Source organism: Mchenga conophoros, linkage group LG7 (assembly GCF_057382185.1).
Source record: "Mchenga conophoros isolate Kocher_MC1m ecotype Shallow Benthic linkage group LG7, M_conophoros_male_GT1.1, whole genome shotgun sequence".
NCBI classification, from domain to species: Eukaryota; Metazoa; Chordata; class Actinopteri; order Cichliformes; family Cichlidae; genus Mchenga; species Mchenga conophoros.
The window spans coordinates 20,035,704-20,107,006 of NC_140532.1; the positions used below are offsets into that span (position 1 = coordinate 20,035,704).

A 71,303-nucleotide genomic window follows, 5' to 3' on the forward strand; every position below is an offset into this window, starting at 1 on the left:
AATGTAATGTTAGTGAAAACCAGTATACCCCCACACACATACACATAGCCCATTGAAAACCTATCAATGTGCAAATGTCCAAAATATACATTTCTCAGTGTGACTAATCATTGTAATATTTGTTTGGTTCCCCCCACCCGCCCACCCCAACCGTAGTGACCAATTCTCCCAGTGCGAAGTGGCTGATGTAAAACTACACTTACAAAGTAGCCTCCCCCAACTCTGCCAGTTGCAGAGCACTCTTTGTCCACCACAATATGAGCCGGGGAAACAAAGATGCCATTGCCTATCCTCTGGTTTTGGTAGCCGTCTGTCACTCAAACCCATTGTTGGCATGTGCACGGCTCAGGGAACAATAGGACTTTGTGTGAAGAGAGAGGTGGGCCACACCCATCTCCTGCCATATCTCTTACCTCTTGTGTGTCTCTCTTACAGCTCTGTCATGTTCTTTAGATTTTGCCCCCCAATATGTTATTTTGTTATTTTACATAAATGTCTACTAGATAAAAGTAATGCTAGATAAAAAAAAAAAGGCAAAAATCCCCCCCACAAAAGCAAAATATAGCCAAATTAAATCCTGATTGTTGTTGCAATTCTTAAACTAGATGAGCATAATAGTAAGATTATAACTTACTTTGTTTTGGACTTTGATTTATTTATCTATTTTTAATGTGAGCATTGTGAAGGCGACTTTCAGCTAGTCAATGAAACATTTATTTTCACTAAATTTTATGTGGCACGTAAAACGTGAACCTTGGACCTTAAAAAGATCAACACTTTTATATGTTTAAAACTTGCCACAAAAACCAGTTTTGCCTTGACCTAGCCTTTTTGTTGTTATTCTTTGTGTTGATTTCTTTGCAGTGGAAAAAAGCTGTGGACACAGATATATTTGTTGTTTAAAGTGAGTAGAAAATTAGTCATTGTGTGTTTCTGGCTTCAACTTCTTTGTGTCTCTAGGATCCTGTAACTGTTCCAGGAGGTCAGGATGAATAAAGCCAGGGCTTGTTCGAAGGCCGCTGCTGGTCTGGCTGTGTAGGCTACACAATCCTGCCCTTTGACCCTGATGACATCATATGACTGGCTCTTGTGCGTCTTTCCTGAACCCAGGAGGTCAAGATTATTCAGTGGAGTTTCAAACAAGCAAAGAGTAAGTGTCGAGGAGCGAGAGGCTTTGACAATTATATGTTTGCTCTGAGAGGCACCACTCTCTTGTATGGATGTGCAGTCAAAAGCAGTGACTTTGTATGAGTCACTGAGTGTCTCTGAAAAAAACAAAATGCATGTTGCTAAAGTATGTGCGCATGCATTTTTCAAGTCCTCGTAAACTGCAAAACCCTAAAGATGGCTATTTGTCTTTTATTTCCCATGGCAATGAGGCCATTTACATGACATTACCGATAACCCTGTTTAACTTGCAACGTCTTACAACAATGAGTGATTCAGTGGACTTGAAATTGCGAAATGAAGTAAAGCGACATGGCATAATTTAACCATAAACCCATCTGATAAGTTTGTTTACACGGTCATGACTGACTTTACTTCTTCTCGCTTCTGCTTTCTCCATTTTTCCTACCTCTTTTCATCATTCGTTCATTCTTTTGCCCTCAATTCTAATATGATTATTATTAATACTTATACTACAGCGACAACAATATGTAAAACTATGTAATATTGTAATGCTTTTGTATCCAATAGTTTTGCACTTATAGTTGTATAGTTCCTTAAGACTTTCTGTAACTTGTTTTTTACCTTAATTTCATCTATTATATATAGTGTGTTCTGCCTATTTTTGTGTGAAGAGAGCAAATTCCTTGTTTGTGTGCACAAACTTGGCCAAGTAAAGTTGACTCTGATATTTGGAAGAAACAAGCCCTGATCTCCAGTAACAGCAACGCGTTCTATTTTCAAGCCTTAAAAGTGTGCTCGTCTTTATTATTTATTTTAACACATTTAAACAACAGAAGTTAAACTCAAGTGCTTTAGAGACAGGCAGGTGTCCAAAAAAACCCAGTTTCAAAATATATGAAGCATGACTGAACTAATTGTTGACAAAAGTAAAAATCACAATGATTTAGTGGCTATTAAAATTTGTTCCAATTTTGCAAATTAATGGTGATTTGCCTCATTAATCATGACACACTGCTCTCATCTTCATAAGCTTTATAAGGCTTTAAAGGCTAAAAGTATTAGTATCACCAGTACTGACCCTGTATTTAAGGGCTCGATAGCAACATTTTCAGTACTATTTAACAAGGCAGAATCAATACTGTTCTACCAAAACCATGCTATTCCATGCTAACCCAAAATTACATGACATTACACAAATCATGCAAATTCTTGCCTCTACTTTAATATGAGGCACAACATTGAGCAGCTGATTTTTACATTTTCAGCTGACTGTAATTTTGTTGCATAAATGAAATGAATGAATGAAAAATGGCTCCTGACTGGGAAATTCAACTCTCTGTTGCTGTTGTTGCCGAGTGCCAACTCCACTTGTGTGAACAGAGATAGAGTATATCTGTTTCCTATTCTTGTTATTTCCTTCTCTTTAACCTAACTCAGTTCTATAGCACATATGCTATAGATCTCATCACACCTGCAATTTATGTCTATTCAGCAGCGAAGGTGGAAGAATCTTTCATCGTATGTATCAACAAATAATTTTATTACTTGTACTTTTATTTAATATACTTTTATTTAATACCCTCAAAGAAATGAAATTTTATTTTCTCCTTTCCTTGACACTTTTCCATTCCCCTCCACCCATCTAGGTGATGTCCTTGCCATGTTCCCAACTCTACTCCATGCTTGCTCTTTCAGGTTTTTCTTTTTAGAAGAATGCTGATTGAGTCACACAAAAAGATTAACCCGCTGTGTATCTGGTTTATAAATGAAGTATACGGTTGAACGTTTTTGATTATTTTTGTGTCATTACATTGTGATATGTTTTTGGCTTTATCGTGTTTTTATTATTTATCATATTTTGCGAGGGAAAACAGAAAGAAAAGGGGTGGAAAAGTGCCTGTGAATTTAAAAGACAGGATTTGTAATGTTTTCCATTTTCTGCACACTTCTTAACATCTGCACAGTCTCCAAAGTGTAAAAATACTGACTGAACTAAAAAGCTCCTTACTTGAACACAGAAATTTATATTAACAAGCTGACACCCTAAAAAATAATTTATTCATAATGCATTTGCACACACTTATGCAAGCTCTTTTTCTGTCCAGAGGCACACTCTGAGTTACTTCTCCCGGCCTCTTGGGTCAACGGGAGCATGAGGTCAAAGGTCAGAGAGATAGAATGAAGCCTAAGAAGAGAAAAGAAGGTGGGAGGTTGTAGGAGGAGAAGGAGTGTGGTACACCGGTGGGGGAGGAGGATGAACAAACAATGGGGGGGGGGGGGGGGGGGGGGGGATTTTGGCGGGAAAAAGCTGACACACACCTGGAGAGTCACCTCTTTCAGATGGGTGGTGAATCATAGTCTGCTTCTTCCTCAGCGTCATCCCGAATCGCACTCGCATGCTCTCACACATGTGGGGGGTTAAGATGTGAAGGCATGCAATCACATACAACCAGATGCACATGGACAGACACACCTCTCAGACACTCACACCAATGCACGCACACACACACACACACACACACACACACACACACTAAATGGCCAAACAGTAGTCACACCCCTTGCAGATGCCCCCTCCCCTCCCCTTTGAACACACATTGTGAGATGATGTCATCTTTGTTTGGTGGCATTGACTCAATGCTGCGTTTGCGTGTAAGTTGAGTCATGAGGGCAGGGTTCACATTTTTAGTGTGATTTCACTTATCACAACCTTTTCAATGAAATAACACATAGTAGACAGAGGAAGGGGTGGGAAACTGGGAGTAAATTTTAAGCGTATCCTTGATATGTTTATATGTGTGTGTGTGTGTCTCTGTGTATTTATGTGTGTAATGTGGGACCATAAATCTGTCTGAATCTAAATCATATTAAATGTGAATATTGGTTTTGTAATAATGTTCATTGCGGTTAGGTTAAGGTTGGCATAAATGTCAGAGTTGGGCAAGGAGCATTTAGTATTTCGTTGAGTCTTTTAATGCTTTAGACTTCTGTTCAGGTGTGTTTGTGAGGCACAAAACAACAACTTTTGTACCCCTGCCATTCACACATTTGCACCACATGCATATTACGTAAGTGCTTAAGTCCTTAATTGCATGCACGCCCTGTACTTGCCGTGTTAACTTCAAGAAAGACGATCCACGTTTGTCCTTGTTTTCCACAAAAAGCACACGGAACTAATAACAACTTTGCTCACTGGTCTTTAAAAAGTGTGAAAATTTTTCTAATCAGATGCATGCTAGCTACGTTGGCAAATGCATGTGCATTTAGAGTCCGTGTACTTCCCTAAAATGAGCAGTGTATATAAACACATCGCCATCACCTCCACTTCAGTGAAATGATTAGCGCCTGGGGCCAAATTAAACATCCCCTGGACTCCAGCCTGGGAAATGAACTCATACTTAAACCCATGACATGGCCTAGTAGACATGAAAGCCCTCATAGAGAGGGTTGCTCTAAAAGAGGGGGCAAAAGCAGAGTGGCACCAGGCCCGTGTGGATGTGGCAGGAGGGTATGATGTCACCTGAGTCTGTGCAAGCCCCACCAGGCAGTGCAGCAGCAGCAGCCGAGGACTGGCCATTAGTGCAAGTCAACGCAGGCACTCATGGAGGTTGCACACACAGACACATAAAGAGGGAGGTAGGCGATGTGAAAAGACGGGGTGCACATTTCACACTTTGACATGGTTGTGAGCAATGTCATTATTTGAGCAGAAATTTGGTTTTTTTTCTGGTTTGGGTTATTTCTTGGCAATGGAAATAGGGATATATCCTGCCCTACTGGTTCAACAAGACCCATTTCTGATTTCAGTTCAGTTCAGTTCAATTTTATTTATATCACCACAAGAACCACCTGAAGGCGTTTTTATATTTTAAGATTATAGAACTCATAATTGTACAAAAAAAAAAACCCTCCAACAATCACACAGACAAGTGCTTGCTCTATGAGTGTTGGGATTAGATATCCTTCTTGCCCTAGGAACAATTTCCCAGGAAGTGCTGGAGAATTTGGGGGAAGGATGTCCGAGGTACCTTAGTCTACTATCATCTCAGCCCAGATAAGGAAAATGGATGAGTTGTCAGCTGTCATTGCTGTAGAGAGAACCACCCCTCATGCTAGTCAGTTCTTCATAAACTTCAGAGGAGCTCTTATAATCAGTAAAAATAGATAAATACATATGCATAATTCCCATGGAACAATATGAGACTACACAACAGTGAAAGTTAAAAAAAAAGATTTTTCCAAAGTAGATATAATTTAGTGCAGCATTTCTATAGTAATCAAGGTCTAATTAAATAAATGACATTTAAGTTGAAAAAAATCCAGTTACTGCTGCATCAGTGCAGAGGCATCAGGACTGTGCTTTCTTCAGATGTGCTATGGTTTGTAAATCCTTCTCTGTAGGCTGTTAGTGTTACCTTGTTGCTCCTATTTTACAGTTGTAAGAGAACAACTTCAACATAAATAGATAGATAGATACCTGAAAAGACAGAGTGGGAGTTTTCTCAGGAACTCACAATGACTCCAATATTAGCAATGATAGCAACTTTGTTACAAAGGTCATATGATCTTTGAACAACCCAGAATTCACAGTTTCCAGGGGAAATGAAAGTAGTGGGCAGTGTGAAGTGTCCAAAATACACACACACAAAAAAGAAAGAAAGAAAGAAAAGAAAACAAACAAACAAAAAAAAAGACACTGTTAAGCATATTGTATGTTTGTGGACAAGGACAAGAAAATAGTTTTACTTCTTTTTTCCATTTCAATTAGTTGTTTGTTTGTTTTTTACTGTAAGGTGCTGTCTGTGAATTTCAGGTCAGAAAGGCGTGCCTGTTTTTTTGCACGACTTAATTTTTTAATTTGATCAAAAAGTTTATGCTAAAGTAATATATTTCTGAACTTTATCTAAGGGTAACATTTTGTCCAATCATTACCAATCATAATTCATGTGAATCACGTGAATACCCCCACCACCACCACTAACACCCCTGCTTTTACACATTTGTCATTCTCTCAAGCTGTGGCTGCCCTGGGTGCTATTTTTACTCTTACCTTTGTTTTTGGTTTGAAGCACACTCATTCCTCATGTCACATAAGTGCACACATGCAGACGTGCACACATGCACAACCCAGTGGTTTATGTGGGAGGATGCCATGCAGTTGCAGCTGTGACAAAATACGAGGAAGCGTTTGACCTTTAGCGCACTGACGGGAAAGTGCACAGATACATGAAATTGCAGCACCTTCAGGAATCTGCATCTGGTGAGCACACACACACACACACATTTTAAAAAGTACCGTTAATTTTAGATGTATCCATGGCAACACGTGTTGGAGTCGTTGGTCAATTGTTTGATTGCTTGTTTTAACATAGGTGGAAAGGGTAGTGGAATGAGCGACCATTGCTGAACCAACGTCAAGTTTTGCACAGCCTACCTGAAGCAAACTCCTCATGTTTCCTCTTAGGTTGGAGCGATATTCTCCCTTGGCATATCCCTAGGAGGAGCGATGTGATTTCTCTTTCTTTCTGTGTGTGTGTGTGTGTGTGTGTGTGTGTGTGTGTGTGTGTGTGTGTGTGTGTGCACGCGCGCTTGTGTGTATTAGTGTGCCTTTCTGATTAAGAGGGAGGGAAAGAGAGCTCTCTGGATGGAGAAAAAACCATTTAGCATTTGGGGAATACCACCTGGGAATGGACCTCTATTGCCCCCTTCTGGTATCTGAAACACTTGAACACTTACTATAAGTTGCCTGGTTCCCTGCAACAAAATAAATAAACTTCACATCTGATAAGGCTTTTACCAACAAAAACTCATTTCCTAGGGTCATAAATAATATTTACAGAGTTAACTTAATTTTGTAATTCTTACTGCTGTGTAAAGGGAAAGCGAGGGTGGAGGCAGGCTGCAGTCTCCATAGGAACTCAAAGACTGATGTTATGAAATATAGGACACAGTGCTAGCGTCTTTGCGCACAACATGTAAATTGATACCTTGAGTGAAGACATGAGCAAAAGCTACCTGTGAGATGAAACAAAATTCAAAGCGTTATGCTTCAAGCACATGCCCTCAAATATCCTTTAAAGAATTAGGTCCCCTAAAAGTGTTTCCAAAATGTCCTTATTCACAAGATTGTGCGCCCCAGATGTATTAGTGTGCTTTTCTTAATCAGAAAAGCACACTAATACACACAAGCGCGCGCGCACACACACACAGGTATAAAATGACATGCTGGAACTAGATGAGGGGAATAAGTGTTACTGTGGAGAGACAGCAGTGTTTAATTTCATCAGGCCCTACGCGGACGGGCACCGCCTCCTGCTGGTAAAAAAAGGTCAAGACATGACCCTACCAAAACTTTTTAAGTTACTACCGCCATGTAAGAGTGTGACAGTAATCTGATTACCACTACAGTGATCAAGAAAATGCGCTGTGTGTTCATTACAGAGACTTAACTACAAGTTTCTTGGAGCTATGTTGACACAGAAGAGACGGGTTAAACACCACAGCACTTTACAGGAAGGTCCAGAGTCGACTCTATTTTCTAAGGCAGCTGAGGTCCTTCAACATCTGTTGGACAATGCTTAGGATATTCTACCAGTCTGTTGTGGCCAGTGCTATCCTTTACGCTGTTGCATGCTGGGGCAGCAGGTTGAGGGTCACAGATGCCAACAGACTAAGTAAACTGATCCCAAGGCCAGCAATGTTGTGGGGATGGAGGTGGACTCTCTTAAGGTGGTGTCGGAGAGGCGAATGTTGTCCAAGATAAAGACAATGTTGGATAATTCCTCCCACACACTTCATGACATGCTGGCTAGCCACAGGAGCACGTTCAGTGAGAGACTGAGATTACCAAAAAGCACCACTGAACGACACAGGAAATCATTCCTGTCTGTGGCCATCTCCCTGTACAACTCATCCACCTAACACACTGTATACTAATAATAGCTACACCCTTTTTGCACATGCTCTTCTTTCTTATTCAGATATTTATTAGTAAGTGACTTATATGTATGTATATATTGCATATATTGTGCTATTTCTTACTTCTTGCATTGTCTGTTTGCACTGTAACCAACATAATTTCCCCTAGGGATCAATGAAGTATTCTGATTCGGATTCTGATGAAAATTAAAACTGAGATTTTAAAAAATCAGAAAACAAACAAACCATCTTAAAGTAAATCCTTTTCAGTCATTTTTAGTTAATGTATATGATAGATATAATGCTAAATACATTTAGATGAAAAGTAGATCATGTATTTATATCCTCATTAATTATGTATATTATTGCTTTTCTCTTAACAGGTCAGCTCTAGTATGGGGAAGATTTAATTCACTTACCAAACTATGAGAGTCTTTGAACTCCCTTGCTTTATTCTAAAACAAGAGATCAAGTTCCAAAAGAAAAATCCCCCAAATTATTTGTAGATATTTAGATGTTTACCCCCATATACACGTTGCCCTTTTCGGTCTGAGAAAACAGGTCTGAGATACTTTTTAATCTAACACGGGAAACACTGATAAGTTCGAACTCAAGATAGCAAGAGATTAAATTCACCACTTACAGCTTATTGATTTTTATCTTGGCATAGCCAGGAGAAAACACACACACACACCCTCCTGGTACCGCATGCACACACATCCACTTGCTGACTGCGGGACTTTCTCACAGGCCAGGAGGGCTGATAGATGAGGTCTGTATTTGATAGCAAACACAGAGCAACACTGATGTCACCAAACACTGAGATTAAGCAGCGGGTGAAGGACGTGGGAGACAAAGGTGGAAATAAAGATGTGCTTGTTTGTGTTTATCTTTGTATAAGGAGTAAGGAGTGTATTATTATAAGATGTGGGGTAGAAAAAAAAAACCTTTAACCGGATTTATGGAAAGACACTTAGAAGCAGAAACAATAGATCCTCACATCATCCAACAGATTTCAATGCAAATCTCCAGTTTAGCCAAACTTGGCAGAGAATGTGAGGAAACGGCAAACCCTGCAAACTCTCTTTTGTGTCAGGTGGCCAACATTATACCTCCAAACAGTCACTATAGGTTTTGCTGACATCATTTGCTGAATACACAGTTACAGAAATACACACACAAATGCCCTACCACTTTTCCTGTTTCCACCCATGACCATATTCTATCAATATTCTATTAAGTGGTAAAGAAAAGTGAAGAAATGATGTATGAAGCTATCTTTTGCATAAAATTCAAACTTTAGTTTAAATTTTAAAGAGAGGGACTCCAACTGGCTGTGGTAACTGTGGCGTTAGTGAACTATGGGTGAAAAAAGAGATACTTGGTTTCTATTGATAAAGTTCAGTATGTAAACGAAATAACGAAATAATTTTTCCAGGAAATGAAAAAGTATACCTCAAACATGAATTATGAAACCTTTGTTGATTGTCTCGTCTATGTTATTTACAGTCTATAGCGTAGTTAAACAACAGAAGCTAACCCAAAGTGCTTTAGAGACAGGTGCATTTATATTCAAGGTCTCCAAAAAAGACAGCACAAAAGTAAAAATCACAGTGATTTAGTGGTCCTTAAAATGTGTTCAGAATTTGCAAATTGATGAGGATTCATATTGCCTTTATACCAAAACCTCAATACCAGAATGTGCAGTATGGCACAGCACTAAAAAGAGGCCCCCAAAAGGAGGTGAATCGCCCCCTCTTAAAACGATCCTCTCCAGGTAAACCTGAGCGTTCAAGATATGCTGATTGCCTGCTGGCCTTAGTGTTTACTTGTTAAAGATTTATCACAACAAGAAGCTTAATTGAAGTATATTCCCCCCCACATACTCACACTGTTAGGTTTCCTGTTGTTCTAATTGACAGGCTCACATATCTGTGATATGAATACCGGGCTATACAGCCACTCAGCCTTTGTCCTTTGGCAAGGTTGACCTCACAAAAATAACAAGAAATTGTTCAATATGTTCCAGTGGTAGTCAAAATAAATTGCAGCAATATGGTCAGTTCATCTTTGGAGTCCGTTAACACAATGCACTCATTAAAATCTACAATACGAACATCAGGACAGCTTTCCAAAGCCACTCAGTGCTCTGTCAGTCATCTGTCATCCATTGTTGTGCCCTTAATCCCGCCATTGACATTGCGGTTCATTTCCACCATTGGGGACCCAGAATTAATCAGTGGACTTAAATTAGCCCAGGGTAATTGAAACACCAAGCAAATGGTTAATTAATTGACCTTGATTGTCATTAAACATTTCAATGAATCAATAAGGGATCAATTGTCACCAGCAACCAGCAGATGGGCTGTGACCACTTAGATGAAACCGTAACAGGATGACAGTGGAGATGAAATGATCATGCTTTATTGCCCAGACAGATGGATATGTATAGCCTCCCCCGCCCCCACCCTGTCCATCCTTCGCATTCACAGTTCTACCCTCCCCCCCGCCCAGAGCAAAGGGTTTATTTTTTAAACCCCTGGGCATGCAGTGAATTTAAGCCTACAGGTTCATCAAAGATGGGCGTTAATGTATTGCAAGTGAAAATGTGTGGCCATATTAAAATAACAAAAAAAAGCATATTGCTGGAGCCAAAACTCGAGATTATTTTCATCATGTTATTAGTCTGCAGATTATTTTGGAAAAAAGCTGGTTTGCCTAAATTCACATAAATAAATATAAATAAATATAAAGTTTTTTTTTCTGATCAACAATCCAAAGGTATAATGATTACAGTAACATGTAACCCAGGGGGAAATACTTTGGAGAAGCTAGATATCCTGTTTGACTGCGCCTAATAACTGCATTCAAGTAATCCAGATTTACCTCTTCCTGTTACCTCAAGGCAGCTGTGCTCAGTATGACATCAACTTCTCTTTCTGTTTTCACCCCTCTTGAACTGAAGTTTTCTCCTGACCCCTCTATGGACAGATTTTTTGAGGACAAAGGAACTCTGCTTTCTAGTACAGCCACATCCCTCCTCCTCCTCTTATTCCTCCTCCCTACTCGACTTCTGTTCATTTAAACTCCCCAGGATGCCCCGCCCCCCAAGTCATAATCAACAACAAAACCTCCACAATGAATGGACATCCATGCCAGGCACAGTTATTTTTGTATTGTAACATCCTTCAGAATGATATGAAAATAAGCACTTTTACCCTGCAGTGTTGCACTGGTTATAAAGTGCATGCTCAGTATTGGATGGATTCCTGATTTTTTTTTGTCTAACACTTAAACAAAGTGGTAAAACAAAAAGATACACCATAGTCTTCAACAGATAGTGCAAATATATACAAAAATAAATACAAGTCATTCAGGCATTTAATAAAATCATGAAACAAGGGACTGGAAAAAAGAAGAAAACAGAGGTCATGTTGGACACATATTGAATCGAGTAAATGGAAGAGATGTGAGCAAATGACCAGACACCCAGGGGGTTCTGGACTTAGGACCATGCATGAATTTATCTGAAATTTTTCTTTTGTTTGTTTAAGATCAATCAATAAATTGTCCAAAAATGCCAAATGCCGCAAAAATGTTAAAATATATGCAAATTGTTATTTTTGAAAAATTGTCAGAAGGTTAAATAAACACTCCAGCTTCATTTATCTCACGGTTCAGGCTTCACAGGGTTAGTGTATATAACAAAATAGGATATTATTGGTACTGGCACATAAAGCATCAATTTGAAACAAAACACTAAGTACAGCATACGTGCTTTATACAAAGTAAAAAAAAGTCCAGTTTACTTTATTAATGCATGTAGTGTTAAAGCCAGTGCAAATGGGCAGGTTCACTTTAATTATGTCACTTAAATGCTGAAAACTCACTTCAGTCTTCACAAACAGAAGCCTGCAAGTTGACAATAAGACAAGCAACCAGGAGCAAAACAACACATTTGTGAGTGAATTTAAATGCTTCAGTTTGGCAGTGATGTCACTGGTGTTTTGACTACCCCGTGCTCCATGCAAATACACACACAACCTCACCCTCCTCTTTCTGGCAGCATCAGCCAGCTGTCTCTCCTGCTGCTTTCAGCTGATGAAGAATAGGGGAGCTGGGAGGATATGAAGGAGGAAGGGTGGGGGTGGGTGGGTAACAGCTGAGCAGATGAAGTAGCCCCTACTGGGTTTGCCGAGGACGGGCTCTTTCCCAGCCACCCCGCAGCCGTGCAGCTGCCGAGGCACCAGCTGTCCTGATGATCGCACCAAACAGACCAGAGACTTCCTCGCTGTCAATGGAGTGGAAGTGCTGTAGTGTCGTCTCACTGTATGGACCAGCTGACACTGTCACCCCCCACAGCTACTCCACACCTAAACGATCCCAGACAAAACACACATGGAAATGCACAATATATCCCATTTGACTCACACAGCTGTTCAATTAAAGATTTGTGTTATACAGAACAGTAAATCTGAACCTTTATGTTACATGACTGTAATCACATATATGGAGTAGTTACATATATGTGGATTAATTACACCTGGAACAATTACTAGTTATTTCCAAATGTAAAAAATGTAGAATTACAAACAAACTAAGGTGTTCAACAAGCTGGTCGAACATGTCTAACATAATTGCATCTGTTTTGTGTGGCCATAGATATGATAACAAACATGACGTTATAGTTTTATGCTCACCATAAACTAGCAGGCAACTGGATATTTGTTGCTGATAGGTTGCTGTTTTTTCAAAAACAGTATTTGCCCCAAAACATTAACATTCTGTGTCCAGCAGTTTTCTGGTCTCATAAAATGTGATTCCTCACTTTAAAGCTATTTTCACACGGTAGCTTTAAACCTTTCTTAACATCACCGAACTGAGCTGTATGTGACAACAGAAGTGTCCTACACACGTTTTTAATCGGCTAGCTCTTGCGAGACGCTACATCTTAATAAAAACACCAGCAAGTAGAAAAGCACTACAAACGCATGTGAAGAACTGCACTGATGGTTAAAAGAAAGAGTGTATTAATCAGTGTGGTGAGGAAGAGAAAAAAGCAAGGTAATGTGCAGTTTAATCACATGAGTCATCATGCAATACTGTAGCTACATGTTTGCTACTAGCTGTTTACTGTTAGCATGTCACGCCACACTTTGGTTTTGTTTTGTGAGTTTTGTTAAGGATGTTTGGGGAGGTTTTTTTGTGCACTTTGTCAGCATTTTTCGTTTTGCTCTTGTTTTACTTACGTTGCAGTGCATTCTGACCTTTCAGGGCCGCTGTAGAAGCAGGTAACAGGTCAGCTCAGCTCTCACCTGAACCCTTTCACCCGAGCCAAATGGAACAGATCCATGAAGAAATGTTTGTGGGACTAAAGGTTCAGATTGGCAGAGACAGCTTTTTTTCCCCAGTAGTCAACAGGTACGTTATTAGCAATGTGGAATTACAATAAAGCTCAGTTTTGTTGCAGGATCTCTGTGAGGTTTAGAAGTGAACACTATGACAACTCAAAAATAAGTGAAACTGTTTCTTTTTTAAAAAAAAAGGCACAACTGTGACACAAGTTGAGTGGAAAAAAATAAAGTACATTTTAATCCTGTGAGTTACTACGAAGGCAAAGTAAAGTGTTAAGCAAACAGTAACTGAGTACATCAATGTTTATATCTTAAGCCCAGAAAAGCAGAAAACGCACAGCTGTTACATAAGTTAAGATCAGCGGTAAAAGGCTGCATCTGAAACAGCTGAATTAATGAGTGGTTAATAATTAAAAAACTAGTCTGCCAGTGCAGACATTATGAGTTTGACCCCACTGGATCACTTTATTATGGTGCTTGTCCTTGGATTTCCTATTTTAGGACATAATAAAACTGAACACTGGCCAGAGAAAGTACATTATGACTCTAAAAGGAGCTACAGTGCTCCTCAGCCGGGCCTCGGCTATGGGCTAATCTACACGTGTTCCACATAATGAGTCTATTAGCACAGCTGGATAAACAAGCCTTAAGGTTCAGTACAAATACATCAGTGTGCAGACACCTGATCCTTATCTTACTGCCTGATTTATTTTCACTTTTATTCAACTCAGAAAGGCTCTCTCAGTGTTTTATAGCAACTTTAAGAAGACATACTCACTGACTTTAAATGTTTATCTGGCAGCTGTTTGTTCAGGCAAGAAAATTCTTTTTGCGTAATTGTTTTGGTATTTAATATATTATTGTGTCTTATTCACATCACATCTACTGATAATATCAGTCACTCATATTAGTTTTCTTTACCTTGTTGAAACAGCTATTGTTGATTGTCTGTTTCATGTGGTTGGAAGGAAGGAGGGAGGACTGTGTGTGTGCATGTGTGTAATACATAGATGAAGGTCAGTGTGGGGGCCCATATGGAAGGTGGATGGGAAACATGTTTATGGGCGTGAGTACCACAACATACCACATATGGGAGACTATTGGGTTAGAGATGGCGTCACGATGGTCAGCCGAGCACAAACTGAATTCAGTTACAGTGTAATTTGATGTAATGTAATTGAACATAAAATTAGTCTCAAATAACAGTTTAACAAGCTAATTCTGTGAGCCTGTTTGGTGACATACAGAAGCTGAAATCATTATGTCAGCTCATCATCACATGTGTAAAACATGCGCATCAATAGAACAGAACAGTAAAATCATACAAAAAGTGATTTCAGTGACTTTGAACGAGATATGGATGTTGGTGCCAGACAGGCTGGTGTGAGTATTTCAGAAAGTGTTGATCTACTGGGATTTTTTGTACCACATTCAGGATTTATAGAATTGTCCAAAAACAATTCTGTCCAAAGACTGCTCAGCATGTTGAACCTCGAATTAGATGGGCTAGAGCACCAGAAGACCATGCTTAGTGCCAGTCATTTCACATTAGAACAGGAAATAGAGGCCACAATTCACATGGGCTCACCTGGAAAAGCTGCTGTGATGAGTCTCAACTTCTGCTGCAACATTTGGATGGCAGGGTCAGACTTTGACATAACAACCAATCATGAATTATATCACTATTTCAGGCTGCTGGTGATGGTGTATTGGTGTTCTCGGCACATTTTAGATCCTTTGCTTTGTACTAAATGAACACCACAGTCTAAGTATCGTTGCTGACAAAGGAGCTTGCAAAGAAAAGCGTCTGGACTTCTTTAAGTTGCTTGAAGACGTTTCACCTCTCATCCGAGAAGCTTCTTCAGTTCTAAGGTCAAATGGTGGAGAGTCCCAGATATAAACCTAGTGGGAGTGACCCCCCACAGAGGGACAAAAGGACCCCTGATTGACCCTCTAATCGCCTGAGCCAAGGTGGGAAACTGGGCGTGGGTCCCAATCAGCCAGAGTTTCGGGTGTGTTCATTGTGAAACCTGGCCCCACCTTATCATGCGAATTCCTGAGGTCAGATGGCCCAGGATGTGAGTGGCGTCCTCGCTGCACTGTACAGCATACACCACATTGTTAAGTTTGTGTTTTGGCGTTTTGTCTTTCGGGTGAACCAGTTTCTGTCTGAGCGTGTTGCTGGGTCTGAAATACACTGGGATGTCATGCTTGGAGAAAACTCTCCTGAGTTTCTCTGATACGCCGGCGTATCAGAGAAACTTGTCACAGGACAAGACTCAGCAGTCCATCTGCATCTTAAGGATAAAGGACACTCTTTCGAGGATGCCAATGTTCACATTTTGGACAGAGAGGACAGATGGTTTGAAAGAGGAGTAAAAGAAGCCATCTATGTCCACTGTGAGCGACCATCTTTGAACAGAGGCGGGGGTTTACGACACCAACTCTCTGCCATCTATAATCCAGTTTTGAGATGCTTTCCCAGACGCCTTAACGCCCACTCACATCCTGGGCCATCTGACCTCAGGAATTCGCATGATAAGGTGGGGCCAGGTTTCACAATGGACACACCCGAAACTCTGGCTGATTGGGACCCACGCCCAGTTTCCCACCTTGGCTCAGGCGATTAGAGGATCATCAGGGGGTCCTTTTGTCCCTCTGTGGGGGGTCACTCCCACTAGGTTTATATCTGGGACTCTCCACCATTTGACCTTAGAACTGAAGAAGCTTCTCGGATGAGAGGTGAAACGTCTTCAAGCAACTTAAAGAAGTCCAGATGCTTTTCTTTGCAAGCTCCTTTGACTACGATGACCTGGATGACTGAGAACCTTCACAGACATATCGTTGCTGACCACCTCCATCCCTTTATGGTTTGAAAGGATGGAAGGAAGGACAGAGGCTGTGGCTTGATGCAATTTCTTTAGTTTTTAGTTATTTTAATATATATATTTTTCTTTTAAATTTAAGAAGTTTGCATTTGTATGTTTGTGTTAGTGAAGAGCAACATTATTTTTTTGTGAAGCAGTGAGCACTGGCGCACTAACAAAAAGTCTCCTATGTCTTCATATCCACATTGTAACCATGTTCTGAAGGGTACTTTGTGGATAATGCCCTACTCCACAAAGATGCGATCATTTCAAACTGGTTTCTTGAACATGCCAGTGAGTATTCAAATGGCCTCCACAGACACCAGACATTTGCATCATGGATATGCAGCTGATAAATCTGCAGCAATTGTCTGATGCTATCATGTCAATATAGAGCAAATTCTCTGAGGAAAGTTTCCAGCACCTTGTTAACTCTGTGGCATTAAGAATTAAGGCAGCTCTGAAACACAAAGGTATAACGTGACTGGTGAGTGTATATCATCATAAATAACACATTGAGGTAGTGCAGAATGAGAAACCCTCTGTTACTGCTATTTAACACTCACAAGCTGAAATCACATCTCTAACATCTCTAAAGAGACCATAAACTGTCCAGCAAACTGATACATTTCTCTAATCCTGCTTTTCAGTGAGTGAGCACAATAAAAAGGGAGCTCAGAAAAGGCTTTGGGGTCCTCAGGGTCAGGTTGTTGTTGGATCAGTTTCCCCCAACCATCACCATGTCAGCTGTAGCAATCCATCACACAAGGCCCAAGCACTGGCCTGGGAGCCCCTAAACCAACAGTGACTGGCCACAGAGAAGGGTGAGCTGCTGTCCCAGGCCCTCCCACCATCACCTGTCACCTGTTATTGTCAGCAGCCCTCTGACTCCTTATAGAAAACAGGGCAGCAGCTGGCCTAATGAAGCAGACTGTGTGATGGGTGGCCTTTGCGAGTGTGTTAAAGGTTGCTCTGTAAGTCCTTTTGCTGTGTACCAAGGCCTCTTTTGCCAAAGGAAAAAAAAAACATCTCGCACCAGAACACCTTATCTAAGGGGGAATGAGGTTTGCTGGGCACCAAGAAAATAGCTTTCATTTAGTAGGGAGGGGAATGATCAAAAGCCTTTCATGGTTTGAAATTATCTCATTGTTTGTTTATATAACAGCTTGAGAACGGGTGAGTCATTTGTTCTTTGATTTCATTTAATTGCCTGGAAATATTATAAGCAGCGAGCAGACCTCTTCAGTTACGGGCTGATCAAAACTCAAGGGAGAGAACCAAATCAAACCAAAACTGAACAAACAGATGACAATTTATAGATTTTAAAAAATTACTTCTCTCCATGGATATATTGACCCACTACCAAACCAATCTGTGAAATCTGTGAAAAGTACAGAGCACCAATGGTAGACCTACCAATTCTGTTATTCTATGGCAAATGCCAATCAGGCTACACGTTGCTGGGCAGTGAGAACAGAGCTCACCAGAGGACATTAGCCCCACAGGCCATCCTCATGAAGTCTGTTTCTGATTGTTTTATCAGAGATATTGACACTAGTGGCCTGCTGGAGCTCACTTTGTGGCTCTGGTAGTGGTCATCCTGTTCCTCAGATACCCTTCCCGCTGATGGTTTAAGGACCTCTATGACCCAGTCCAGCTATCCAAGCCTGTCTCCTGGAATCTCCTGTATGCTCCTGATTTGTGTGCTGAGAGACACACAAGCCTACTGGGAATAGCACGCACGAAGGTATCATTTTAGAGGAGCTGGACCTGTGTAACCTCTGTAGGATCCAGGTGTCACCTCATGCTACCAGTAGTGACACTGACCCTAGCCAAATGTCTGTGGCCTCCATCTGTAAAACAATTCCTGTCTTGTGGATTGCCTCACTGTCTAGTGCACCTGTTGTTAATTTTATGAAGACCAAAGCAGCTGAAACTGATTAGAACCCCCCCCCCCCACCACCACCACCACCACTTATCTGACAGATCAGTAACTCAGTTTAATTGTCACGATGCAAAAAAGTGTTCCTTTAATTTTTTGAGCAGTATACTTATATACTGAACATGGAGCCCACTCCAAATACATATTCCCCATGCGTCTTTCATGAGAGGCTCTCTGCACACTAAATGTCCACTTGAATCACCACTTGATATATATATATATCACATATTTATATGGCCTCAAAGTAAAATAGAAAATAAAGTCTGTATATCTCTCTCTAGTTGTTGTTTGCAGATTAGTTGAGATTATGTGTGATTTTCTTTACAACAAAGTATTGATTGCAATGATTATTAAGCTCAGAGCAAAAACAATAGGTCACCAGCTGGTTAGCAAATGAAGCACTGAGCTGCCACTGGCAGCTCAGTCAAGACTGCTGCTGATGGTGAGAACTACAGTCAGAGAAGTCAGATTGTGACTATTTGTCGACTTGTGTCATACCTGTCACCTCATAAGAGGACACAGCAGGATCCTGTTGAAGGTCTTCAGGGACATCAGTGTATGCAGAGTGAAATCTGAATCTGTTTGAGGTGTGCTTTTTGCACTGTGGGGTGGGGTTGAAGCTGGCATTAGCAACACAAAAGTGACAAAATCTTCACTGCTCACAGGAGCTGACTCTGCCAGCTGAGCAATCTAACTATTCCGGCTATATTACACCAGTTTGAGACAGTGTCTGTGAAAGAATTTGATGAGGCCTAACAGATGGGATTGTTTTTAGATCAGTCTGACAATCTAATACTGGTAAACATGTTCATGAAATAAATCAAATTCTTACCATTTGCAATGTGTATTTTCTTGGTTTAGCAGTAATTATACAGAAAGGATGAATGTCAAAATCACACACAGTTCTCAGTTCTCATTGCCTAAGAAATACAAAAAAATAACCACTAAAAACAGCAAGAATGAAATAAAACAACAGATTAATCTACATTATTTTTGCTGTGTTTATTGATTTATGACAGAAAGCATCAGTGCAAACAAACCTAAATGAATTCCTTGTGAAAGCTAAATAATGAAGGTGATAACAGGAAATTAAGGGAAAGTGACAGAGTCAGCATTACCTTAAGTGGAAAACACATGGGGACAACTGTTAGACTGCCATTAGGACCTCACACATAGACAAAAGCAGGTCAGCACCTCAGCTGTCTCTTGACATGTGGGTGTAAGAACCTGGCATCAGGGGTGGCCATATCCAAAGGTGTGCAAACCACAAAGTGATTCAAGAAAAGAGACGATGAGAAGTTTTATTTACTCATCTCTAATCTTAGCTTGATCAAAAGAGAGACATCCTCTTCTGGGCCATATCCCCAAAAATTCTCAGTAATGGGTTTGATTACTGGTGCTATTTTTTTTCTTGCTGTTATGTAACAATAAGTAGGTGGGGTCATTTGACTCTGTTTTGTCTTTTCTGTTTTCCTACTAGTGTTTGTTGTTTTACTGAAAGTTAGCTGCAAATCAGAAATCGCAAATACAGTTTTCTCTAATTGTATACCTAGAAGTGAGGAACTGTGACTCGGGAGCAATAGTGGAGAGTAAAAGAAAAGAAAGTAATAGCTCTAAATATAGGGAGTGCAGAATTATTAGGCAAGTTGTATTTTTGAGGAATAATTTTATTATTGAACAACAACCATGTTCCCAATGAACCCAAAAAACTCATTAATATCAAAGCTGAATGTTTTTGGAAGTAGTTTTTAGTTTGTTTTTAGTTTTAGCTATTCTAGGGGGATATCTGTGTGTGCAGGTGACTATTACTGTGCATAATTATTAGGCAACTTAACAAAAAACAAATATATACCCATTTCAATTATTTATTTTTACCAGTGAAACCAATATAACATCTCCACATTCACAAATATACATTTCTGACATTCAAAAACAAAACAAAAACAAATCAGCGAACAATATAGCCACCTTTCTTTGCAAGGACACTCAAAAGCCTGCCATCCATGGATTCTGTCAGTGTTTTGATCTGTTCACCATCAACATTGCGTGCAGCAGCAACCACAGCCTCCCAGACACTGTTCAGAGAGGTGTACTGTTTTCCCTCCTTGTAAATCTCACATTTGATGATGGACCACAGGTTCTCAATGGGGTTCAGATCAGGTGAACAAGGTGGCCATGTCATTAGTTTTTCTTCTTTTATACCCTTTCTTGCCAGCCACGCTGTGGAGTACTTGGACGCGTGTGATGGAGCATTGTTCTGCATGAAAATCATGTTTTTCTTGAAGGATGCAGACTTCTTCCTGTACCACTGCTTGAAGAAGGTGTCTTCCAGAAACTGGCAGTAGGACTGGGAGTTGAGCTTGACTCCATCCTCAACCCGAAAAGGCCCCACAAGCTCATCTTTGATGATACCAGCCCAAACCAGTACTCCACCTCCACCTTGCTGGCATCTGAGTCGGACTGGAGCTCTCTGCCCTTTACCAATCCAGCCATGCCCCATCCACACTCAGAAAAATTATGGTTCTTCAATGGTTCTTCAGATGTCTTCATGGTTCTTTAAAGAACCATCATACGTCAAAGAACCTTTTTATTTTGTGGATGGTTCTTCAGCTATTACAAATGGTTCTTTAAAGAACAAAAGGTTCTTCATCCTTAGCAATCTAAGTTTGATGGTGTAAATGGCATAAATATTTATTCACTATAATGAGGCTGTGAATTATACTGTGTGTTTTCTTTGTGTGCATGTGTGTGCGAAGGGGGAGGGCGGGATACCTGGCAATTACCCTTTAAGAGAAGATGGTAGGAAACTGAATATTCAAATAAAAGTTAGAAATATTTGCTAACAATAGACACAATACACACATTCAAATACTGTACTTTAGTTTTAAATTTTAATAAAGCATTACTATTTTCTACTCCAATGCATTACTTTTGAGATTATTATATATTTTTGAAAATATAGCATAATGATAATACTAGTTATTGTAAACTTTACAAACCACCCAGTAGTATGTAAGTCAAATTATAAAATACAAGTAAATAACAATTGCAGAACAGAATGTCAGTGTAATGAACACACACTTCGTTTTGACAAAGCGCACTGCTTAGGTAAATGATCTGAGTAGTTGTTCATCACTGAGCAATTTGTTAATATGTGTTTCGAGCCAAATAAATGACAGGGAGCGAGAGAGTGACGTCAGAACACGTCATACTGTAACCTCCCGGGAGCGGACAGAGGGGGTCAGTCGTTGGGATGCGCATGCGCAGACAGAGTGTGCGAGCGGCGGGCCGTGACCTTTCGGGGGGAAAAACTCACGGACGGTGACAGCGAAACGGATAACAGTCTTCAGTACCTGCTGAACTGTGAAGCTGTGGATTCTGGGACTGTTGGAAAAGGTAAAACATTTTCATTGAAACCTTATTACTGTTTTGTTTTTGTTACTCGTCATTGTAGCTTGCTGTTAATGTTGTGCTAACAGTAGCGATTAGCTAGATACGTTAGCCGTTGAGGTCAGCGCAATTTAGTATCCAACTGTTTTCCTAACAAAACCACTGTTATAATTAAGTGAAGCTGCTCCCAGCTAATTTGAACCTTTGGCTTCTAAAATATGTGGTTCAATTGCGTGCTGCGTACATAACCTAATGTCAGCTAGACCGAAATTAAAATTTAATATATTGTTAAAGTCACTAAAATGGCGCCTGAAGCCTGTTGTGGCGTGAGCTCTGTCTGCTCTAGAAACTCTGAAATTCTGTAGATCTGAGCCGTACATTAAATACTCACATGAACCTCTACTTTGAATTCTGTATGAGCTGTATAAAATACAGCTATGCATAAGTGTTTTGAATGAATAATTAGATTAGATAACTCTTTATTGTCTAATCAAATTATATAGAAATGAATAGAAATGTGACATGAGAAGGTGTGTCTTTGACTGTTCCTGCATAACTTAGTTTCGGACTAGTTGACAAGTTATGCTCTGGTCATTTGATGTTTCCAAGATAGATGTTCTTTTGTAATATAGTTAATTTTTTTGTATATTTCATTTATCCACCATCATACATCATACATACAAGCTAAGAAGAGGTCGTTATACTAACAAGAGGTATCAACGCTGGGCCAAAGTTCAGCACATGGTTAAAGTTTGTAATCCAGCCAGGGTGTAAATATCACTCAGCAGCCAGAGCTGAAGCAGGTAGCATCAACACATAAATCTACTCTACCCGGCTTAAATCACAAGAGCACCTCTGACCAAAAAGCTGTAGATTTTTCTTGTTTGCACAAATTAATCCAGATTCACATTAATTGTGTTCACAGCTCCAACAAAATGAGGAAGAGGAGGGGGAGAAACACAATTAGGTTGAATTACAATTGGATGGAAGGCGAGGACAAGGAGAAGGAAGCTTAGGATGAGGAGGAAGAGAAGCAGCAGGAGCATCTTTAGGGATCCCTATGATGTCATTGAGGTTTGTTTCATTAATATGGTCCTCTCACAAAGAACGATGACTTGTTTTAGTTCACGTACTTCCTGTATTAAATAGTGATGTGCAAAATGTTGTGAAAAACCATGGAGCAGGTACGTATAGTGCATCTGCAGGTAAATGAACATCAAATCTCTAAGACAGACTGAAATCTGTATATTTGTCACCCTTATGATAAAACCCATGTCAGCCATTGGTTTATGGACTTTGTATTTTGAAGCCTCAACATTTGCTTTATTGCTGTTGCTATGTTGGGACCATATTAGGATGAGGGATCAGAATCTGGAGTCATGCACACTATTGTTTTATTTAGTGTGTATCCATAAGATTCGTACAGCAGATCCAAGTTGTGCCTTGAAAACCGGAAAGTCGTCTGCATAGAGGAGAACTGTAATAGCAGGCTTGTACAAAGTGAGGCTTTGTGCACTCGTTTTACTTCTGTCACCCTGTTTTGATGCAGATTTCACTTGAAATCAGGCAAGAACTGGACTTATTTTTTATAATGTGTTCTTGTGAATTGATTGTGTATCGCATATGTTTGATTTGACTTTCTGCAAGACAACAGTCGTCCGCTGGCCAAAAAAGTTTTCCAAATACCTCCACTTGATCTAGCCTGCATTTAGAAAAGAATAGCAAAAAAAATCTGCACCTCCTGCTTCAGATGCAATTTGTGTTTGTGTGTTCAGAGGCAGCGGCGAGAGGGGAGACCTCGGCTCATCCAGCTGGAGAGCCTGACCAGGAGGAGTCTAACATTAACTCAGCTCTTCCAGGGCACCCTGCAGACTCGGCTGTTGGCATCGACGAGGGATGACGTGAACGCCAAACTGGAGTCCATCACTGCACAACTGCACGTATGCGAGTCAGACCTTCTGAGGAGGGTTTCACTTTTCTCTCTTCTTTATAATTGACTCTTTTCTCTATCTCTTTCAGCTCCTTGTCTCAGAGTGGGAGGGATTTGAAGCACAAAGGGAGGAACTTGTCGTTTGGTTGGCTGATATGGATGTCCGCCTGAGTGAGGTTGACCAGCTGACAGGAAACACCAGTGAAAAACTGAAACAACTGCAGGTGTGGGCTTGTTTTGATATGACATATACAGGGAGTGCAGAATTATTAGGCAAGTTGTATTTTTTAGGAATAATTTTATTATTGAACAACAACCATGTTCTCAATGAACCCAAAAAACTCATTAATATCAAAGCTGAATGATTTTGGAAGTAGTTTGTAGTTTGTTTTTAGTTTTAGCTATTTTAGGGGGATATCTGTGTGTGCAGGTGACTATTACTGTGCATAATTATTAGGCAACTTAACAAAAAACAAATATATACCCATTTCAATTATTTATTTTTACCAGTGAAACCAATATAACATCTCCACATTCACAAATATACATTTCTGACATTCAAAAACAAAACAAAAACAAATCAGCGACCAATATAGCCACCTTTCTTTGCAAGGACACTCAAAAGCCTGCCATCCATGGATTCTGTCAGTGTTTTGATCTGTTCACCATCAACATTGCGTGCAGCAGCAACCACAGCCTCCCAGACACTGTTCAGAGAGGTGTACTGTTTTCCCTCCTTGTAAATCTCACATTTGATGATGGACCACAGGTTCTCAATGGGGTTCAGATCAGGTGAACAAGGAGGCCATGTCATTAGTTTTTCTTCTTTTATACCCTTTCTTGCCAGCAATGCTGTGGAGTACTTGGACGCGTGTGATGGAGCATTGTCCTGCATGAAAATCATGTTTTTCTTGAAGGATGCAGACTTCTTCCTGTACCACTGCTTGAAGAAGGTGTCTTCCAGAAACTGGCAGTAGGACTGAGGGTTGAGCTTGACTCCATCCTCAACCCGAAAAGGCCCCACAAGCTCATCTTTGATGATACCAGCCCAAACCTGTACTCCACCTCCACCTTGCTGGCGTCTGAGTCGGACTGGAGCTCTCTGCCCTTTACCAATCCAGCCACGGGCCCATCCATCTGGCCCATCAAGACTCACTCTCATTTCATCAGTCCATAAAACCTTAGAAAAATCAGTCTTGAGATATTTCTTGGCCCAGTCTTGACGTTTCAGCTTGTGTGTCTTGTTCAGTGGTGGTCGTCTTTCAGCCTTTCTTACCTTGGCCATGTCTCTGAGTATTGCACACCTTGTGCTTTTGGGCACTCCAGTGATGTTGCAGCTCTGAAATATGGCTAAACTGGTGGCAAGTGGCATCTTGGCAGCTGCACGCTTGACTTTTCTCAGTTCATGGGCAGTTATTTTGCTCCTTGGTTTTTCCACACGCTTCTTGCGACCCTGTTGACTATTTTGAATGAAACGCTTGATTGTTCGATGATCACGCTTCAGAAACTTTGCAATTTTGAGACTGCTGCATCCCTCTGCAAGATATCTCGCTATTTTTGACTTTTCTGAGCCTGTCAAGTCCTTATTTTGACCCATTTTGCCAAAGGAAAGGAAGTTGCCTAATAATTATGCACACCTGATATAGGGTGTTGATGTCATTAGACCACACCCCTTCTCATTACAGAGATGCACATCACCTAATATGCTTAATTGGTAGTAGGCTTTCGAGCCTATACAGCTTGGAGTAAGACAACATGCATGAAGAGGATGATGTGGACAAAATACTCATTTGCCTAATAATTCTGCACTCCCTGTATGTGTTTTCACAATGTACGGTATGTAGTATGTGTACTATAGAAAAAAACAAGGGTAACTACAGCTATTTATGCTTATTTATGTACTTTGCGTTTGTCGTTGGTGTTCTGCATTTTGGTGATGTGGCTAAGGTTGAACAGGCACGAGGCTGGTTGTTTTGTTATTTTATATGAATTTCCTGTGGTTTGTGCAACTTTCTCATGCTAAACAAGAACATCTGCCAGCAGTTTATTTACACTTTATTTGCACCACGCCAAGGGTGTGTTTCAGAAAGACTGTGAAAGCAGGTTTGTGGTGCTCCATTTAAACTCCTCATTCATTTAGTGACTGGCAAATCTCATATCAGAGCATACTAACTTGTTAAAATGAATGTCTTTACAAACACTGAAGAAGCTTTTACAATCAGTCTGCCATCAGTAGACACTGTGGCTTTATTATCAGCTCAGAACAAAATGTATACATCTTTCTCATGTTGTGACTTTGTGGTCTGTAAAGCAGCTGTCAGCATTTTGTGAAATATTTGTTGTAGAAATCACTATTTAGGTAAAAGTAACCTGTGTGAGTGTTCAAACATGTGAAACTCTGGTAAATCATTAGTCAGTTATTATATTGCAGTGACTCATATTGATGTTGGAGATAATGTAAATATATGAGTGAAGATGAGTGTGCTAAAATCATTAAGATTCTAAAACTGGAATAAATTGAGCTTAAAGCGACCGTCAACAAATTTATCAGTGGAGCAGACCTCAGGGCATCCTGTGATTGGTTTTGCTTGGTGGTAAAATGTAGAAATCTTGTACACCTTTTGCACAGAGTGGCAACTTTCTCATACTCACATGTCTGAGATACCAGCAAACTCTTGTTGCACTGGTAACTGAATAGTGCAACAAGAGTTTGCTGGGGAAGGAAATGTTGACTTTTATTTAGATTTACTTCAAACTCTGTAGTTTCTCATGAACATTATCTAATCTCACTTAGTGTGTGTGTGTGTGTGTGTGTGTGTGTGTGTGTGTGTGTGTGTGTGTGTGGTTTCATTGTTGAAGTGAGAATGCTGGGGCTTGCTTTTTGTGTTTTTGGTATCTGTTTTTATATGTGACATGACTTCAACTCAAGAAATAAAGCATTAAAAAATATATTAAGACATATTTATTAATGTCAAAATGCTCTAGATCAGGGGCGTCAAACTCATTTGACATCATGGGCCACATATAGCCCAGAGAAACTACATGATCATTTTGTGAAATTACAGAAAACGTTCTGGTAGTTCATCTTCCAGACTGTTTTGTAGTTATGAAATTGTAAATTATAACAAACACATTTTGGACTGGCTGTAAAGAAAACAGTCCTTTCTACAGCAGACAGTGAAAAAACAGGAACTTTTCTGTGATTTCATTGTTTATCCATTGAATGGCAGTTGGAGATTCATATTTTCCAAACCCGTCGGATGGGCCAGATTGAAGTATTTGCTTTGTGTTTGACACTACTGTTCTAGATGGTGTGTTTAGTATTAAGAAGATCGTCCCAGCAGAGGGAGGGAAGGTGCTGGATGGTGTTTTATGCAAATCATTCCAATATTCCAGCCTCGAGTTCAGTATCCAGCATCTTCTTGGCACTTAAGAAAGTCCGTGGCACCAATCAACACCGAGCTCAAATCCGAATAAGAGAGACAACAGATGGAGACGTATTTGCATTCCCGAGCAGTTGGAGTGAACAACACAACAGATGCTTTGCTTTTATTTTTTCCTGTGTTCGCTCGGACATTTGGAGGTATGGTAGGCAGAGAAGGACAAAGAGCCAAGGCCAAATATCTTGGCTCTGCAGGGACAACAGCTGGGAGGAACAGACCAGGAAGTCGTTTCACTTCATTAAAGACTCAGCATGAGAGCAGCAGAGCTTTCCTAGCTCACCCCGTTCTCATGATCACTCTACTCCTCCTCCCGCCTACTGGCCAATACACACTTGTGCATATGCCTTTCCCCACCACTGATGGTTATAAGTCCAATTAAACATGGCACCTATTCCTAAACCTTTCCCATCAGTGCAATAAACTATCCCCCAAGTCTGTTTCTATTTCTAACGTGGTCATTGAGCTTCTAAGCTCCTCACAGCTGATCCTCTTACAAGTGTGAAAGTGCTCTCTCCCTGTCCTCCATAGCGGAGCTGCTGTTTCACAGGTACAACAACCAAGGCTGGACTGGGACAAAAAATCGGCCCGGGCATTTTGACTAGAGACCGGCCCACCAGGATAAAGATTGAAAATGTGACGTCATTCAGGGGTAAAACCGCAAAGGATTCTGGGAACTTGTGGCAAGAGGTACTAGCGCACGCAGGCTTTCAATTGAACTCAGTTACACAGGATAAAAAGAAACACAAAAAATGGCAAGAAGCTGTTGTATTATTAACTGCAACAGCCGGTCGCATGACAGCCATGGGAAGCCGATCGTTTTTTTTTTAATCGGATTACGTCGTTGAAGAGAAATGTTTTAAGCCATGTTTCCGAAGTAAGAGCCGACGGATGGTCTGGATATAGGGGAGACCGGGGATAGTTGTAACATTTTTGACATTTCTGTCTGTAAATTGGAGCTCTTTTAAGGTAGTGGATTCAAAATGTAATGCAAAGTATTTACATGTCTCGGCTATTAAATAGTGCAGCTATTTTCTCTGCAGCACAATTACCCATTGCATGGTATGGCCTCAAACACAAATAGTGAAATGTTACAATTGACCCCATAGTGTGGGTTAGTTGTAACATAGTACCCTTATTTCAATAAGGGTACTAACAAAACATTAACATGTAATCTTTGTTTATTCAACACATGAATGCACTTAGAGCCATTTATGCAACTATGTGTGTGTGTGTGACAGAATGCAGAAATCTAGCTTTTGAACATATTCCAACCCCCCCAAAAAGACAAATTATGGAATTTTCTGCAACTGAATATTTCATTAATTTTGGTTGGTCTTCCTTGAGTTTGGCCTCATTGGTTCAGTGGGCATTATAACCTACAACTCTTGCACCAATTTTGAACATAACAATGAAGCTGAAAAAATGTAGTTGTTCACCAGCATCGCAATTCCATTACTTTTTATCATGGCTTACCTTGGTGTGGTTTGCAAAGTGCTTCAGAAAGATGAGGAAATCTGTTTCTTGCACCCATCCTGATTTATTTCCACTACCAGTACTTCCTACTGGTCCATCTCTGACACAGTGGTGTGCATAGTGTATGTGTGGGAACACAAACAGTGGAGGAATTGTGTTGCCAATGGCATTAACCGCATATACAAAAGTGACCAGTGAACCCCTCTCTGCTGATGCCGTTGCCCCAACTTGTTTAATATAAGTTAAAGTAATAGTGTGGTAAGTTGTAACATCTGCATTAGGGGATAGCTCAGGGCAGGGATAGCTCAGTAGGTAAAGTGGTCGCCCCATGATCGGAAGGTCGGCGGTTCGAATCCACTTAACGGCTACCCTGAGGTACCCCTGAGCAAGGTACCGTCCCTACACACTGCTCCCCGGGCGCCTGCTTAGTGGGCTGCCCACTGCTTCACTGAGTGAATGGGTCAAATGCAGAGAAAAACAAGTAATTTCCCCATGGGGATCAATAAAGTATCTATTATTATTATTATTATTATTATTGTTACAACTGACCCAGACTCCTATAGCCATGAACTAGCTAACATTACAGCCAACGGCTAAAACATTAACACTAAAGACCTACACAGAATATATCCCCATAGACATACAAATAACATAATTTAAGTTTGATGACTTTAACTGCAAAGCAGATAATGCTATTATAAATTGAAATAAAGTAGAAAAACTTACTTTTTGGCATACAAATTACTTTTTTTGGTGTTAAATTGTCTGTTTTTGACAAAATGTGCTGATTTTTCACATGTGATAGCAGAACTGAATTGGGCATGCACAGGATGAGTCACATCATTTGAAACTTAGCCCTGATTGGAGAAATTGGAAGTGTTACAACTGACCCACGTTACAACTATCCCCGGTCTCCCCTACCAAATATAACGTCTCAGAACACTCCAGCTCACATGTTAGTCTGCTCCAAGCATTCCCACAAAGGTCAGAGTTTTTTAGTCGTTAATACGTCATTTTTCTTAACATAACTGGTGATATAGGTTACAAGCAAGTCTGGCGCTGAACAGAAATTGTCGCGCTATGCTCCTTTATTTATTGTGCATAAATAGTAAATTGTCCTGACACAATATTGCGTTTCGCTTCTGTTATTATGGTACATTGACAAAAACATATACTTTTATTCACAGGATAAAACAGTTGTTTTGTATCACTAATTGTCCAGTGCGATTACAGCATACAATATTATTGTCACTGCTACATTTCTGTAAAGAACCAGAAATTATTTCCACTACTAATTAATTACCGCTGAGCTCAAAGGTTATATTAATAAACGGTTAACGAATGTGTATTTATGAAGACGATTTGTGAGACTGGTAAACTTACCTTTGTTCGTACGATGGTCTTTCGTTCTACACGGTGCATTTCAAGGTCCTGCACCCATCCGTCGGTAAACTGTACCTGGGCTTTTTGCAGTGACCTGAAGTTACTAAACTTCATGAGTGTATGCACTCACTCCAAGAACCGTGTAATTATAAATATGAGCGTGGTGAAAGTTGGGCAGCACGCTAACGTCTTTTGTCCCTCTGTGTGCTCGTAAGGGTCTGACACTTTCACACCTTTGATTTTTTTCCTCGTATCTTTTCTTTGACTTTTCATCAAGTCTGTCTTTGTACGGACCAGCATTGTTCTCCTTTTGTTTTGTACATTCCTTTTTTGTGCGGCAAAGAAAAAACAAGAAGGTATTGGAACCGGAGAATGAACGTTTTGCGGTGCTGCAAATGCTTGCATTTGATGCGGTACTTGGATTATTTTGCCACGAGTTCCCGGCATGCAATGCGCGAAAATCACGTGATTGCTAAACAAGGGGGCGGGTGCATTCGGCCTCCTCGGCTGTAATTGGTCCAGCCCAGAGTCGATCATGACCAATTGGCCAATCCAACACCTTTCATTATATATACCCTTCCTAAAAAAAAAAAAAAAAATTTAAAAAAATCCATCGGCCCATAAAAACAAAAAATCGCCAGTGGCCCACCGGGCAAATGCCCGGTATGCCCGATGGCCAGTCCAGCTATGACAACAACCGATCTGCTGGGATGACGAAGTGTTTGTGGGAGTAATCTGAGAGTTTATTACCTCTTTATTTATCTTTTTCCATTTTGCCTCATTTGACTAGTTTCCTGCATGTCACCTTGCACCACCACACACTCATCACCAAGCATGTTTTTTAGCAGGCACAAATCCACATCTTTTGGCATCATTGGCGTCAATGAGTAATAAACAGTTACTTCATGATTTGCTCGTTCAGTAAGTGACGACTCCCTCCCCCTACAAAAGAACACACCTGTTAGAATCTGCTTAATCCTAGCCAGCGGCCCTGCTCTCTCTGTGCTTTCTGGGGCCTGGTCTAATCCACACAAGGGCTCCGGGCCAAGGCCAGGGCAGATTAGACCCCCACCATCAATTTATCCATCCATGAACACACACCTCTGAGTCTGGCCCCTATAGCAAGTGTTTGAATTGGCCTCTTAATCCTTGGACTCAGTGGAGCCTTCCACCCGAGCACACAGCCACCTTCCCCCTCTGCCCAGACTTAATATTTATGCATCTTTTCCATACCCACTCACAAATCTGGCCCAGCCCAGCACTCACCACTCTGACCCCACCCAACCACTACCCCACTCTGCCCCCACCTCCTTTCCCACTCTGCCGCCACCTCCTTTCCCTCCCCTGGTGGGACTGAAAGCCCATTGATTTGTTGATTTCTCCCCTTTTGTCTGCAGTCGGCCGAGTGTTAACGGGACATCCAGAGTCCAGAGCGCAGTGACAGGACTTTTGGCATGGGAGATTAAGGTCCTAATCTGGGCATCTGTCAATGTCCAGTACTGCTTTTTCTTTGCCGTTTGGAGAGGGGCCTTTTCTTGAGTTATTTTCACTGTTAATTAGCTGTTCAAGCTGAAGACCCCCTGAGAAAAAAGAAAACTCCCCGATTCAAATAGAGCATAGAGGCAGTTTACAAATAAAGCCACATGTCTGAAAGCAGTTGGGCAATAAATGAAGTTGATTGATTTCTAATGCTGGTGGTGCACTGTGTTAACAAATACATCTGTAATCCTGTGTGGGCAGTTCATTGTACTTATACCACGATGTAGTACAAACACACATCTGTGTGTATAGCTAAGGTTGTCTAAACTGTGGCAGTGTAGTTTGCAAATCAGTCCTTAGGTTATGTCCTTTATAAGTGATGGAAGAATTGTGTAACAAGGAAATTACCACCAAATTATGTGATATTACATTAAAATTATCTAATGTATGGTAAAAAAACCCCAAAACAAAACAAAAGAAAAACATTAGAAAACTATATGCCACCTACACCTATATGCCTGCTCATAGGGGGTCATCTGATTGTTGGGGTTTTGTCTGTTTTTTCTGTATCATTGTTGGGTCTTTACCTCACATTATAAAGCACCTTGAGACATCTGTTGTTGTGATGTGCAGTTTAAATAAATTTCCGATTTACATAAATATAACTGCATTGAATTGAACTGACTATATCAGGGGTCTGAACCCAGGCCTCGAGGGCCGGTGTCCCTGCAGGTTTTAGATGTGTCCTTGATCCATCACAGCTGATTTAAATGGATAAATTAACTTCTCAACATGTCTTGAAGTTCCCCAGAGGCCTGGTAATGAACTAATCATGTGATTCAGGTGTGCTGACCCAATGTGAGATCTAAAACCTGCAGGGACACCGGCCCTCGTGGACTAGGATTGGGGACCCCTGGACTATATCATACAACTGTCAGGTTATAGCATTAGCAAATAGTGACCCAGGACTTAATGAGTCTATGTCTCCATCTAGTGTTGTGATATCAGATTTTCAAGTCAGTAGAGTTGAATTTGATTCGAAAGTTGAGAGATTATTTTACACAACTCATTCTTTGTGTTAGTGTTTAAGGTTTTTACATGAGCAAAAAACTGGAGGAGAATGTAAACCCAAAGCGTTTGACAGTTTCACAAGCTCAAACTGAAAGAAGGACATGGCTGAATTTTGCATGGTTTTAGAATGTAGTAGAGTTTAACTGCAACAAAAAATATTGATGACATTTAGTAAAAATGAAATTTTAGGCTTTTGGAAGATCAGATATATTTCTGTGCTAGTTCTCGTGCATTTCATGCATTTATAAACTAAAGTTATGGAGAATTATTTGAACTACTTGTTTAGGCTATGAACCCTGACAGATGAGATTGAGTGAGAGAAGCTTACATCCTCATCTATTGGTAGATCAAGAGGTCGCTAAAGTATGTCTATTAAAAACAGGATTGCATTAATGCATAAAAAACACACACATTACATTCCAAATAGTATGGCATTTATTGATCTGGGAATAAAAGAATTATGTTTTTAAGATGATCTCACAGTAAAAATACAATTTTCACATCAGTAGCAAAGAAGCAGAAAATTATTATTTTCAATTAGAAGTGAGTATAATACTTTTGTGATTGCTGTGCAGCAACAGTACTGTCTTTCATCAGCAACAAGGAATGATATATTTAATTGTAGATGATAAAGCACTGTGTCTTTACGTATGATGAAACTTCAAAAGCATCTGCAACAACATCATTTTTTTTTTTAGTAAAGTAAAAAAAAAAAATAACAGTACATGTCACATGTATAATCATGAATAAAATATTACTGTTAAAATGTATAAGGTGTATTAACAGAATTGCACTTCAAGTTGAGCATTAGTGGCTGATTACCACAGCTGAGAATCCTGTTTGGATAAACTTAACCCGAGACGATCTTGTCACATGGCAACAGTGGGTTGACACCGATTTTCTTGGCGCATTCATTCTGCAGGAAAAATACAAAATGCTAATGAAGTTAGCATCATGCTTAAAGAGGTTTTAAATAAAGTCAGATTGTATTTAGGTAAAAATACTCTCATTTACTTTCTAGTTAAAAACATAAACTTGTGTTAATGCCAAGCTAAAACAGGACCTCTAAATCTTCCTGTAGTCTGTGTAGGTTCTCAGTCATCCAGGTTATGGTAGTCTTCAAGCATGTGAGTTGAACTGGATTTGAAAATATTTCACCTTTCATCTGAAAGGCTTCTTGAGTTCTAACAGCTGATGGGGAGTTCCCAGTATTTAACCTCTACGTTGGTTAGAAATGTTCTCATTTTGGACATGGAAGATAGACTGGTTGAGAGGAGTAAAAGAGGCTAGATTTCTATATCTACCTTGAATCAATGAATACAGTAGCCTATGACAATAGCTATCAGTTACCTGCAACACAGGCTTGAAATCCCTTCCCAGGCATTTCATCCCTCACTCACACTTTGGCTGTGTGACCTTGATGGCCCAGGGAGGGGCAGTTTCTCACAAATAAGTCACAGCTTTACTCATATGTGATGCAACTAATTTGAAGGTTGGCGGTGGATCCTTGGCTGCTCCGTTCAGCATACCTAAAATACCTTGGGCAACATACTGAACGCCATGTTACTCTCTGATGCATTCATCTGAATACGAATGTTAGATAGAAAGCACTTGGGTGTGGGAAAAAGTGCTTGTATAAATGAGTCTGAATGAGGGAATAAGGCATGTTGTATAAATTGCTTTGACTGGGTAGAAAAATGCTATATAAGAACCAGTCCATTTACCAATACCATTTAACATAGCTCATGCAACACTAGAGGTTAAATATCTGGGACTCTATCAGCTTTTCTCTAGAGCAAAATGTGTGAGTGTAACTGAAAACAGAGCAGGAGCTATTTAATTAACACTTTTTTTTTCCTGGCTCCACCAAAGAAGCACTCTCACTCAAATCAAATGGAGTATTTCCAGTAAAAGCAACAGGTCTGAAGAAAAGCATTTCATGTTGGGAGCTCTATGTGAAAAAGGACAACCTTTAGCCACTGCAGTTTAGACTAGCATGAGAACATCCCCACTTCTTAGCTTTTACCATGTATTTGACGACGTTGATGTGGTAAGGGATCCCACCCATATCCTCACATTTCTTCATGTTCATCCTCTCTGGATCTCCGGCAGCCAAAACAGGAGTGTCTAGGTCAGCCTGAAGCAGATAAGCCACAAAAAAGGAACAAAGAAAAAAAAGAAAGTATAGAGCAAGAAATTCACTTTTAATCTGCAAATGTTTGTCCCTACTTGATTTCATAAAACAAAGAAACTGTAACTACTGGATATCAACTGCATTTTTGATTAATCTTTTTTAGCATTTAATATTCCATCACTGGGAGCAACTCACAGGATTCAGGTTTCTATGGATGGACAGCAGATCTGACATCCTGTCACTGAACCCGGGAGCAAAGTTCTCTGGATTGATTGCCACAAAACACTGACCCTGAAAATACGAAACAGGTGACACTGTGAGCTCATCAAACATGAACATCAAACAGAGCCTTGACGTCAGATGACCTATATCAGAGTCACTAGCTGGGCCTCTGTTTTAGATAACAGCAGTCAAACACTTCAGACTTGTGTCATGCTGATTTCTCTTCTGCTGGTACATGATGGCTGATTACTTTATGAACTTTGCCCCAGATCTAATAATCAGCACCACATTATCTGCAGTGTATTATCTATTCTAGCTACTCAAAAACTGTATTTTATCATTGCTGTGGGAGCAAGGGGGGGGGGGGGGGGGGTGTTTGAATTATTCTTAATAAAAAGGTGATACAACAGTTTCAACTTGTTTCTCAGTCTGTTTCATTTCACAGATAAAACAACAACATGACTTTTAGAACACTTTATCAGTTTTGTCACAAGTTACATCAGGGACATGTTAAAATAGAACCAGTGTGTCCTTTGTATTTCACAACTAGGCAAAACAAGATGTACCAGGTTTGCAACACGGTCTGTTACTTTCCAACTGCGGATGTATTTGCTGTACTGGGCACCAGCCAAGATGCCACAGAACACCTCCACCATCATTCCCAGACCATAGCCTTTGTACCCTCCTGAAGATAAAAACACAGAAAAACATATGCATGGAATAAATGTATTATACTGATCCTAGCCATCAATGGCATGTAATTCCACCAGTTCTGATAACTGGTTTCCAATTAATCTCCTATATGAGTTTCTCAGATCTGTGTATCTTGGTATAGATGAAGCACAAATCAGCCAGTTAGGGTTGTGGTTCAATTATATAGACTTAAAAAAGCAAGCAAACAAACACATATTTCACACATGAAGAATGAAAACATTCTTGACAAGATCTGTTGCTTCTGACCTGTGGCTTCACTGCCACCAACAGGCACCAGTCCTCCTCCAGTCAGCACTCTCTTGGGGTCTGTTGTAATTTTTCCCAGAGGGTCACAGCCCCAGCCCTCAGGAATGGGGTCTCCACGCCGCTCATGAAGCTCCACCTATGCACATTTATATACAGTACAAGAGAAGAATGTTTCCACATTAAAAATGTTGTTGTTTCAGTGGTCAATCACTGCTCGCTTGCATTTAATTTGTTAGCAGCTTACATGTGCAATAAACAAATATGCAGCAGTAGAGATGTTGATCTTACCTTTCCAATGGCTACTGCTGAAGTGGCCATGTCTAAAACAAAGCTGTCTCCATCTTTAGCAGGAGCCGCAACACTGATGGGGTTGGTGCCCAAAGTACACTGCAGAGTTCACAGAGTTTGAATAATGAAGATTTTATGATCAAATTCATAAATATCTTAATTAAAATGTCGTATATTGCATTAACTATGGATTCTTTTCTAAAATAGTTAATACATATACCTCTTTAGCACGTGTGGGAACCACCAGTGGTGATGTGTTGGTAAATGACATCCCCTGTGGAGTTTAGATTTTTTCTTAGAAAGTTAAACAAAAAGCAAAAGCAACTGATCATGCTATGATCTAAAGAAGCAGCTGAGAAACAAAGTCATTGACATCTATCATCCTGGAAGGAAATACAAAGCTATACTAAAACATAGTAAATCTGGGCCTATAATTGAAAAATGTATTCTTTCTGGGGGAAAAAATCAACTGAAAAGGGGGAAAAAAGATCAACAGACAAACATTTCACTCACAATCATGTTTTCTTTCAGCGCCTGCATTGCATAGTATCCAGCAATGCCATAATGGTTGGAGTCTAAAAAGAAAAAGGTCACATATAAATTTAATAGCTGAACAGCAGTGGTAATGCACTGTCATTGTTTTAGTCGTCAGATTTGAGAACTATCTCTCCACTATAAATAAGTGTTGAAATATAATAATTATATTTAAAAACTCAAGATTTTATTGATGAGATCAGAGCACTTGTTCCCCTTAAATGAAAGTTTCTTAAACCTCTAAGAGCTAAATCATCATGGGCCCCAATCCTAATCAAACCCTGTGCAATCTAATTATGTAGGTACCTTTGTTGTTTTTAATTGTTATCTTAAGTTTTGGCAGTCAGGCAACAAGGAAAGCAATAATTCTAATTTACACTCTTAAAAACTACTTAAAGATTTATTTCTCCAAAATAGAAGTTAAGGGTAGGGTTATTATTACCAATAGTGACTTATGACTTCAGAGGGTTAATAAAGTCTAACTGAGTCTTATATACCTCACTGAGTGTTAAACAAACCAAACAGTCAACTAGTTGCTGAACAGGAATCATGCACTTATAAAGGCAAGATTTTGTATAATCAAATACTTTAGTAAATATCTATGTAAAATGAACAGGTTTTTAAACAGGGCAACAAATGACAGACATATATTGCTTGTTTAGTATAAGACCAGTTATGTCTAACATAGTGCACTATATTTTGGTTCTTACTGGAAGTAAAATGCAAACAGTTCAATAATAAATGATCTGGAAACCTGTTTAACTGTGTCGCCACTATAACATTTCCTTGAAATGGGACTCACTGTGTGCCACCACCCAGCCAATGCCAACGTCGTTGGCCTTTTTTATGGCCAGATTCATACAAAAGTTTCCCACCACCGGGCCTAAGAGATTCTTCCCATCCACCAGTGCTGTCGCTTCACTCTCCTTTTCTACCACTGGCTCACCATCCTTGGCACAGATGCCAGTTTGAATGTCCTTCACATACATGTCTGTTAAAAATATAGTGAGTACACATAAACGACACACAGACTTAAATTTAAAATTACTGCTGATGTCTCCAGCATCAGTGAGGAAAGATGCTTAGTTTTTGTGCAAATAAGACACAATGATATGTACAGTGAGGATCAAACAATGAAGCAACAATGATGAAAACACAGTTTTGAAGGAGGCTGACCCATCCTGTTGAGTCCATGGCTGTAGTGGCCCCTGTGGTCTCCTTCCACCAACACTTCAGCTAGACTGCGAGCATGATGCTGCTTGGTACCCACTGCTGTCATGCACCTCTCAATGAAGCCTTTGACCTCCACCTCGCTGATCAAACATCTGCATGGGGAACGTGATATTTAATAAGAAACATTTGAAAAAGTAGAGTAAAGATGATGATGTGATCATACTGCTTGTTTAGATATTGCATGTACTAAAAACACATTACACATATTACTTTTTTATCAGTCATATCAAATTCAACGGTCGACAGTCCAGTTATTTACTCTAACATGAACTGCTGATTTTCCTTAAATTGCAGTTTATCTTACCTAAAAATTTGAATTATATCATATAATTATATGAAATGTATTGCTTTTATTTTGTAAGGTTAAATAACCATCACCATCTTGGCTTCTTGACCTGAGTATATTTGGATGAAAGGGGTGGCTAGCTAATTTTATTAGAATGGTGCAGTGGTACTTCATTTATATAAGTGTATTAAATGCTGTGTCACTTTTGTGCAGTGAAAGACAGACATTTAGAAAGCCACAAAAAGTTCACACACCACACTCTGCAAATCTTATACTAATACTTAACCATAAAAACATTTATTTATTATTTATTTTCACAAGGCTTGGGTGTATCATATTTTCTTTACCTGGTTTGTCCATGCACTACATCCAGTGGCTCATCACCACACTGGAGCATCTGAAAGTGGTTGGGCTTGCCCTGCTGCCTGTGTAATTACAACTAAATGCCAAATAGGACAAAATAAAACACACCTAACATCTATTATTGTATGTATTTTTTACTACAGGTTCATTCATTTTCATTTTATTAGCACCAGAAGTTGTTTATTTGGAAAGCATAGCTAGCATACCTTCTTTGTTCTTTCACTTTTGACACGTGGATATGAATGTGTAACACACATGACTAGGCTGTCAGCCTGTCTAGTTGTATTACAATTGTCTCCTTGATGAGCTTAATTAAATGTTTCTGTGTAACACATCTGCATCTGTGTGAGCTGAGCTGATTACATCATACATATTTTGTGTTCACCTTTGAGCCCTGCGTAAATAATTGTTTTGGCTCACTGCATCTAATTAAAAATCAGTGCACATGACCATGGCAGTCAGTTAAACTACCACAGGAGTTTTCTGCCTGATGGTCTAGCTCTCATTCAAAGACTGGAATCAAGAACAGGACATAAATAAAGTAAACTGCAAAGCTCCCCCATACTCTACACAACAGTTCCACCATGGGGATTTGTTTCCTGCCCTGTGCTAATTCAAATTTCCATTTTTGAAGTGATTGCAAAACCTGTAACCACACTGATGATATACTTGTGGTAGGACTGCCTTCAAGAGAACACCTGAGGAGTATATTGTGAACTTCAACATGGCCTGGCTTTCTTACATTAACTGGCTTGACAAAACCTAAAAGCCCAGTCAGTCATGATGTGTATCATGATTAGTGGTTATCAGTTGGTTATCAAACCTTTCTTTCCTTCCTGTAATAAAACAAGTTTGAACAACTAATGATACGTTCTGAGTGTTTAATGGTGAAAATGTAATGCTTTTCATCCTGTCGTCATTCTCATCCTCCTTTTTGCTTCTTTCAGAATCAATAAAAATAGACATAGAAATAATTTACCCTGAGACTATTTGTGATAAAAAACAAAACAAAAAAACATTTCCTTTTCGTTTGTAAAATTAATTTCCAGCAAGATATTTTCACATTCCAAGAATTACCCAAAAGAAAAAAAACAATAAAAGTAAGACAAGTTAATGAAAGTTTAACATAATTGTGTATAATGTCATTATTGTTATTTAATGCATTATTATTACTTTGATGTAAGGAGCAATTTACCATTCTTTATTTTTGGCCAGATTTTGGGCATTGCACTCAAAACTAGAGGTGCATGGACAATTCAAATATTGATAGCATTGATACCAATGCTGGTATTGGTATTGCTTAGGTTCTAGCACAATAGTATCAATACTGCGTTTCCAGGTTGCCAGCCAGTTAAATAATTATGATATTATCATTATTATCATTATTATCATTAGTAGTAGTAGTAGTATTGGAAATGAAAAATGCCTTTCAGCTTTTCAGTTTCAAAAAACATGAAATGTTGAAAGGTGTGTTTTGTTGTATTAACTAATTATTGTGGAAAGTAAAACTCACAGTAATTTAGGGGTCATTAAAATGTGTTCAGAATTCGCACATTATTTATGATTCATCAAATGAAGTCGTAGCACACTGCTCTTCCCTACATTAGCTTTATAGGTTAAAAGTATCGGTATTACCAGTAATGGACAAATGCTAATGATTTGGTGGCTCGACACCAAAAAATGTAGGATGGCACAGCACCGCTGTAAGCTGACGTTTACGGTTTTTTCTCTAAAATCTAGCAATTACGAAATGTAGTGAGATGGTAGAATATTAATAAAGATGGAGACGATAGAAATACTAAAACACGGTAGAGGTAAACGTCTTTACACATAATAAATAATAAGCTACTGCATCACAAAAGCACTTTTTGTCGCAAGTCTTGCGATTATGTTAATCACAATGAAAAAACTCTTGGATGAGTTGCTAACTCGTCTTGGCGCACAGGTTTTTAATTCATTGACTGAATCTACAGGTGTCCTTTGACCACACTTCTAACCACGCTCCTACCTGTTCATGCTGACTTTGCTGTCCTTTCACTATGATGGTCTGTCGATCCTGGATCAGATGTGTTGGGGGTAAATCCGATGACCTGGCAACTTTCCTCTTCAAGTGCCTCAATGTTAGGAAACGCCCCGTGTGTCAAAACTATCTGTCAGGTGTCTCTGCCCGGGGAGAAGCTTTGTGATTTGGCAAGGTCGTGAACCTGCTGCTTTCGGTATTTCCATTATATCGTGTCAATTTAACCCAGAAAGCACATTCTGATCACAAGTACAAGTCAATGAGTTTGGCAAATAAGTGTCATTGGCAATAAAATGTATTTTTCAAGAGAGATCTGGCCAAAGAGGGCAGCAGAGTGGAATCACTTTTTGGCACACCTGGCGCTTTCCGTTTTCCTGCTGTTTTAATCGCGCTCTACTTTCTGATTTCTGTCTCAAAGACCACCTCGTAAACGTCGCACCTTGCGTCCCTAATACAGAGCTTATACAGACATGTAGGTATACACATAATTTTTCTGCTTAAAAACACAATTGCTGGTAATACACAGGTTAAGAATGGACAAGAAAAGCCCTTAAGAGCTGCATCATTATACCTCAGCAACTCCTTTTACATTTGCGGGAAGACTGAGAAATTTCTCTCTGATGCATTTTTCATAATCTTAATCGAGAGCGGAGGATCACAACTTTGACTACACTGCACCCACCCGGTACCGCTGAAAACTGCTGTCCTGCACCAGCAACTCCCCAATCACGGTCTTAAAGAAAAATGTAATCTTTATACAACTTATTTAAATAATAAAACAACATATATTGCTATTTAACAGGAAATATTGCGGGTCAGTTCGTTATTTTTCGCAATGCTTTCATACACAGGGTGCTTTTCAAGAGCAAAAGTGCAAAAAAAAAAAAAATCATTACCTTTTAAATAAATGCATCTTAATGCTGATGGTACATGCAGGAAAAAAAAGCATGGAATGAAAATGTTTACTTAAAACCCGTGAATAAAGCTTTATTTATAGTCATGTCCTTTTTATTCAGCCACAGTTTCTTAGAAAAATGTGATCCGCTTTAGGCCAAGGTGTGATCAGGTCCAGGAAGAGCCCTTATTGAGTGCCAGATATTGCAAAATATTGTCTTTACTTCGCAAGAACAGATGATGTCGGAATCACTTTGACTAATAAGCAAGTTTTGAGAGGTTTCCCCCAACAACAGCAACAACAAACAACAACAACAACAAATGGAGCCCCAAACTATGACAGAGCCTCCACCCTGTCTTACAGATGGCTGTAGACACTCACTGCTGTACCTCTCCCCTGACTTCCTCCAAACATATCAAGGTCTAGACTGAGAATGAGTGAACCAGCTGAAGTTGAAACAGAATTACAAAACAGAGACATAATCTTGAATACTTCTTTGAGCTAATGAGACTTTTTTGATAGATGTATGAAAGCTGCTTGGAAACATTTCATATGGATAATAGATTATATCTCTTCATAGTTAATGAATAAACCTTTAGTCTTTTTCCTCTCACAGTGATGTGATGTAAACCAAGGTTTTTCTTATATTTTAAATTTTTATTTTGAAAAGGCCAAGGAATGTCTTGCATCAGTGAATTAGATGCCAGTCTCTTTCTTTGAAAGCTTTCTGTCCACAAGGGGTCAGGCAATCACTGAATGCTGGGATGCAGAAACATAGAATATGCTGCAGCAAACAACTTTAAATCTATATACGTACATACAACTTTATATACATACATATATATATATATATATATATATATATATATATATATATATATAGAGAGAGAGAGAGAGAGAGAGAGAGAGAGAGAGAGCGAGAGAGAGAGAGAGAGAGAGAGAGATGGATGGATATTTACAAAGAAAATAAGCAAAGAAAACATGATGTATCTTAGACCATAGTGATCCTGTACAAGTAACTTACCAAAAGTTGCTATAATTTTTGCTTGTTTTTAGCACATTAACCTAACATGAATTATATTTGAGCCAACCCACAAGAGAAATTAGCTTTTCACATTACGCTTCTGTTTCTGCTGGATCAACTCACCAAAAGGAGCTGTTCCTAGGCATAAACCGCTCTTGCAAACCTACATTCTGGCCCTATGTGTAAATGTTCGTAGTGCTACACTTCAGTTAGGTCATTCTGGTGCTAATAAGGAGACAATGAGATATTTAACCCTCCTGTAGCGCTGCAGTTTAATGTAAACACTGTTCAAAACAACATGACCATTGTCCTGCTTCAATACAACAACAGCCCAGCTATCTAGGCTATCCATAAAAGGGAAAACATGTAGCTGTGGTGTGGCAAGAAAGCTTATCGAGTGTTACGAAACAAAATTTAGTCTTTACTTGCTCTTAAAACCTGGACCGTGCTACAAGAAGAAATGATCTGGGAATCAGTTTGACTTCTGTGTAAATGATGAATTGTAATGACCAGTACTGGACTTTTGAGGATTGTACCGTAGCAACCGTACTATATTGTAGGAAAATTTTGAGTCATTGTACTCCAGCGATGGATTCCATAAACCACTCCTGATTGCTGTGACGTTGATACATGTCCTACAGACAATGCTGACATCATTGAAACTATGTGACCCTTTATGAATGACTTGAAGCACATTTTTCTCCACAGTGTCATGTGTAGAAATCATATTCATAATCATATACATCTTGGAGCACATTGTAGAACACCAATTTTGGTTAGACTCAAATAAGTGATAAGCCAGAGTGAGACTAAATACAACACAAAAGCACAGCATCTTCACAATTTCTACACCTGGTTAGTACCCTTGTAGCCCAGATGTTGAACCAGAAAATGTTTGCTTCAGGTGGCAATGTAATAATGTATCTTTATGTATGAAAAAGAATAATAATTTTAAGACTATGTGTCAGTTTTTCTCCGTGACAGAAAAAGCTGCTGTTGCAAAGAAATATGTCTGTGTCCTAAATAAAAATATAAATGTGTAAAATTACAGCAAAAAGTTGATAGCAGATATCAACTCTCAACTATTTGATAGTTCATTGGCCAAGACTGTCCAGTAATGATACGGTTTTTATTAATTCATAGAAAATGTCTTGAAAAAGTGTTTAGTTGTTTATCTTGTTGTAATTTGAGTAAAAGTACTTTTGTTACAGTGCCATAAACCGGTAGCTTTATGGTTTGGTTTTGACATAAAACACTAACAAACCAATATTGGAAAACTAATGATTGAGTTTAGGTTAGTGTAAATGTTAGAGATTCAAGATTCAAGAAGTTTATTGTCATATACACCACAAAATACATTGGTTACACTGAGCAATGAAATTCGTACTGTGTGAGTTACCTTCACACAACTATAAAAAAAAAACAACTGAAGTTCATTGCTAAGAAGTTTTTCCATCTCCTGACTGACTTGATAGCACGAGTTTAAGCAGTCCTCCTGCACGTCTTTACTCCCACAGGCCTCAGCTGCGACTCGAGAAAGAGTATGGAGAAGTTAGCACCACCTCCCTATGCAGTGCCGCCTCCTATCCTGTAATTCTCCATGGGTCAGACATCTGTAAGCATTTCTCTCAGACCACAAGAGGAAAATAGAAAGTTGGAAGCTACAGGCTGTGATTTGGGTGTGTATAAATAAAGTTGCTAGCAAAGGAAAAGCTGCTAATGTGATGGGAGTCCAGAAGGTGGGAGGTTAGTAGGAGCAGGACACCCAAATCATCAAAGAGTGGAAATGAGTTGCAGGAGGGCAAACAGAGCCTCTGAAGAATTATATGAAAGGTTAGTTTCTGATTTGCTCATGAGGTATTCGTGGGTGTATATTTTACATATGTAAGTACAAGTTTGATTCATTGCATGTGTGGCTAAAAAAAAAACATACATGGAGCGTACATTTCTAAATGATTTCTCTTTTTATGGGTTGCACATGGTAACCAGGGCTTAGCTGAACATGAAAACACTTGGAAGGGTAAGTCATTTTGGGACAGCTGTTGCAAACGCATGTCATTATAGTCAGGGCTTGATCAGGGCTGCTGAGGGGTGTGTTTAATGTGCTTATACACCACAATCATTTAATCATTAGTTGTTATTAATCTCTGGTTCTCTGCCACAGTGTGTCTTTTATCCTGTCTCCTTCCCCTAACCCCCAGCTGGTCAGTGCAGATGGCTGCCCCTCCCTGAGCCAGCGTCTGCTGGAGGTTTCTTCCTATTAAAAGGTATTTTTCTTTCCCACTGTCGTCAAGTGCTTGGTCATAGGTCATTTGATTCTTGGGGCGTTATCTTTGTTTTTCTATGGTCTTTACCTAATAATATAAGGCATCCTAAGGTGACCAATGTTGTGATTTGATGCTATGTAAATAAAATGTAATTGAACCATATGGTATACTGCTCTATCTGTATCTACAATCTTCACTCCTTAAAATATAAGCAACGCTAGAACAAATTAAAGAATGTTGTCAGATATATTACCAATTATTAGAACAAGTAATAATTTGTTTAAAACTGGTGTTTTAAGGCTGTTCTAATGAGTCCATCTGCAGTAGACGAGTAAACTAACAAAAACATGTTGACTCTGAAGTCTCAGAGTGCTAAACAGGGAGCAACACCCATTCAGTCTGTAATAATGCCTGAGCAAAGAGCAGATTGAGTGGAAATGAGCCATGTTGCCCCTTCACTGCAGGCCTCCACATTGGTGCTGACTCCTCTGTAGTGGTCGGCACTGCCTCAAAACTGCAGGGCACATTTGTGCAGCTTCCAGAAATAGGATGTGCTGTATATAATTGGCAAAACAGCAGGCTCACAGCTGCTATGAAAACAACCATGCTTTTCCTGTTGCCTTAGAACCACCCTACAGGCTTACATATGAGGCCCAAAATGATACCTTTAAAGTTGGGTGTAGGTGCAAAACCGCAATATAATGGAGCGCCTCTTTGCCTCTATGTTCCTGAAAGACCTGAAAAGCATTTGTAGATCTTTGATGAATTGAGCAAAAGTTTTTTTAAACAAAAGAATAAAAGTTTTGTGCTAAAAGTGTTAACAGTAACTGGTTTATTTAACTCATTTATAAGACAGCAAGAGAAATTCAAAATACTTATAAAATCACAGGAATAGTGATAAAAAATAAATGTGTGTCGTGACTAATAACATTTAAAGCCTGCTGAGAGATAAAATATATTTGACTGTCAATGCAAGATGAATGTTGATTGTCCTTTTGTGAAGTGGTTTCTCATCCTCGTGGTATTCAGACATCAGCTCCACAGCCCCCTGTTCTCTCTGCTATTCCTCTCTCTCCCTCTCTCTCTCTTTCTCTAACCTGACAAAAGATCATTCAAATTCACTCATAAATACAATAAATAACAAAAACGATGCAGAGTAGCTGCTTGCTCAGTCTCTCAACTTGATTCAGCTCCCAGTCTCAATACAATACTAATACTTATTCAGTCTTTGGTCAGCTTCACATCTCTACTGACCAATCCTAGTAAGGCTGACATTAAAATGGGGAAATTTTAATATTAGTGTTTCAGATCCCATGTGTGAAATTTCTGTTATGCTTTTTCTTAATGTGTTTGTTCTTAATTTTTATTTTTTGTAAGTTTAAGTTTACTTTTCCGCATTTTTGAGACCATCTCATAATGCACTGACATGATTTCCTTTGAGTTAAAATGGTATTTTGGCGCTGATTAGGGGGTAGAGAGGCCAGCCCAAGTCCAGACTCCCATTTAGGTTAGGAGTGTAATAAATTCTCATGTCAGCCTTCATATTCTTGATTTAAATCAAATGCCTTCTTCATATATCACTCTTATCTCTTGCCTTCATCTACCAGCTGAAAAGTTTCAGGAAGTTTTGGAGTCCATCTTCTCCAAGGAAGTCGAAAGAGCCCTGAGACGAGCCCAAGTGGACGAGCAGGAGGACAAGCAGGACGATGGCCAGGAGTGGAATGAGAAGGTTCCAGCCGGCTGCCAGGATGTTGTACCATTTGGCCTTGTCCGAACACTCCTGAGCCAGCTGCAGGTTGCCCTGAGTCTTTTGGTCCCTGGCCTGCAAAGATGCAGGAAGACAAATTCATATTAAGACATCTGGTGTAGTCAGTTTTAACTGGTAATTTAAATATGAAGACTCCTCAGCATCAACGTAACTTTGTGCTGAAAGTCTGGGTAAATTCCCAGATGATTAAACATGCAACTATTTTGCTGGTAATAACTGAAATGAGTAAAGAAAATGAACAGCCTATTTATATATTGGTTGGGTCTGATTATTGGGGGGGGGGGGGGGGGGGGGGGGGGGGGTCATAACCCCCCCTGGAAATTACGCCCCTGCTCCTCAGTCTCATAAGTCTTGTGGGACATCTAGAGACATTAAAGCTTCATCTGCACTACATAAAAAAGACAATATGAATTCACTGTAAATAAAGAAGGTAAAACACAGATCATCTTTTTGTTTATAGACAGCTTGTCCCACAGATCTGGTTCAGTGCTGACCCAGGGCAGACTGAATAGCTTCTAAGTGTATCCATTTATTGTGGAAAGAACCCAGCCAGGGCCTTCCATACAACTCTCTAATTTCCCATGAGTACTTGCCCATTAGAAAGATACCAATTATGCCATTTTTAACTCCCCAGACAAGGAACCAGTGACTGTCTTTAATCTGAGTGCTGAGCCAGTGGCCCTGTGATTCTGAGCTGCACCGCGTGCATGCAGAAAAAAAATTAAATAAAGGGTATACACACCCTTTTGTGGTGAGATTTTCGGGAACTTTTATTTCCAGGTAGTCATGCGGTGTTTCCAAACAAGATTTGAAAATGCAATTTTCCAGGACTTCTTAACTTTTTAAAATGTGTTAAGTTTTTTGTTTTGTTTTATGTTTCTCTGCAGCTCCATTCCTGTGGTAAAGGGCGCTCCTGCTTTCTACTGTGTGAGACATTCGACCAGAGACAATAATAAGTCTTTACATGCTTCAGAATCTTACTGTGTTTAATCAAACTCAAAGATTTTGCAACAGAACTTTTACACAGAGGAAAAGCTAGAAGTTGTTCTGCTTTTTACACATAAAAAATCTGTAAAAAAAATAAAGTAAAATGTACAATTTTTAAATGAAGAATGCTTCCATATTCATTTTATAAGAATTTTTTTTAACACCTTAAAAATCATAGGGTATGCAGGGTTTTTTCCCCTCTTTTTACAGTTTATACCCTCACTTACACATGGTTAAAAGAAAACAATTTTCTTCTTTTTGTCAAAAATGTAATTGCTGGTTCCCGCTGCTTCTTTTAGAAATGTTATTGTAGGTGCAGCCACTCATTGGTGCTTGACTTTTGCCCATTGTTTCATAAGTATCCTTGCCAACTTTGCACAACTTTTGCTTTTGCTGCCAAGTTTCATTGCAGAAGGCTGAGGCAATTATAGTAACACAATGTTCTTGTTAGCATTAAGCTGTTCAAGACTGACAAAAGTCTAGTATTACACTGCATAGAAATTCTTCCATTTTTTTTCATCAAGTGTATCCAAGTGTTTCTGCCTTTGTTGTTTTCAAAATGTTTTAATAAAGAGTTTAAATAACTGGAGACAACAATGAAGGCTACTTTATTTAAAAATAAATACATTAATAGAAAGATTTGTTTTAATTGGGACTGAGTTAACAATGTAGACCCTTCTTTGTTAGATGTCTGTAAATTGATTATAAAACATTTTCAAAAGCAAAGAAAGAAAAAGAGCACAAGGCCTCACCTTGATGGAGTAGATAAGCGCCATGAAACCCAGACAGCAGAAGTTAACATACAAGGTGTTGCACAGCGACCAGACTAGATAGTCTCGGGGAGGATTCTTGCCAGTGTTCCCCATGTTCACTACAGTGGATCCAACAGGCTTGCGAGCAGATTTGCAGTTGGTAAGAGGGGTGCAGTCGGAAGGGAAGTTGTAGGAATGGTTGTCCATTGTTAGCGTTCAGAGAGGGGAATCCTAGCTGTAAGTGGATAGACAACTTTGTGAGCTTGTTATCCTTCCAGATGCTTGGTCCTCGTCTTGAGAGTACTCCCCCCACTCCTCTATGCGAGAGGCTTAAAAAGGCCCATAAAGAGGGAGGTGGCAGGGAGAGCATCCATGGGCAGGGTCCTTTAATGCACTGCAGGTCTGTCATTATGTGGTCAAGCCTGTGAGACTGAAATAGAGATAGAGAGAAGAAGACAGGGAAACAGTTCTCTGAGAGAAAGACCAAATATATAAACTGTAGCTGAGAAAAGTATCCAAACAATAATTTTCCTAGAGATTTGAAGGTGGTGCGTGGTGATTTGGGTGAAGGTGAAGGCCATTTGAATGATGTTGAAAAGCCTTGATATGTCTGATGAAGAGTCTGCCAGAGGTCTTGAGGCAGGCATCTGTATCTTGGTGGGAACAGAGTGGGTTAACACAACCAACAGGACACATTTCTAAAACATATAAGAACCATTAGTTCAGTTCATTTCATTTGGTTTTCATGTGAACGGTCACAGTTTCTTACATAAAATAAAGTAAATTACCCAACCTGAACATTATTTTTTAAGCTGAAGCCAAACAAATTGTAATATTTGTAACAAATTGTAACAGTTGCATACATTGAAGATCCCACAGTAGATGGCCACTGACCAATTTATGCTGGACAATAGGGTTAACCAGGGTAAGAGGATACACTTTATAATCAAGTGCTTGTCCTTTTCATTGTTTTCTTTTTTTTTGAAAATCATTTTGATATAAACACAAGGATTATATACATTTGAAAGGGAATTAAACAGACTCAACAGACTATGTTTTAAAAGACCAATGAGCCAAGTAGTGAGATCTAGCTTCCACCAACTGCGCCTTATCTCTAAGGCTAGGCATTATGTTCCGCATGAGGACCTGGAGAAGCTTATTCACGCTTTTGTGACCTCCAGGTTGGATTATTGTAACTCCTTGTACTACGGTCTTCCCTCTTCTCTTCTTCTTAGACTGCAAACAGTCCAAAATGCAGCAGCCCGCCACTTGACTGGTACGAGGAAATTTTGCCCTATTACTCCTGTTTTAGCTAGCTTGCATTGGCTGCCCATAAAGTACCGTATTCAATTTAAAATATTACTCCTTACATTCAAAACTATTAGTAAATTAGCGCCGAGTTATCTTAGTGAACTTCTCAAACCACATACTCCTGCTAGAACACTTAGATCTGCCACTCAACTACTTCTGATGCAACCTAGATCTCGGCTGAAGTCCCCATGGTGACTGTGCGTTTGCTCTGGCTCGACATCCACGCATCTGATTTATTGTTATGATAATAATAAACGTTTCTTTGCGTTAATAATACAATAGGAAATCAAACATCACTTTGCACTGTCTATTCCCACAGTATCATCAAAGATGCACATAATAATTATTAGTGGATCAGGGTTCAGCTACACATGAAGAATTTCAGACATTGAATCAAAGATGTCGGCCCAATATTTTTTAACCTCGGGACAAAAAACAAAACTGTGGCTTATGTATCTTCAGCTACGGAGCATTTCTCACATATAGGAGAGACCTCAGGGTATATTTTATTTAACCTTTCTCTAGTAAAGTGTAGATGAAGCTTTAAACTGAATCAAGAAGTGTTTTGCATTATAGGAGCATTTATGGATATTCTGCAAACCTTTTTCCCATTGAGTGTCTGTGATTATGATACCTAATTCTTCTTCCCATTTAGATTTGATAAAGGATGAGCTTGCAGGGTTTACTAACATTAAATTCTGAAAGGTGCAAGAGATAAATTTCTCACTACAAGGTGAAAGTTGGAGACACTTATCAAGACCGGAAATGTTGAGACTCTCAAAGACCTGTATATTTCCTGACAGAGTCTGGCAGGTATCTAAAAAAAGTCTCTTCCTGATAGCTTGTATATCTCTTGTAACTGATTGAAAGAGGCAAAGACACTGTCCCAATATAGATGACTGACTGAGCAAAGTCCTACCTGTTTTAATGCATTGTCTAGAATAGATGGTTTAAAAGATGGATTGCCTACAATGGGTGTAATAGGGGATAGAGACTTCAAATTAAAACATAGTTTAATCTGCTTAAAAATACATAGGGTGCTATGTATTACCACATTGCCATCATACATAGACTTATCAATGGGCAGTATAGCTATATAGTAAAGCTGACAAGCTTCCTGCTCCAGTTGCGACCATGTGAGGGGATTGCCGTTGTCTGCTAACCAGTATGTCATAAATTTTATATGCAAAGCCCAGTAATAGAACAAGAAATTCAGAAGCGCTAACCCTCCCTCCGTTTTAGACTTGCAAAGCTGTTTCCTAGCAATTCTATGTGTTTTATTGCCCCATAAAAAAGGTAAGAGGAGTGAATTCAGGTTTTTAAAAAATGTTTTAGGAAGGAATACAGAGAGATGTTGAAATAAGTACAACCACAATCAAAATTATAATTTTTATAGGATTAACTCTACCAATGAGTGATATAGGAAGTGAATTGTACACTTGACTGAAGCTCAGATATTAAGGGAGAGAAGTTAGATTTTAATAGAGAGGAATAGCATTTTGTAACCTGAATACCCAGATAAGTGAGCTTCTCATAAGCTATACTGAATGGGAGGTTTTGCAGCCATGATGGGTTACTCACATGTATTAGTTCACTTTTATTCAGATTTATCCTGTATCCAGAGAAAGACCCAAATAACTTAATTTTGTCTAATATGGCAGGAATAGTCTTTCCTGGCTGGGTGATATATAATAACACATCATTCGCATAGAGTGAGATTTTATTAGTAGTTGTATCAGTATTTTTTTTAAAAATAGATCCCTGTTTTGTCGCTCTATATAAGCCAAAGGATAGTGATAGATTCTGGTTGGTAAGAATGCGAGCATGAGGATTGCCATAAAGAAAACTTACCACTGAAATAAATTTCTTGCCCAATTTAAATCTTTCCAATATTTCGAACAAATAGGGCCATTCAATCTGGTCAAATGCCTTCTCAGCGTCAAGTGCCAAAAGTGCCAACTCTTCTTTAGGTCTGGCAGTGGAGTAAATAATGTCGAATAGTCACCTGAGATTAAAAAAAAGAATTTCTCTGGGGTATAAATCCAGTTTTATCAGGGTGTACTAACTGTGTTAAAAGGGGCTTAATCTACTGGCAAATACTTTAGACAATAGTTTCCCATCCAGATTTAGCAAGGTGATGGGACGATAAGAACCTGCATTCTCAGCATTCCTACCTTTTTTTTTTTTTTATAAATAACAGTTATAATTGCCTCTGTAAGGGTGGGAGGGAGGACTTTATCTGCTAGAGCTTGAGTGAATGTTTTATGCAGGTATGGGCACAAAATCTCACTAAATTTCTTATAAAATTTGCTGGGGATGCCATCTGGTCCAAGAGCCTTATTGGTTTTACTAATTGCCTTCTTGATCCCCTCTACTGTTATTTCTGAGTTTAAGCATGTGAGTTCATCCTCCCCTAGGTTTGGAAAAGTGCAGCTATCCAAGAACTTTTTCGTAGAGTCACAATCTATATTTTGTTTAGCATATAAACTTTGATAAAATTGGAAATAGTGATTGTTAATGTCTCCGGGGTCCATTAAAGCCTTAACTGCATTATTTTTAATTTTATGAATTGTACTGTCTTGTTCTTGTTTCCTAAGTTTTCTTGCTAGTATTTTATGCGATTTGTCACCAAGCTCAGAGTATTTCTGCTTGGTGCACAAAAAGGCTTTACTGATTTTTGCTGAGAGTAGATTATTATATTCATATTTTAAAGACAGTATTTTCTTAGATGGATGGCGTTTGGGCATTCTCTTTATCCAGATCTTTAATTTGTTTGTCCAAGTCAAGGAGCTTAGCCCGGTTTCTCTTCCTTCTGGCTGATTTAAAAGAGATAATAGTACCCCTTAAATACTCCCAAAGTGTAGCAGGCTTAGTTTCTGAGTTTTCATTTACCACAAAATACAGAGAGATCAGTGTTTCCAAATATTCATGAAAATCCTTCGCACCTAACAGTAGAGGGTTGCTGCAGTCTAGTTGCATTTGGATGTTTAAGGTTAATGTGACAGGGGGGTGATCAGAGATGACAATATTGTGATATTTTGTGTCAATTTTGTGTCAATGACATGTGGCATTAATTCAAATCAAATGGTGCCATTAAATAGGAAGGAAACTGAAAGGATCCGATGTCTTCATGAATGAACATCTGATAAAAAGAAATGCGGACATTGCCAGGAAAGCACGTTACTTGAAGAAACAGGGAAAAATTCAAAATACATGGACCACCAACTGCAAAGTATTCATTAAACTCAATGGAACACCGGAACAAGCCAAAGTGTTGGTCATCAGAAATATGGAAGAGCTGGACAAATACTGAGGTCAACTTACTCTGGAGGTATGAATACACATGTGACGTGACACACAACACAACACATGGCACAGTCCAAAAGAACTTCATCTGCATCCGGCAACAATATCAACATGACTCATTGGAATTCTCTTTATGATAATCTGGAACTGAGAACATTTCGATACACAGACCATAATGTTCTAGACTTAGAAAAGGATATAGACCCGGAAAATAATTTCTTCTACAACATCAGCTGTAACTGCTGCTACTTCACTGATGAACAGTTTAAGCACACCATCAACACGGAAAATAAATTATCAATAATCCATTTTAATAGCAGAAGTCTGTATGCCAACTTCAACAATATAAAGGAATATCTAAATGAGTTGACAAATCCATTTGGAATTATTGCCATTTCTGAAACATGGATCAATGCGGAGAAAGGAATGGACTTTGGACTGGAGGGATATGAAGTGAATTTTGTAAATAGAAGGAACAAGAGTGGAGGGGGAGTAGCTGTGTATGTGGATAAAAACCTAAACTACAAGGTGGTAGAAAGTATGACAACTGTAATTGATAATTTACTAGAATGTATAACAATTGAAATTTATAAGGAAAAAGAAAAAAATGTAATAATTAGCTGTATATATAGAACACCTGGCTCTAGTATTCAAGTATTTAATGACTTCATAGAGGAAATATTCTCTAAAACAAATCAAAAAGTTATGTTTATCTGTGGTGATTTTAATATTGACCTGTTGAATCCAAAAAAGCATAAAATGACCGACGAATTCCTAAACACTATGTACAGTTTGAGTTTACATCCTAAAATAACCAGGCCTAGCAGAATTACACCACATTGTGCCACCTTACTTGACAATATTTTCACTAACAATATGGAAAACAACATTGTGAGCGGAATATTAATTAATGACATCAGTGATCACCTACCAGTTTTTGCAGTTTATGACACTAATTATAAGAAAAATCAGCATGAAGAACAACTGAGATACAGACGTGTAAGGACAGAAGAAACTATGACTGCATATATAAGAACGATCTATTAAATCAGGACTGGGACAAGGTGTACAAAGAAGCTGATATCGATATTGCATATGGCATATTTTTAAGAATATTCATGGAGTTGTACGATAAAAACTGTCCAACAATAAAATACAACAGAAAGCACAAATATTCAGATAGACCATGGCTCACTAAGGGTTTACAAAATGCATGTAAAAAGAAAAATACACTCTATAGGGAATACCTAAAACAAAGAACAAAAGAAGCTGAAAATAAATATAAAAAATACAAAAATAAGTTGACCAATATTATACGTGTATGTAGAAAGGAGTATTATAGTAAAATATTGAACAACAATAAACATAATATGAAAGGAATATGGGATGTTTTAAACGGTATCATTAAAAATAATTCTGGACAACAAAGTTATCCACAATACTTTATCGATAATGGCAATATTATGGAAAACACTGCTGATAAGGTCAACAGCTTTAATCATTATTTTGTAAATATTGGACCAAAACTGGCAGAACAAATTCCTGAGTCACTGCCATCAGTAGAATGTAGTGAAAACCTGATTGATAGGAACCCTAACTCAATGTTCCTCACATCAGTGGAGGAAAAAGAAATAATTGACATTGTACACATGTGTAAATATAAAACATCCACTGATTGTAATGATATTGACATGAAAATCGTCAAGAAGGTCATTGAAGGAATTGTAGGACCTCTAATATATATTTGCAACTTATCATTTCAGACGGGAAAAGTGCCAAACAAAATGAAAATAGCTAAAGTTGTGCCGCTGTATAAAACCGGGGATAGACGCCACTTCACAAATTACAGGCCCGTTTCTTTACTACCACAATTCTCCAAAATCCTAGAAAACCTGTTTAATAAACGATTAGACAAATTCTTAGATAAATATAAATTACTCTCTGACAGTCAATATGGATTCAGATCAAAAAGATCAACATCTCTGGCATTAATCGAATCAATTGAGGAGATTACGAATGCTATAGATCAGAAACAGTATGCAGCTGGAGTATTTCTGGATCTCAAGAAAGCATTCGACACAATCAATCATGACATATTAATTAATAAACTGGAACGGTATGGGATTAGGGGGGTTGTACTGCAATGGGTGAAAAATTATTTAAGTGACCGGAAACAATTTGTGAAGCTGGGTGTCCATTCCTCATCATGCTTGGACATTGCTTGTGGTGTTCCACAAGGCTCTGTACTGGGTCCAAAATTATTTATTATTTATATAAATGATATTTGTAAGGCATCTGATATATTAAAATTAGTATTATTTGCAGATGACACAAATATTTTTTGTTCTGGGGGGAATCTAAAGGAGCTGCTGGATACAATTACTTCAGAAATGTGCAAAATTAAAAAATGGTTTAACAGGAACAAACTATCGCTAAATCTAAGTAAAACTAAAATTATCTTATTTGGGAATTCCCTTAGAAATGCACAAGTGCAGATTCATGTAGATGGTGTGGAAATTGAAAGAGTACTTGAACATAAGTTTCTTGGTGTGATTATAGATGATAAATTAAACTGGAAGTCTCATATAAATCATATACATAACAAAATTTCAAGAAGTGTCTCAATCTTGAGTAAAGTAAAACACATTCTGGACCACAAATCACTCCACATTCTCTATTGTTCCCTGATTGCACCGTATTTGAATTACTGTGCAGAGGTTTGGGGCAATACTTACAAATGTTCGCTATCATCAATCTTTATATTACAAAAAAGGGCCATAAGGATAATCCATAAAACTGGTTACAGAGATCATACAAATCCACTATTCTTAAAATCAAAAATTCTAAAATTCACAGATCTGGTTCATTTTCTCACAGCACAAATTATATATAAAGCAATAAATAACCTGCTTCCTGACAATATTCTAAAAATGTTTTCTAAAAGGGAACGGGGATACAATTTGAGGGGGGAATTAAATTTAAAACATCCTCGTATCCGTACAACATTAAAAAGTTTTTGCATCTCTGTGTGTGGAGTGAAGCTGTGGAACAGACTAAGTAAAGATATGAAGCAATGTCCAAGCATGGCGCAGTTTAAAAAGCGGTTTAAGGATATGGTTTTTACAGGGTACAGGGAAAAGGTAGAGATTTGATAGGGTGTTCTTGTCTAATATTTTCATGTGTGTGCGCATGCACGGGTTTGTTGGTATGGGTATATATGTATGTATATATATGTGTATATGTATATGTATATATGTATATATGTGTATATGTGTATGTGTATATATATATGTGTATATGTGTGTGTATGTATATATATATATATATATATATATATATATATATATATATATATAAAATTGTAGGTTGTGTATCCTTCAGGTGTTAATGGGGTTATTGAAAATGTGTATATGTGCGTATGTGTGTATATACGTAGGTATGGATAGATAGAAACATATATGTGTATATATTAAAAAAAAAAAAAATTACACATAATATATAATGTAATTACAAGGAGGTATTTCTGTAGTCTATTGATACTAGATAGTGGAAAAGGGGTGGGATTAAATAAGCTTATGCTTCTTCCTGCTCCTTTTTGAACATGGACGTTATTTGGAGTTGTGGTTGCTCGTTTTCCTTTTGTTTGCTTTGTTCATTTGTCTCTTTTAATTCTATTTTTTTTTATACTTTTTCAACATGTTCAAAATAAAGATTCAATCAATCAATCAAATATGCATAATCAAAATATTACAGTACACACAGGTTATTTAATTTATAAATTATTTCCAATTTTTCAAAAGATTTATTTCAGCAAAACAATAACTGTCATTGTATTGTAGAGCTTATGAAAAACATTGTTAGAGGCACAATTTCTTCGTTTGATTTCCGAACACCAGTAAAATGATTCTGATGCTATTTAAACGTGATAAAAATGAGTCAACTTTGAGCCAATGACACAATGAAAACCGACTTTGATGATAAACTCGGGCATGATAATGCGCTAAGTAGAGAAATGAGTACTGTGAAATCTTATGACCACTATAGTGAGCTGTGAGTTCAAAGTATGGCTGAATAAAAAAACAAATATAACTTAATGAATTGAATCATCTAGATTTTTAAACGTGTCTCTTTGCTTTTGAACGCTGTTGTTTCAAATGTTGAAACAAAATGAGCAACAACGCCCTCTGCCGCCTATAACTGTGCTTTACAACAAAGGCGGAACAACCAAAAAAAAGTCCCTCGTGATGTTTTATGTGACCGTGGAGCAGGTAGCTGTTGTTCTCATAGACTGTTGCAGTAGTGTGATAGGTAGGTTTAAGCTGCGTATTATCTACGAAGTATTTCGTCTCAAAATGTGGTGTAAAATGTGGTGTAAAATGTGGTGTTATCGTCGTCGCTTCTGCGAAAGACAACAGTGGGAAGGGCGTATGCAGAGCTCCAATTGATAGTGTCCCGTGCCGCTAACTCAGCGCAGCAGAGTGGCGCAGCGGAAGCGTGCTGGGCCCATAACCCAGAGGTCGATGGATCGAAACCATCCTCTGCTATGTATGTTTTTTCTTTTCTTTTTTTTTAATTAACTAATCTTACAAGATATGTAACATAATGTTACATTAAATCGTGTAATTACATTCATTTGGAATAAATGTTTATTTTAGTATTAACATCTAATCAAACCACAGTAACTTTATACCTATATACAGTTTATATCTACAACACTATCTTTGTTCTGAAATTCTCACTCTCTTTGTTATGTAATTACTTTCTAAAATGTTTAGAGACAAACAAAATTACTGTCTGCGTTTAATAAAAAGAGCAGAAAACTATATGGTGCCTCATTAATATCAGTTTACAAAGTCAAACCAATTAATGAAAACAGCAATTAAAGTTGCGTTTTTTCACTTTAGTAAAAGGTAAAAATTAAAAAGTAAACGTAAAATCCCACACTTCTGCAGTGTTGTTTTTATTGTATAATTTTTATATTTAAAGCATGTACACATTAAGAATACCATCTGGCATTTATATAAAAGAGAGATGAATACTCTAAATATGTTTCGTTTGCAGTAGTAATTTTTTTAAAATCAGATATTATAATACAGGTAAAAGAAAAATAATAAACTGTTAAAAAACCCCACACGGGGTAGAATGTAATTTATCATTGTTTAAGAAAGTTATGTGTTAATTCCCTTCATGAAAAGTTGAGATAAACATGACATGGGGAAAGAAAATCCCCCAAAGTGAGATTTGCAAGGAACTGTGAACTTTCTATAACTGACAAATGATGTAAGCGTTCAGGAAGCATTCTGGTGTAACTTGCCAGATGCCGTTTTCTGACAGCATGGTGAATGAAATGATAACGTTTGACTTTATGAGGCACAAACAGTTTCTGCCACTTAACATAAAAGGCAACTCCCTGTACAAAACTCAATTTCAAAAAGAATTGTGCACATTTTGACCACACAATCATCACTATAAGATTAAAACATGAGTGCATTATTGTTTTAAAGCTCTCTTAAAATTGACAGACTTAAAAAGACGAAGTTCAACATTTAAGATTAATAAATCAGTTGACGCTGAATTGTTTGAAACACATATTTAAAGGAAATTTAACAGTAGTTTAATGTTTAAAATAGTACACTGAGATGTTGCAGAGGTTGTGTGCAATGTAAATATTTCATTACGTTCACTTCTTAGTGAAAAACTACAAACACTGTGAATCAGACTTTTGCAGAATCACCTTTAGCAGCAATAATTTGAACAAAGCATCCTCTGTATGATTTCATCAGGCTCTCTCATAATTGTAGAGGAATTTTGGTACATTTGATTAGCAGCATATGGCTGCTACTTGTCCTCTCAACTCCCATGGAAGCATTAGGGATGTGCTTAAAAGACTCTAGGGAAGAAGTCAAAATACAAATAAGCATTGCTATGTTGGGTGGACCTCCTTTTTGCTCATTCCACAGAAAAATCGCTGAGATATTAGACAGACCTCCATATAAACAACAGCTGCATACTCTCATATGGGAACTGGGAGTTGGATTAGTGTGTGTGTGTGTGTGTGTGTGTGTGCTAATATTTCTTTCCAGTTTTTCAGCCACAAGTACAGTATTGCGTTCGCAAAAAGCAAACACCAATCAGCTGAAAAGGCTTTTATGTAGAAATGCACAATATGTGATGTTTTTATAGGAAAACACTACATAAGTGTTCAAAGCACCCTTTGGAAAAAATTAAACAATATCTTCAAATGGCATTGTCTGGGACTGCATTATAACCATGTGAATAATACTTTAATACCTACTTTCACTAGTTCATGATTAGAATGCCACACTTACAAAATTTGTTTCTATTGCAGTTCAATGTTTAATTCTTTATACATTTATTATTATATTTATAGAATTATGAAGATGGAGACAGAAAAAGGCTTTTGTCTAACATAAAGACACTGACATATAGCAGAAAGCACAATAGTGATGCAAAAGCATTTATTTGAAACCATGAAGAGTTAGCTTAAATGATTTATTGACAATACATCAGTCAAGCATCAGAATAACTGACTTAAACTTAGGTCTGTGAGATAATAGTTATTCCTATTACAATGCATTCATGAATTCATTGCCATTGGGAGTTTCACTTCAGTTGGTCAACTGAGAATCGTTGGTCTCATTTTTAATACTACAAAGTTTTCTTTCTTCTACAAAATGCAGCCCCGATGCTTTACCCATAATTCATAAACAACTGCAAGCTTAGATTTTTTCTTCCATTGGGGTAAATGAGAACATTTCTCTACATGTAATATAAGAAATAAAAATGCAATAAAAATGTTGAGATAAACATGATAGTGGGGGGAAATTGCCAAAAGCAAGATTCGCAAGGAACCGGGATTTTTCTATAACTGACAAATGATGTAAGCGTTCATGGAACATTCTGGTGTAACTTGCCAGATGCCGTTTTCTGACAGCATGGTGCAGCCTGTATCTTGGATGGATTTGTCTGGCTGACCTTCTCCCCACTTGGTAAATGTCAGACGTTGGTTTTTCATATCCACCTCAAAATTTCCCTCTGCCTTTTTGTTGTTGACACTGATCCAAGCTGCCTTGTAAACATCGCCAAACACTTGAGTCAGTGCGTTGTTCTCCTCCTCGTTCTGGGGCAAAGCCAACTCTATGTGTTGTTGGGAGCAGAATTCGACAGCCCTGGAGAAAGAGCCTCTCTCCTTGTTGGACACAAAGTATTTCTGACCAACTCTCCGGACAAAATGATAGTTAATGGCTAGAGAACAGAAAAATGTAATAAAGCAAACTGTTACTCTTAGGCTTTTTATTTAAAATCAATCTAATGTTGTAGAGACATGGAAAACTGTCACACAGAAATATGATGATGAATATGATGACTTATCAATCATGTCTGAAAATTAGACTTAAAGTTGCATTTTTTAGATGTCCTGTGTATTTGACAAAAACAGTTCTTTGTAACTGAGTTGTGTTTGAATTTGAATTAAAAACACATGATTGTGACACTTACCGAGCTCTAGCTTGGCAAGTCTGTCCTTCAAAGCTCTGAGGTCTGGGCAGCTCGTCTCAGTAGCAGCTGGATCAAACAGATCAAGTTAGTGAACTTTACACAGAGGCCACACTTACAGCTCTGCTGTACCTACAAATGGCCATTTAAAGTTTCTTCGTTTTATGCCTCACTTTTAACCACTGACAGATTTTCTTTTCCAAACTTTTATTTATTTATGACATGGAAGGAATTGTTGTTGTTTTTCTGATTTCTGAAATGATTAGATAATCACTCTGTTAAGCTTACGGGCTCTTTAAACTGTTTCAGGATGTTTTGTTCAGTCATGAGAGAAATATGGAAAAAACAAGTGGTTACCATTTGTAAACTGTTTTTCTAGCTCATCCATCATCGTTGACATGCTGCTAACCAGCATGTAAATTTAGACAGTGATCAAATTACCCCCATGTGAATTATGTTGTGGGCACTTATGATCAACAAATCAGAAGATAACATGAGAAAATACAAAATGCGTGCAGGCATAAATTGTTTTATATACTCCAGCTTTGAGTAAATGTAACCAACCAAAACAACTGAGGCCTTGTGAGAAATTTGTGTGACTACAAATGTTACAGAGAGAACGACAGTCTACAGTCAAGCTTCCCTTTAGACTTTACAGACTATAAATACAGTAGACTTATTTCTAATCCTGCGCCTGCCTAATTGTGTCACCATATGCATAGATTTCAAGGCACATCAGGGGACACATAGCCTTTATCTTTAGAAAACATGCCAGATAACTGAGGTGTACATGATCTAAAGCAATCATTGCAAAAAAAAGGTGTTTAAGTGTAAACTTTACAGCATGTTCCACGAACGCCAGGATATCCAGGTATCCCAGGAAATCCTCGGTCCCCTGCAGAATAGATAAACAGGTAGTGAGCCAGCTAAAGGTGCTTGTGGCTTCAAAATCAAATATATTTGTCTGTCCAAATAAAAAATAAATGACCTAAATTTAGTTCGAAATTACATCCTTTAAAATACTGCTGGAATGAAGTAATAACATCGGTTATTTTGACCTTTAATCCCCGGTGATCCAGGAACACCATCTCGTCCAGGTGGTCCTATCATCCCAGCAAACCCAGGATATCCGGGATCTCCTTTTTCACCTTTTTGACCTGGAGGACCAGGAGGCTGACTGAAGCTGACAGTGGCCATCAAGCAGATGACGGAGAATAAAAGAAGCAGTCTCATCTTCGTAGTTCAGAACTGAAATTTTGGTTAAATATAGTATTAAGTTTTCCATATAAAAGCCATGTAGCCCTAACCCTCAAATGGAAGAATGATAAATTTTCCAATTATAGACATTCTTTATGCAGAAATTGCTAAATTTAATTAATTTTTTCTAGCTAGTGTGTTGTACTTCTTTATCTTTGTTGTTTTAAAGTGTTTTCAAGAGTTAAAACCATTTGGTAGCACAAAATTTAGTACAATACAGAGATAAACAGGAGAGAACTCACCCCACCAACGAGAAGTGATGTGCTGGGCATACTGCTTCTTTGCTGCTTCCACAGAAAAAGAACTGAGATATTTGCTAGAAGTAATGTGGGAGGGATTCAGTCCACAGTAAGCAGCTGGAACATCTCATTAGGGATTGTCCATTAACCTCCCTCCTTTCAAACCAAAAAAAGGCCACTGTGTTGTGATACCTTAAAGACTCTATGAATCTAAACATGAGAATACGGATTTGACGTATGGGTGAATGCAGAAATGATAACGTTTGACTTTATGAGGCACAAACAGTTTCTGCCACTTAACATAAAAGGCAACTCCCTGTACAAAACTCAATTTCAAAAAGAATTGTGCACATTTTGACCACACAATCATCACTATAAGATTAAAACATGAGTGCATTATTGTTTTAAAGCTCTCTTAAAATTGACAGACTTAAAAAGACGAAGTTCAACATTTAAGATTAATAAATCAGTTGACGCTGAATTGTTTGAAACACATATTTAAAGGAAATTTAACAGTAGTTTAATGTTTAAAATAGTACACTGAGATGTTGCAGAGGTTGTGTGCAATGTAAATATTTCATTACGTTCACTTCTTAGTGAAAAACTACAAACACTGTGAATCAGACTTTTGCAGAATCACCTTTAGCAGCAATAATTTGAACAAAGCATCCTCTGTATGATTTCATCAGGCTCTCTCATAATTGTAGAGGAATTTTGGTACATTTGATTAGCAGCATATGGCTGCTACTTGTCCTCTCAACTCCCATGGAAGCATTAGGGATGTGCTTAAAAGACTCTAGGGAAGAAGTCAAAATACAAATAAGCATTGCTATGTTGGGTGGACCTCCTTTTTGCTCATTCCACAGAAAAATCGCTGAGATATTAGACAGACCTCCATATAAACAACAGCTGCATACTCTCATATGGGAACTGGGAGTTGGATTAGTGTGTGTGTGTGTGTGTGTGTGTGCTAATATTTCTTTCCAGTTTTTCAGCCACAAGTACAGTATTGCGTTCGCAAAAAGCAAACACCAATCAGCTGAAAAGGCTTTTATGTAGAAATGCACAATATGTGATGTTTTTATAGGAAAACACTACATAAGTGTTCAAAGCACCCTTTGGAAAAAATTAAACAATATCTTCAAATGGCATTGTCTGGGACTGCATTATAACCATGTGAATAATACTTTAATACCTACTTTCACTAGTTCATGATTAGAATGCCACACTTACAAAATTTGTTTCTATTGCAGTTCAATGTTTAATTCTTTAGACATTTATTATTATATTTATAGAATTATGAAGATGGAGACAGAAAAAGGCTTTTGTCTAACATAAAGACACTGACATATAGCAGAAAGCACAATAGTGATGCAAAAGCATTTATTTGAAACCATGAAGAGTTAGCTTAAATGATTTATTGACAATACATCAGTCAAGCATCAGAATAACTGACTTAAACTTAGGTCTGTGAGATAATAGTTATTCCTATTACAATGCATTCATGAATTCATTGCCATTGGGAGTTTCACTTCAGTTGGTCAACTGAGAATCGTTGGTCTCATTTTTAATACTACAAAGTTTTCTTTCTTCTACAAAATGCAGCCCCGATGCTTTACCCATAATTCATAAACAACTGCAAGCTTAGATTTTTTCTTCCATTGGGGTAAATGAGAACATTTCTCTACATGTAATATAAGAAATAAAAATGCAATAAAAATGTTGAGATAAACATGATAGTGGGGGGAAATTGCCAAAAGCAAGATTCGCAAGGAACCGGGATTTTTCTATAACTGACAAATGATGTAAGCGTTCATGGAACATTCTGGTGTAACTTGCCAGATGCCGTTTTCTGACAGCATGGTGCAGCCTGTATCTTGGATGGATTTGTCTGGCTGACCTTCTCCCCACTTGGTAAATGTCAGACGTTGGTTTTTCATATCCACCTCAAAATTTCCCTCTGCCTTTTTGTTGTTGACACTGATCCAAGCTGCCTTGTAAACATCGCCAAACACTTGAGTCAGTGCGTTGTTCTCCTCCTCGTTCTGGGGCAAAGCCAACTCTATGTGTTGTTGGGAGCAGAATTCGACAGCCCTGGAGAAAGAGCCTCTCTCCTTGTTGGACACAAAGTATTTCTGACCAACTCTCCGGACAAAATGATAGTTAATGGCTAGAGAACAGAAAAATGTCAGGGAACAAACTGTGACTCATAAATCATTATCAACAAAGGTAAATAAGCAATTAGGAAACAATGAAAAAAGCTTCATCTACATGGTGCATTTGTCATAGTTAGATACAAGAAAGGCAAGTAAAATCAAATTTTAAAAACACAGAGCTTGTAGGAACAAGATCACACACCATACCCAAAATCTCTGGAGGCTTCTACAGTGGGGCAAAAAAGTATTTAGTCAGCCACCGATTGTGCAAGTTCCCCCACTTAAAATGATGACAGAGGTCAGTAATTTGCACCAGAGGTACACTTCAACTGTGAGAGACAGAATGTGAAAAAAAAATCCATGAATCCACATGGTAGGATTTGTAAAGAATTTATTTGTAAATCAGGGTGGAAAATAAGTATTTGGTCAATAACAAAAATACAACTCAATACTTTGTAACATAACCTTTGTTGGCAATAACAGAGGTCAAACGTTTACTATAGGTCTTTACCAGGTTTGCACACACAGTAGCTGGTATTTTGGCCCATTCCTCCATGCAGATCTTCTCGAGAGCAGTGATGTTTTGGGGCTGTCGCCGAGCAACACGGACTTTCAACTCCCGCCACAGATTTTTTATGGGGTTGAGGTCTGGAGACTGGCTAGGCCACTCCAGGACTTTCAAATGCTTCTTACGGAGCCACTCCTTTGTTGCCCGGGCGGTGTGTTTTGGATCATTGTCATGTTGGAAGACCCAGGCTCGTTTCATCTTCAAAGTTCTCACTGATGGAAGGAGGTTTTGGCTCAAAATCTCACGATACATGGCCCCATTCATTCTGTCCTTAACACGGATCAGTCGTCCTGTCCCCTTGGCAGAAAAACAGCCCCATAGCATGATGTTTCCACCCCCATGCTTCACAGTAGGTATGGTGTTCTTGGGATGCAACTCAGTATTCTTCTTCCTCCAAACACGCGAGTTGAGTTTATACCAAAAAGTTCTACTTTGGTTTCATCTGACCACATGACATTCTCCCAATCCTCTGCTGTATCATCCATGTGCTCTCTGGCAAACTTCAGACGGGCCTGGACATGCACTGGCTTCAGCAGCGGAACACGTCTGGCACTGCGGGATTTGATTCCCTGCCGTTGTAGTGTGTTACTGATGGTGACCTTTGTTACTTTGGTCCCAGCTCTCTGCAGGTCATTCACCAGGTCCCCCCGTGTGGTTCTGGGATCTTTGCTCACCGTTCTCATGATCATTTTGACCCCACGGGATGAGATCTTGCGTGGAGCCCCAGATCGAGGGAGATTATCAGTGGTCTTGTATGTCTTCCATTTTCTGATGATTGCTCCCACAGTTGATTTTTGCACACCAAGCTGCTTGCCTATTGTAGATTCACTCTTCCCAGTCTGGTGCAGGTCTACAATACTTTTCCTGGTGTCCTTCGAAAGCTCTTTGGTCTTGGCCATGGCTGAGTTTGGAGTCTGACTGTTTGAGGCTGTGGACAGGTGTCTTTTATACAGATGATGAGTTCAAACAGGTGCCATTCATACAGGTAACGAGTGGGGGACAGAAAAGCTTCTTACAGAAGACGTTAAAGGTCTGTGAGAGCCAGAGATTTTCCTTGTTTGAGGTGACCAAATACTTATTTTCCACCCTAATTTACGAATAAATTCTTTACAAATCCTACCATGTGAATTCATGGATTTTTTTTCACATTCTGTCTCTCACAGTTGAAGTGTACCTCTGGTGCAAATTACTGACCTCTGTCATCATTTTAAGTGGGGGAACTTGCACAATCAGTGACTGACTAAATACTTTTTTGCCCCACTGTAAATGAATATGCCAATTCATCAGTCATCTTCAAATGTTTTTAGCTTTGATGTTCTGATCAGCTGTTTTTTATTGCTGCTAACTGTTAATCAACTAACTTTTTTAATGTTGATCAAGTTGTAACATCAGGCAAAAACACTGGATTTATTGTAAATTGCAACAACAAATTATTAACGGATGGTCTTTGAAAGAGTTTTAAATAAACATAATTAATAATGCCTTGATGATGATACTTACCCAGTTCTAACTCAGCAAGTCTGCTTTTTAAGGTTTCAACATCTGGGCAACTGGATTCAACTGTAGCTGAAATTAAATTGTGAGCATACAACAGGAATGAAAGGAGCTGTGTGGTCTATTTTTCTTTTAAATTACAGAGCATCAACTAATTCACTGTGCAATCTGTCATCAAACTGATCTTGTGCTGTCTGACACAGATTGGACTAATATCAGTATGCTACATGGGATCTTCTCATCTTATTGTATCTTATCTTTACCTTCAGTGCACACTGTTTCTCCAGGGTGCCCAGGAAGCCCATATATTCCTACATCCCCTGAAAGCAAAGAAACAGACATAAAGCCTTCTAAAGTCAAAGTACATAAATATGTGTCAAAATCAAACGATGATAAGAAGTTATATTCTTTACAACATTCTTGTGGTGAACTCATAATATTTTAGACTTTTTTCACCAGGATGTCCACGCAGTCCAGGCAGTCCAGGAATTCCAGTTCGCCCACGTAGTCCAGGCACTCCTTGTGTCCCAGAAACTCCTGGATCTCCTTTCTCACCTTTAAGACCAGGAGGACCTGGAAACTGAGTGTAGGTGATGCGGGCCGACAGGCACAAGATGCACAAAAAAAGAAGTGGGCTCATCTTCTCAGTGAAGAACTGAAATGATAATTAAAAATATATGTAATGTACGTTTTTCCCAGATTTACCTTGGTTTAACTGATTCAATGTGTAACAAAAATGAAATCTGATCTTTCAAAACAGAGATTGTATTAAATATTGTGATTGTAGCTCCGAGGGATTTTCTAGGTATATGTTTAGAATGTCAAGCAATACTTCAAACAATATGTAACTCGCATGATAACATTAAATTTAGTAGAATAAAGCAGTAAGCAGGAAAGTACTTACAATATAAATGAAGAGCAGTCTGTTGGGTGTACTGCCTCACTGCTAATGTCCCAACAAAATAACTGAGATATTAGGTAGAACTAATGTAAGATGGATCGTTCTCTCCAAAGTAAACAACAGCTACAAAATCCCATTTGGGATAGAAAAAAATGTCAGAATGTAGAATCCTCCCTCTTGTGCTGAAGCACAACCTACTTTCCAGATTGATATTTTTTCAGCACTCTTTATTTCCCCACCACAAATAAAGCATGGTTTAAGACAAAAAACAGTCTTTCTTCAGGTATTTGTGCACAGACGAACTTCAGTGTGAAACAAAGTATGGTGACACAGAGCATAGTTTTCATGCAATAGAAATACCACACTCACAAAATGTATGTTTCTGAAAAGTATAAATACTTGGCTTGGGTCTGTTTTGAACATTTAAAACTTCAAACATGTTGAACTTAGTGTAGCAAAGACATTGACAGAGACATATGGGGCCAAGTTGATGATAAAGATTACTAAATGAGCTTCAGATTTCCAGTTTTGGAAACAATGCAACAGTCGTCAACTTGTTGCGAACAATTAACTTAACTCGTTGTTAAGACAAATAGGATTGTTGTGTTTTAATTGCTCATTTGTTTCATAATTTCTTTATCAGTGCATGAAAAATGTCTACGATAATATGTTTCTAAAGTGAATTGCATCTCCAAGGTGGTCCCTGAGAATTGTTGCACAGACAGCAAATCCAAATCCATGTATAGTAATTATGCACAGGGAGACATTATGAATCCAGATAAACAGTAAAATCTTTACTTGTGTCAAAATTTGTGACAGGCACAAGAGGCAGAAAAAAGCAGCTCTTAATGCATCCATTTAACTGTTAGTAATAATTATTGCTTTATTGAAGTTTTGAAAATATCTTTGGTTAAGTAACTGTTTTTGAGACCCCGTTAGAGTCAAAATTTTGTTGCTTCTGGAGTCCAAAAGTCTTCTACTTATAGCCTTTTTTTGTGTGTCCAGACTATTCTTTGACATTCTTTAAAATTACACTTTTGTCTCATTGCATGTTTGCAACACCTTTTAAATTACTGCTAACTTATGGTCACAGCTGGCTATTCTCTTGGGAAGCAGGGTTGCTTCCGATTCCATTGGAATCTTTTAATAATGACTTGAGTACGGAATTATATATTGGTTAAAAGTGGCATATGAGAGAAAACATCATCACTAAAATTTAATTTCACTGGCACAGGCATTCATTCCCACTTGCACAATTAAATTCTTTGAAAGTGTCCAACAGCGCTCCAGCTGATTCATGCTGTCACAGTTAGTTCTGATCTCAAAGCTGAATTCTGCTCGCTAAAATCAATCTGATCTGACTACTTGCTAAACAGACCTGTTGAGTCAGGATAAAAATGGCAAAAGGGTGATTTACACAAGCACTCCTATGTGTGTCCGTGCTCTCTGCGGTAGAGTATCACTTCCTAGGGATGGGCAAATTAAGCTTTCTGAAGCATTGAAGTACTGCAAAACGGTTCATTACTCAAAGCTTTTCAACACAGTTATCTTTGGTGACATCTGGTGGCCAAAAGAGCAGCTTGAATCTACAATTTATAATGAACAGCTTTATTATGATTGACCACTTTACAGCTGAACTGACAGCTTCTGTTTGATCATGTGATAGTTCTGTCTGATAACGGGATGATATGGTGCTTCGGACATGAATTTTATTTTTTTTTTATGTTATGTCTATTTTAATAATAAATGTGTATTTAAATCCTCTGTTTACCTCCGTCCGTTCTTGTGATCGCCCTCATTCCCCACCATGTGTTCCACACACTTGCTTAGGTCACACATTTCTCAGTTTGGTTTTTGTATTGTTTAGTTTAGTTCAGCTGCCTTTTTTGACTTCCTTTTCACCCAAATGAGTCTCCATTTGGGTCTATCCCTGCCTGCTTCACACGGCTATTCACAAGAGTATTTGGTTCCAAATATGTTAGGGTTTAGAATTTCAACTTCAGACATTGTACCTCACAGAATCTTTGACATTATTATGTGACTAAATGTCAATCTGTGAACAACTATTAACATCATCTCCAAGATCCAACTTTAGGAGACATTTTTTCTATCAGTGTGACAAATTACAACAGGACAAATGGGTGATTATTGATTAGTGTGCTGAAAAGTCTGACTGACTGACAGTCTGACAACTTAATTTCCAGTTAGAAAAATGGAGGCTATAGATTTTATTCTGAGTGGATTATAAATCTCCATTGTAATCACTGTCTCCATCTTTATATATTGATGACTGAATGATTAAGTGTTTGTGTTAAAAACAAAAAATAATGAACTAATGGGATGTCAGTATTTGTAAAACTATAAACATCTACTAATTAGTTTTCTGCAGCTTGTGTTTTAAAGAGCAAGGTGCAGATATGATGCAGAAGTGTTTTCCACTTTATGAAAGAGGAAATTAATTGGTGTCTCACAGTTAGCTTCCCTGCAATAACAATAATAATAATATCTCTGCTATAACTGACAAATGCACTCAAGGAGGCATTTCAGTGTAACTTGCCAGGTGCTATTTTCTGACAGCATGGTGCAGCCTGTATCTCCCCATTTGGCAAAGGTCAGAGGTTGGTTTTTCATGTTAACCTCAAAATTCCCTTCTGTAATGTTATTTCTGACATTGATTTAAGCTGCTGTGCAAACATCCCCCACACCCTTTGGTCAATGCGCTGTTCTCCTGCTCACTCTGGGACACAGCCAGCTCAAGTGTTGATGCATGCAGAGTTCTTATTTCTGGACTACAAGGCGAAGGAAACTCTATCCTTGCAAGAGTATTTCTGACCAACTCTTTGGACAAACTTGTAGCTTGTAGCTGAAGAAAAAAGAAATCAAACAATGAACCAAATTTAAGAACAATTTATTAAGCAAATTTATCATTTCTGTGCATTTGTCATTTTTTAGACTCACACACACGAACAGACACTTTTTTGTTTCTCAAGTTGATCCAGGCCTTTTTGTAAATATATCCAAAAACTTGATTTAGTATGGTGTTCTCTTCCTCATTCTTGTGCAAAGTCAGCTCTGTGACGTGTTTGTAAAAACTGCTTTATTTAATCTTTTTCATCCCTAACAGTGGACAAAACATATTGTGCGGAAGAAAAGTCACATGGCGCCTGAAATTACCCTTTTATGTGACCAAGCTACTTCATAGCTTAAATAGTGGTCTTGGTGACTTGCTCCCATATACCAAAAAACAAACTGTATATGTTCCTCTGAGTTCTGTGTAAAGTTTCTTGAGTCAAAAGTGAAAATAATATGGACCATTTCAAAGTGGTGGCATAAACATAGTAAAGTCGAAGGAAAAAAACAGCATGACACAAAAATATATACAGGGAGTGCAGAATTATTAGGCAAATGAGTATTTTGTCCACATCATCCTCTTCATGCATGTTGTCTTACTCCAAGCTGTATAGGCTCGAAAGCCTACTACCAATTAATCATATTAGGTGATGTGCATCTCTGTAATGAGAAGGGGTGTGGTCTAATGACATCAACACCCTATATCAGGTGTGCATAATTATTAAGCAACTTCTTTTCCTTTGGCAAAATGGGTCAAAAGAAGGACTTGACAGGCTCAGAAAGGTCAAAAATAGTGAGATATCTTGCAGAGGGATGCAGCAGTCTCAAAACTGCAAAGCTTCTGAAGCGTGATCATCGAACAATCAAGCGTTTCATTCAAAATAGTCAACAGGGTCGCAAGAAGCGTGTGGAAAAACCAAGGCGCAAAATAACTGCCCATGAACTGAGAAAAGTCAAGCGTGCAGCTGCCAAGATGCCACTTGCCACCAGTTTGGCCATATTTCAGAGCTGCAACATCACTGGAGTGCCCAAAAGCACAAGGTGTGCAATACTCAGAGACATGGCCAAGGTAAGAAAGGCTGAAAGACGACCACCACTGAACAAGACACACAAGCTGAAATGTCAAGACTGGGCCAAGAAATATCTCAAGACTGATTTTTCTAAGGTTTTATGGACTGATGAAATGAGAGTGAGTCTTGATGGGCCAGATGGATGGGCCCGTGGCTGGATTGGTAAAGGGCAGAGAGCTCCAGTCCGACTCAGACGCCAGCAAGGTGGAGGTGGAGTACTGGTTTGGGCTGGTATTATCAAAGATGAGCTTGTGGGGCTTTTTCGGGTTGAGGATGGAGTCAAGCTCAACTCCCAGTCCAACTGCCAGTTTCTGGAAGACACCTTCTTCAAGCAGTAGTACAGGAAGAAGTCTGCATCCTTCAAGAAAAACATGATTTTCATGCAGGACAATGCTCCATCACACGGGTCCAAGTACTCCACAGCGTGGCTGGCAAGAAAGGGTATAAAAGAAGAAAAACTAATGACATGGCCACCTTGTTCACCTGAAAAAAGTCAGAATTCTGAGATTAAAGTCAGAATTC

The 71,303-nt window shown here is 38.6% G+C and overlaps 5 protein-coding genes across 5 annotated transcripts; 1 reads left to right on the plus strand and 4 right to left on the minus strand.

Moving 5' to 3' along the window:
- Positions 1–21,481: 21,481 nt before the first annotated feature.
- On the plus strand, positions 21,482–44,604 carry LOC146570033 (uncharacterized). Its single transcript, XM_085281386.1, has 5 exons — positions 21,482–21,608; positions 22,528–22,676; positions 23,378–23,542; positions 23,622–23,756; positions 44,542–44,604. Exons 2-5 carry the CDS (start codon positions 22,620–22,622, stop codon positions 44,602–44,604), a joined length of 420 nt encoding a protein of 139 aa, XP_085137512.1. The 5' UTR covers positions 21,482–21,608; positions 22,528–22,619.
- On the minus strand, positions 32,799–40,583 carry LOC146570034 (uncharacterized). Its single transcript, XM_085282805.1, has 11 exons — positions 40,410–40,583; positions 37,696–37,844; positions 37,322–37,510; positions 36,499–36,560; positions 36,206–36,259; positions 35,986–36,084; positions 35,698–35,833; positions 35,304–35,422; positions 34,711–34,806; positions 34,408–34,518; positions 32,799–33,297 (listed from the first exon to the last, which is right to left on the minus strand). Exons 1-11 carry the CDS (start codon positions 40,415–40,417, stop codon positions 33,232–33,234), a joined length of 1,089 nt encoding a protein of 362 aa, XP_085138931.1. The 5' UTR covers positions 40,418–40,583; the 3' UTR covers positions 32,799–33,231.
- Positions 44,605–45,408: 804 nt separating the features above from the next.
- Positions 45,409–48,625, minus strand: LOC146570035 (interferon-induced transmembrane protein 5-like). The gene is made up of 2 exons (XM_085282806.1): positions 48,115–48,625; positions 45,409–46,429 (listed from the first exon to the last, which is right to left on the minus strand). Exons 1-2 carry the CDS (start codon positions 48,319–48,321, stop codon positions 46,208–46,210), a joined length of 429 nt encoding a protein of 142 aa, XP_085138932.1. The 5' UTR covers positions 48,322–48,625; the 3' UTR covers positions 45,409–46,207.
- A 10,568-nt stretch (positions 48,626–59,193) lies between these two features.
- LOC146570036 (mannose-binding protein C-like) lies at positions 59,194–61,864 on the minus strand. Its single transcript, XM_085282807.1, has 5 exons — positions 61,746–61,864; positions 61,305–61,494; positions 61,088–61,141; positions 60,250–60,315; positions 59,194–59,997 (listed from the first exon to the last, which is right to left on the minus strand). The coding sequence occupies exons 2-5, from the start codon at positions 61,477–61,479 to the stop codon at positions 59,615–59,617; spliced, it is 678 nt and encodes a 225-aa protein (XP_085138933.1). The 5' UTR covers positions 61,480–61,494; positions 61,746–61,864; the 3' UTR covers positions 59,194–59,614.
- A 1,244-nt stretch (positions 61,865–63,108) lies between these two features.
- LOC146570037 (mannose-binding protein C-like) lies at positions 63,109–67,000 on the minus strand. The gene is made up of 5 exons (XM_085282808.1): positions 66,865–67,000; positions 66,417–66,615; positions 66,224–66,280; positions 65,967–66,032; positions 63,109–63,912 (listed from the first exon to the last, which is right to left on the minus strand). The coding sequence occupies exons 2-5, from the start codon at positions 66,598–66,600 to the stop codon at positions 63,530–63,532; spliced, it is 690 nt and encodes a 229-aa protein (XP_085138934.1). The 5' UTR covers positions 66,601–66,615; positions 66,865–67,000; the 3' UTR covers positions 63,109–63,529.
- Between the last annotated feature and the right edge of the window lie 4,303 nt (positions 67,001–71,303).

What these genes read in the sequence shown, in the direction of transcription:
- LOC146570033 (XM_085281386.1), top strand. Translation starts at nt 22,620, where the DNA reads ATGAGGAGGAAGAGAAGCAGCAGGAGCATCTTTAGGGATCCCTATGAT. An exon ending in ATCCCTATGATGTCATTGAG is followed by an intron (nt 22,677 to 23,377) that starts GTTTGTTTCATT and finishes TTGTGTGTTCAG; the next exon opens with AGGCAGCGGCGAGAGGGGAG. An exon ending in CCATCACTGCACAACTGCAC is followed by an intron (nt 23,543 to 23,621) that starts GTATGCGAGTCA and finishes TATCTCTTTCAG; the next exon opens with CTCCTTGTCTCAGAGTGGGA.
- LOC146570034 (XM_085282805.1), bottom strand. An exon ending in CAGACCGTGTTGCAAACCTG is followed by an intron (nt 34,807 to 35,303) that starts GTACATCTTGTT and finishes TCGTATTTTCAG; the next exon opens with GGTCAGTGTTTTGTGGCAAT. An exon ending in TCCATAGAAACCTGAATCCT is followed by an intron (nt 34,519 to 34,710) that starts GTGAGTTGCTCC and finishes TATCTGCTTCAG; the next exon opens with GCTGACCTAGACACTCCTGT.
- LOC146570035 (XM_085282806.1), bottom strand. Translation starts at nt 48,321, where the DNA reads ATGGACAACCATTCCTACAACTTCCCTTCCGACTGCACCCCTCTTACC. An exon ending in CGCTTATCTACTCCATCAAG is followed by an intron (nt 46,430 to 48,114) that starts GTGAGGCCTTGT and finishes GCATCTTTGCAG; the next exon opens with GCCAGGGACCAAAAGACTCA.
- LOC146570036 (XM_085282807.1), bottom strand. Translation starts at nt 61,479, where the DNA reads ATGAGACTGCTTCTTTTATTCTCCGTCATCTGCTTGATGGCCACTGTC. An exon ending in TGGATCACCGGGGATTAAAG is followed by an intron (nt 61,142 to 61,304) that starts GTCAAAATAACC and finishes TCTATTCTGCAG; the next exon opens with GGGACCGAGGATTTCCTGGG. An exon ending in ACTTGCCAAGCTAGAGCTCG is followed by an intron (nt 59,998 to 60,249) that starts GTAAGTGTCACA and finishes TCTGTTCTCTAG; the next exon opens with CCATTAACTATCATTTTGTC.
- LOC146570037 (XM_085282808.1), bottom strand. Translation starts at nt 66,600, where the DNA reads ATGAGCCCACTTCTTTTTTTGTGCATCTTGTGCCTGTCGGCCCGCATC. An exon ending in TGGACTGCGTGGACATCCTG is followed by an intron (nt 66,281 to 66,416) that starts GTGAAAAAAGTC and finishes CTTTGCTTTCAG; the next exon opens with GGGATGTAGGAATATATGGG. An exon ending in AGAAACAGTGTGCACTGAAG is followed by an intron (nt 66,033 to 66,223) that starts GTAAAGATAAGA and finishes ATTTAATTTCAG; the next exon opens with CTACAGTTGAATCCAGTTGC.